We start from the raw sequence: 72,089 nt of genomic DNA on the forward strand, positions 1-72,089 counted from the left end.
CAAGGTATTCAAATCTTCTGGAATATAGAGAAATGGTATAAAACTGATCTTTCAAGTTTGAACTCACCTAAATTCAATTCTGTATACCCAAACAGAAGCACATCTGATATCCTGAGCAAGCCCCCAGGGGAGACAAGACAACTTGTTTCTCCATTTAAAAGATTACAATATGCACAAATCCACAGGGGTTTTAGTACTGTATGGGATACACAACATAACTCAAGCCCAGTAAAATCTCAGGCAACAGAAATCATGAAGTCAGACACCAGTGTTGTATGCATTGTTTATTGAACTTCAAATGCCACGGTAGATCACAGATTAAATAGTAAAAACTGGTTACTATCATACAATGTTCAGAACAGTCTCAAAACAGCTCTTTGGACAAAACTAAGAGCCAGATTCAAGCACAATTCCCCCAGGACAGAATGCTAGGGGTGGAAGAGAGCTTCAAAGTACTGACAGCACACAACATTACACAAAGCACAGCAGGTCATTGCCCTGGGCTGCCACATCAATCAGAGCAGCTCTGTACAACACCTTCTGCCTCCATGGGCAGGCACCTGCTGTGTCAGTGGGACAGAGTCTGCTTCTCCAGGACTTCAGCATTCCACATAACAGCACAGATAGAATTCTGGGTTCTGTGAGATTTTGAATTACAGAGCTGAAACCAGATTTAAGCAAACTGACATGGCCTTGCACTTACACTCTTTAGCCTTGACACACAAGACACCTACAAATCAAATTTTTATTTTGAAGACATGATGTCACCTGAGGTCAAAAAATTGTGAATGTGAACAACAGTGGTGTCCTTCAGTTACTTACTCTGAAGTTTGACTGGTTGGGGTGGGAGACTAGTGCTTGAACTGCACTGCTCAACACTGCATCCTATTTATGCCATCTTGTCTCAACTGAACATACAATTAAGTATAACAAAATGCATCAAAAAGATAAATCAGTCAACTGAAAACTGTTGGCAAGAATCACTCAATTATGTATTTGTCATCTATTTCAAGCATTTGTACAAGACACTGGAACTAGAAGCATTAGCTTTAATTTGTGCAATTTAAGAATTTCCTTCAGGAGGAGTTCAGTCATCTGACTAGAGAGGAAGCTCCCAGCCTTGCCTGGCAGTCATCAGTCGTAGCTCACCTCCCAAGAAGATTTAGAGCAACAACGTCAAGAAAGCACCACAGTGCTAATCCAGGCAAAGTCAGGATTCACAGTCTGAGATTTCTCTGCTGCTTTACTGCTCCATGTGCAACACACCTCGTGCTGAGGAAGCCTCTCCAAGGCACCACTCCCAGCTGCAGCACCCACAGTGGCACTGCTGCAAAGCAGTTGGATGTATTAGAGCTTCCACAGGACTGAGAATGCACAACATGGAAACAAGTAAAACAGCAGGTTTAACCTCAGCAGCCCTTCTGAGTGATGTCCTGGCCAGAAGATTTGGTAATATCCATTGTAGTGAACACCTGTAAGAGAAAAAAACAAGAGCTTATTTACTGTTGCCTGCATTATCCACATGGCTACTGATCTCTTGGTAAAACTGTCTTCAAGAGCAGGTTTTAAATCAGGCTGTGCCTTCCCCCTTTCTCACCTCTGCACAAGTAGGATGGATACCAATTGTTTCATCAAGTAATTCTTTGGTGAGACCACATTTAATTGCAGCAGCGAAACCTTGGGTAACTTCACCAGCATTGGGTCCAAGAACATGCAGTCCTATCACACGATTCTGAAGAGCAGATGAGAGAAAAATATGAGTCAGTACCAGGCAAAGTTCAACAGAAGCTCTAGTGTGTAACTCCCACTACAGTAAAAATGTTACACAAGCAGGTCAATAGCAGAGTCTTTAAGAAAAAATGAACTTCTTCAAATAAAGTAGTTCTGCAGTCCTTTCCACTTCAAGAATACCCTCAGCATATCCATCCTGCTACTTACATTGTCCTGTTTATTGCAGATAACCTTTGCATAACAGGTATTGTTATCTCTGCCTGGCACTGTCCATTCAAGTGGCCAGAACAAAGTGTGATAAACCTGGGAGAAAAACAAGAAAAAGAGCATTAGAATGTCATTGATTCAGTCAGGCACAATTCTAATTTTAAGTATCCTTATAAATTGGTGGTTTGACATTTAACCCACTATATTCTTGTCTATAACAAATGAGATGAGTAATTTTTTTCCACTCAGCCCACAGAGTCCATACTCCAAAACTCAGCAGAGGAAGACTTGATTCAAACCATGTAGCTCTGACTTAAATACTTGATAAAAACAGCTACATTGTACAGTAGTTGCAAGTCAAACTTTCAGAAAGAGAAGTACAAAATATCCAGTTACTGTAAGTTTAAACCTACTATGAAAAACAGTAACAGCAGAAGCTCAATAATGTCAAGTGATTTTGACAGATATAAGAAATTAAACAAAAGGCATGCAAAAGCAGCTTCTTCGTAACTCCTTAGAGATGTGCAGAAACCAGAAATTACCATAAAATGGGGAAGTTATCCCCAATACTCCTATAGGCATATGTTAAGGTCAGCAAAAAATAAATTCACAAGTCAAGTACAGTGAGCCAGCAGAAAATAGTTCATCCCAGGAGTTTGGTACACTTCAGCAATAAAAGCCTTCAATTCCTGACAACAAAAACCACTCCTACAGCTCTGCAACCCAAGTCTGGCCTCCTGAGGTCAAATGCTTCTCTCAGCCACCTGCAAATAGTTATGCACAATTCTAATGGTATTAAGTCCAGTCCAGGTTTCTGTGAGTCCAGTACCTTGCTGGCCAGATGAAAACAAAGCCACAACAGTTCTACCGGTCTAAACTTCTAATCTTGTAAATCTATGCCTTGAGACTAAAGCAGCAAGGCCCAAGAAAAACACCCTCAAGCTACAAGTTAATTGACTCTTGGGTGTTCTTACCTCCAAGTTTTGCTCTCCATATTCATCTATGGCTTTTTGTTCAGGATACCCACAGCTGCCATACTCTAAAGGGGTAAACACTGTTGTTGGTACGTTGATATAGTCACACTAAAAATAAAAATAAAAAAAATCATATTTAGACTATGCAAGTTCTATACACTACACAGCAGAAAAAGTTATAGAAGAACTTTTCTTCTTTTTAACAAAATACTTGCAGAGCCAACAGATAAGTGGATAAATTAACTCATGTTACTGCAGTTTTGAGGGAAAAAGCATCTTATTGAGAAATAAATTGAAGTTGTCTGCTTATAGCTTTACCTTTTTGGAACTGCCTCCATACAGCCTTTGGGCCAGCAGTCTCCCTGCCTGAATGGCAACCGGAGTAAGTTCAAGCTTTCCTTCCAAGATATCCCCAATTGCATAAACATGAGGCACATTGGTTTGTTCTTCATCATTTACAGGGACTTTCCCATTCCTTTAAAACAAACAGAAGACCACAGAATTTAGCATTACAACTTTTCTCAGATCTCTATAAAAAAACAGGGGAGAAACTTACTCTAACTACTGAGCTCATTTCATTAAATATCTTTATGCCTTTTTACTTTAACTGCAAACTCTTCAGAGCATCAATCACCTCCAACTCTGACACACTGCTGAAGTCTGTATTCAGTGGGCCAGTTCAGACATGAACAACAGTGCCTGGCTGATGGCAGTCAAGCTACTCAGACATCTTTGGACTCTCAGTCTTTCACCTGATTATTACAGAGCTCTGTGCTATCAGCACAATGACCAACTAGTACATATTCACTCAGAATAGTTATTTTACAAAGCACATACTGAAGAAATTAAGTTAATGGACAACTGTACTCAAATTAAGAACAAAAAAGTTTGCAAAGGTTTACATAATTGTCATATATAACAGTGGGAATTAAAAGACCATCAGTATCATAAACTACTTTTACAGAGGTAAAAAAAAATCCTTGCATTTAGCGGTTTTAGGGAGTTCAGCAATACTCACTTCTCATTGATTTTGACACCAATTGTCTGCAGCCCAATATTCCTGGTACAGGCATCACGACCAATGGCTAGCAAAACCTAAAAAACCCCAAAATTAAATGCAAACACTTCACACAAGAGAAGTATAACATACGATTTCCTTTAGTTTTTCAGTGAAAAAACTGAAGCATATAAATAAAATGCCTTCCACACTGTTTTTTTCAAAATTTGAAGGAGCCACCCATAACTCTCTTCCAGGTACAACTTGTTTTAGAGATGTAACAAGCAGAAAAGCCACAATAGAACCAGAAGCAACAACACTGTTTATATGAACTAAACTCCAGGCTGACAGGGTTCAACTAAAGACAAATAGTGAATTTCCACTTTTTTTTTCTGCCAGTAAATTACATGAACAACTTTTTAAGGAGGAGTTCCCTTCAAGTTGTTCAAGAAAAAGTATTTGAATACTATTCATGTGCATCAATAGCCATTTATTTCAAATCCAGACATGCTTACTGTGTTATATTCTTCTTCAAGGGTTTCCGATCCTTCAGTAGACTTTGCTGTCACTTTCAGTCTTCCTGGCATTCCTTGCTCCAGCTGCTCAACCTGTGCAAATTTTTGTAAGCTTAGAATGACCTGAAGCAGCAGAGCTCACTTCCATTGTCATTCAAGCCTACTAATCTATCATTAAGCAGTTAAAAAAAGCTCAGTCTCATAAAACATTTATTTGTGCACAGAGCCAAAGCCTTCCCAGACAACACCTGCATTTTACATGTGCTGTTCAAAGCAATGATGTGTTAAGAGAAGAAAGCACTTGCCTGAACAGGTACAAACTTCTTGATGAACTTCACGCCGTGTGTTTCCATGTAGGCTCCGACCTTCTCTGCCATTTCCTGGTCGAAGCCCCGCAGAAGAATGGAACGGACCATCACAGTGACATCCAGCCCCAGGCCAGCCAGAAACCCTGCACACTCCAGAGCCACGTAGGAAGCACCCACAACCAGAGTCTTGCCAGGGCAGTAAGGCAGGGAGAAGAGGTCATCACTGAAAAGAGAAGAAGCCTAAGTTATAAGGTCCTTCCAACACAAGCTTGTCTGACTTGGCAAACACCAGAGCAGACAAGTTCAGTCTTCTGTGCCTTTTCATCTCACCTTGTAATGCAGAATTCTTTATCTCCAGGGATACCCAGGTATCTTGGCCTTTCTCCTGTAGCCAGCACAAAAGTTTCTGCTGTGTGATAGGTTACTTGTCCCTTTCTGTTAGTTGCCTGTTGATGAAGACACAGTTAAGACTGACGTTTTCATATGCTTTAAGATAAAAATTATGTAATCCTTTCCTTAATTATTGTAGATATGTTCAAAAATCAAGAATAAGCAGTTTGAAACAAGAACAAATGCATTTAGAGATACCACACAGGTCACTGAAGAACAACAGGTTTAAACAACTGACTATCAGGCTTTTCTTCCATTAGAGCACTTAAAATCATTTACTCTTTGAATCCTGCCTATTTTAACTGCTAAGTTAGATGGGATTACTCATGAGAACTTGACTTCCGAGTTATAAAAAGCCACAACAAATTAAAGACAACCCCTTTATCCCCACAATAAAAGGCCAATGTAATGAGAGGGACAGCATAACATGAATTAGTCCTTCAGCTAATGTAAATAAAAAGTAATTAAAAAAAAAAAGGTAACTAGTTACATTATTTCAGTTCAGAGGGCCTAAGACCCAACCTTGCATGAATTCCAACTAATTTGAACTCTAATTTGAGACTCTTGGTCTTTGGAAATTCCATCTTGCCAGTGCATCTCTCCCAGAATCTGGCTTTCATTCTTGCTCTTTGTTAGTTTTTCCATCACAGATGAAGGGAAACATTTTCCCCATTGAGTCAACAGGTAATTCAGGTTGGAAGTGATCTCAGGAGGTCATCTAGTCCAGCCTCCTGCTGGGAAGTCTCTCTGTTCTACTTCATTTATTGATTAAGGACACTTAAGTGGCTTGGACACTTGAACAGGTGGTACACAAGGTAAATTGAATTTACTATTATCTTTCAGTGCTGAGTTCTTGGTTTAAAACACAAGTAGTTCAGCCTTGATATTGCAAACAGACAATTACATCCACTGAGTGCAACAGTTGCCTTCAATATGCACTTCTAGGTTAACCTTGCTTCAGTATGCTCACCTATAGCAAGATTGGCAGAACAAGCTTTGTCTTGCCAGACTGACACTTTAATTTGTATGCTGATACAGCACAAGGTTCTAGCAGAGCTCTTATGCAAGCACTTAATCTAAATTTAATTTCAATAGTTTTTATGCTTTAGTATGAGGATTTTCCAAGTTGCAAAATCACACAGCTGGAGTTTCCTTTCTTTTCCCCCCTTCTCACTCAGGCTGCTGAAATCAGTATGAACAAACTGGACCACTTTCCTTTATTCTTATAAGACACGGGTTTACACATACCCACATCACTCTTACAGAACTAGGTCTGCAAACACTGTGGCAGGTACTAAAGCACAATAATTATCTTAATCAGTAACTTCACAAATTAGTTATTAACTTCAGTTGACCTAACTTGGCAACGTTAAGATGAAGCCTTTTTGGTGTTAAATTTTGCAAGGCAGTTTCCCTCCTAACTAAGTATTTTAAATGCAGAGTATACCTTGATTTTGTGTGGTTCCACAAATTCTCCATAAGAATTGAGGTATGTCACAGACTTCTCTCTCAAAGACACTCGATAGCCCCAGTTTAGAGAACCAATGTAGTTCTGAACTGCTTCTACCATGGTCTCCCAGTTGTGTTTAACTGAAACAAGACATTAATTTAGTATTTAAGAAAATAAAAGTGCAATGTGGCCCTTAAGAAAAATTTAACTTATTAATTGTACATCATGCTAAGAAAACATCATTATCAGTAATGATGATACATATTAAGGTCTTGTTCTATTATGTTAATATTTATGTGACTTGTTACTATCTGAACTAAGCCCATTCTAGAAATTCTGTCATTTATTTCAGTTAATACAGGGAACAAAACACAATTATCTTTCAACCCCAAAGATTTCTATGACTGAAGAAGGAGGACACCTGCTTCACCTAAGCAAAGTACTAAACTCTGCCTCTAATTTATTAAGTAAAAGAACAGTCTTGAGCTCAGCATCTCATCTGTACAGTCTTGGGCTTCCCTCTGTGTTCTTACCAACCTTGTTCTTCATACTGCCACCCAAACTTCCTTGAATCTTGGAGTGCCTGACCCAGAAGTGCTGCTTGATGCATCAGCTTCTTGGGAATGCAACCTACATTTACACACGTGCCACCAAGTCCTAAGATGGAAAGAATCACATTATTGCTTCCATGAATGGGATTTATGCTTTCCCTAGCACATACTTTGTATATTCACTATATCACTCACCTCAGGGAGGTTTGTATAGTCACACAAGTAACATGAAACTTCTGTTGCAAGGGACATTTTAGAATACAATAAACACATTAAGTTTGTATTCAGTTTAAGATGTTACTAGGCTCACTGGCCCCAGACAGGTATAGCATATCAAACACAGAGCTTGGTTACTTACTCCACAAGGTTTCAGATTTTAGTCAGGCTGCCAAGTAAGCCAGACAAAAAGTCCAGAGTTTCTACAATTTAGTATGATCTATTATTTGGTATTTAAATATGCCTGTGTTTGAAATACTCTCTACAAGAGTACATTCATTCCTTGACTCAAAAGAAGTTTCACCAAAGTTTCTTACTCATTCTCAGCTGCCAGTATCACTAATGAGGTCAGTCAGCAGCTGTCTTTAATTAGGAAAATGTGAGACATACATAGCCAAGGAGTCACTGTTCTAAAGGGAGCCTATCAGTTGTCTACCATATGGAACTGGATGAACTAAAAGGCAAAATATCCCCACAAACATTAGAATGTGAACATGCACGCACACACTACCCACACATGGTTTGAAAGTGATCAAAGCTAGAAAAACTTTTGACAGGGAACAGAGAATAGCAATGCCCAAAGCAGAAATAACCATCCAGAAAAGCAGCAGGCATGCCAGGCAAATAACTCTTGTTATCTGTGTACCCTCAATTCCTCAATTAGAATTGAGGTAAGAATTACCCTCAATTCCTAAGAACACAAATCCATAATATGTAACATCTCAGCATGTATCACTGGTACTCAAACATCATCAAACACAAGATTAAAAAAAGCTTACCCCATGTGGTTCCAAGAGGTGTTGGAACAACATAATCTAATACCATTACTTTCTTTCCCAAGGCAGCAGCTTCCTATAAAAAATGGAGAAGACCAGTCAGCATTACTGAACAAAGCAAGCCTGTCCACTCATTTATAGTCATAATACATTTAGCACTAATAAAAGGCTTCTTTACTACCTTCACCAGTTAGACATTAACATACATGGCTCTTCTGTCTCCTTCCCTAGACAAAAACTGAAATCCCTCAAGAACTGACTTTAAACTTTGAATGGCTATTTGCATGTTCAATGCTGCATCAAGATCATCCTATGCTGTCAAAAGCCATGATATGAAAAAGGTATGAGATGGGCTCTCTTCTACCTCACCTAAAGAAATATTTATGCTGTTAGCTCTGCTTTCCATTCAGGACAGAACTGACTTGGCATGCTCATGCATGGAACAGAAGGTGACACACTGGAGACATTTCAATGCAGCACCACCATGATGTTCAAGGGGCTGGAGCACACCCACTATAGGAGGCCAAGGGAATTGGACACATTTACCCTGGAGAACAACTGAATTTGGAGGGGACACCAGAGCAACTTTCCAGTGCCTATAAGAAGTACATTAAGATGACTGTGCCAGGCTCTTCACAGTGGCCAAGTAGCAAAGGGACAACAGACAATGGCTTTAAGATGAAACAAGAGACTCAGACTGGATATAAAGAACTTTCACATCATGAGGACAATCAAACAGGTTTCCCAGAAAGGCTTCCCATCTCCACCCCGGCTTATTTCAAATGGATGAGTCCCTGCACAATCCTGTGTGACTTCATATTGGATCTTGCTTGGAGCCAGGAGCTTATATGAGATATTCTTCTCATGTCCACTCCAACCTGAATATGCCTATTCCTCTATCGAAGAAATTAGCAGGTAGACATTGTTTGATTTTTCAAGCACTTAAATCTCTAGGTGGCTCAAATCTATTTAAGAACTGCAATCCTGCCTCAAACAAGGTTTAGCTGGGTGGCTTATATTTTCAATACTACTCTGAACAATTTGGCAATTAGCACAAAGTTTACAACTGATGTCCCAGAAGGTTCTGTGAGGAAAGATCTGAACATTCTGAAAATACACAATTGGCCAACTGAAGAATTCCATTGTCAGCTCCTCCTGCCTGCTTTGTATTTTCTAATGAAGGCTGCATGTTTGGCTGTATAGCTCAGCAATTGTCAAGACATAAACTGACAGTTTAGGACCTGGCTGAGATGGGAGTGTGTGTCCAAATCCCTTGGGTAGCAGAGCAAACTGAATCTGGACCTTAGGTCCTGAGGCACTCTGAACAAAAGCTAATTGTGTAAGAGCTATACAATCTTCTGAGAAAGCACCTGAAAAGGGAACTAAAGAGTGAGGCAGCTCCTTGAAGGGGACTGCTGGAAGCATTTAATTTTAAATGACTGGTGATACTGAATCCTAAACTGTCAAAAGGCTTCAACAGCAGCCCTTAAGTTTTCTAGATTACTGTTTGGAAGCACCTGTGTATTACACATGCAGAAGAGATAGTTAAAAAACATTTGGTTCCACCCTCAGCCAGAAAACTAAAACCTATAATTAGGATCAAGAGCTGAATAGACATTGGCAACAAACTGGTCCCTTTATCCCCTAAGTAAGCACATTACTAGACCACTATTGGTTCATTAATTAACAAGTTGAACAGTAATACTCATCAAAATATACACTGTTTTATACCAACATAATTAATAGTGAGTAACTTTTGAATAAGTTTTACATACCACCTGTTCTCTAATGTCATTTTCACATCCTACCTTAGAACATGCAAGTCCACCTGAGCCACCACCAATAATAATGAGATCATATTCATAGGGTTCTGTAATGGTTTGGTTATCCCCAAGGAGTTTCTGCAGTGATCCATCCTTATAAGCCTGGGAGAGAAAAAGAAATAAATAATCAAATTAGCACACATGTTTCTGAGCAAACAACTGATAACACTGCCTGCTCTGAGTGACGTCACCCAGGCTGCTGTGTCACACAACATTCAGCTACAACCAAACTGCAAATTCCCTCAGTCTTGTCCACTTCCAGCTGGTTTCTAAAGCCAGGTTACCTGGTATGTTGCATCACAGCCACCAATGTGAGTTCCATTCACAAACACATTAGGGACTGTCCTCTGGTTCGTCAGCTCTGCCAATACTTGCTGAATACTGGCTCCATCATCTAAGAATAAAAGAAATATGTACATTATAAACAGATTTCAGGAACAGAGGTTTTAGAACAACCTGAAGTATTAAAGGTTTGGACTGTGAACACTGTAGGCCTGCCAAGAAAAATGTTTATAATTTCATTATAAACATTCCACTTGCAGGTTTCCTGGACATAAGCAAGTCTTCAGAAACTACTTCTCAAAGGAGCAGGCTCAAATACAAAAATTAAATTGGTATTTCAAGCCACAGTTCTACAGCATGGAGTAAAGCTGAAGTAGTAAGAATTTAGCTTTTCTATTTCAAGGATTTTTATCTCTTACAGTGTCACATTTGTTGCTACACACTACAGTGTTCACTACAAAAAAATTCTTTTCCAACTATCACAGAAGATCACACGGACACCTTTTCTATCATGAGAACTTCTTGTTTTGGAGTATGTTCTGTGCACAGGAACATAATTCTGCCCAGCAGCTTTGTATTATGAGACAATGGGTAAGGGAAGTATGAACATGCTTTTCTACTTACCCTAAAGCTACCTTCCTCCTTTTTCTACCCACCACACTGTCAGAAACTTTCTAGTTTTAAAATTATCATTGCCTGACCTCACCTGCCATCTGAATCATCAGCACCTACACACAGGCTCAATTTAGACCTCTCAGCAGTAAATGGGGGAATGGGGATTTACAGTAATCACTCTAAAATCTTTTTATTCCAAGATTGTATCTACTAAGTATCAGTAATCAGAGCAACTGCAAGGGAAATATATTATTAATTAGAAGTAATTCCAGGAAAAAAAAAGCTGTGCATTGTACTTTACATATCTTGGGCTATAATTAATTCACAGTATGACAACTTGAATAAGAAGCAAAAGTAACTAAGAAGAGATGAATAAATAGCTACATTTCTCCCAAATATTGCTTTGGCAAAAGTAAAAACTTCAAAAAGGCACTAGAACTTTAAAAAAAACATTGGAAATTTAAGTTTTGTGCAGAAAAAAAGAATAAACACTCAACAGTTTACCAAATGTGCATTTAAGAGCTCAGTAAAAACCATATAAGAAACTATTTGTTCCTAAAACTACATTAAAAGCTAAGTGCATTATGTCTGTGTACACATAAGGCACTGCCCATGTCCTAAAACTAAAGCAGCTTGGGCTTTAAGGAAAAAAAACAACTTGAAACTAGCAGCAGCCAAGTTACTGGAATTTGCCCTTCCTTCCAGTGACTCAGCACTCTTCCCAAAGAAGGTCACCAACATACCAAGTCAAACATTAACAATTCATCTGAAGCCACAAGAGAACCAGGAGTAGAAAAAAAATTAGACTTATTCCCCAGAAGCCATAGCTCCTTGGAGAAAAATCAGATCTCACATTCTCTATCACCTGATGGTTTTTACAGTCAAAGCCTTCAGTTATATTAAAAACACATCCTGTATAAAAAACACATTGAAGCCTAATTGCCTTTATCTCTGCATTTATTAAAATGTATTTTACTTGTTTCACATGTCCCCCAATTAGCTCAAAACAGCTTAAGGAATCATGCAGCTTAAAGAATCCCTCATTTTTAGTTACATTAAGCAGCAGCATATTGTGATACATTGTTTTTCTCCTACTCACCAGTTATATCCAGCTCCAGAGCATAGTAGTCCACATGCAGGGAATGGAAGAGCTCCTTCACCTGCAAGAGGAACAGACACCATGGCAGCGCAGAGGCTCCTCAGCTCAGGGTACAACATCCCTGCTGGACACACACAGGACACCTGGAAGGCTCAGTTCCTCAGCTCTGGGGCTCCACACAGCTTTGGTACCTTGGTTCTGTGTTCTGTGTGTTCCTCACTTAAAGCCAGAGCATTTTACCTCCCATCACCTTAAGAAAAAGCTTCTAGATACAATTTGCTTAGCTGCTGACTTCTCCACCTGTTACATACCAAAAGCCATGGAAGTGACTGCCATATAAAAAAACAAAGAAGAGAGATAAAGCAGCAGCAAGATTCCTTGGTAATACTAAGGAAAAAAAAAAAAAAGAATAATAAGCAAAACAAAATGCTATCAAGGAAATTAAAAAAAATACTGAGTACTCAGCACTCAGCTGGGTGGTTTTTTTACCTCAGTTCTGGATGGGCAAAATGTATCATTATCTGATTCAAATCAGGCAACCTTTTAGAAACAAGATTTCTACAATAACATTTTTTGTGATGCTGGCATGTGAAAACAGCTCTAGCAAGAATCCCTGAATGTCTATGGGATGGACCCACTTGCCAGCATGGAGTCTGAACATTTTAAAATCAGCTTTCTGAGGAATCTCAAATTTATGGACAGAGCTTCATCAAGAGTATACTGAGGCCCATCTAGTAAGTTTAAAGATGTCTAACACACAGGGAATAAAATGTTTTTAATATTGCTGTGACTCACACTGTTACTATACTGAATACTGAGTATTCCAGTGTTTCCTGATTAAGTTTCAGCTTTATGCAGGCAAACAAGAAGATTTTGTATTCTGTACCAACTACAAATTAAGTTCCTTAGCACATCATATATCAACTGTAACATTCAAAAAAAAAAAAAAAGCTTTGCTTCTGTAGCTGATTATATTGGTTCTACAGTTTTAGAATAGTGGAGGTTCTAAGGGACCTTTTCAGGCCACCTGCATGAACTCCCTGCTCAAAGCAGAGCCAAATGTGAAGGCTGATGACATTGCTCAAGCACTGTCCTCTCGCTTGGAACATCCACAAGGACAAAGACACCAGAACTTCCCTGACCTGCTCAACATTTGACCATCCTCAGAGTAAAGAACTTCCATTTTATCCCACTGGAGTGTCTGCCATAGCAACTTATGTTTGTTGATTCTTCTTTCACTCTGCAACTTGAATAACACTTTGATTGCCTTCCCACCTGTCAGCAAAAGGCAGCAACTAAAACTCCCAGTCAGCCTTACCAAAGTTCAACAAACTGAGCTCCTCCTTCCCACATTCAGTGTGTGTGATACTCCAGCCCTCTAACCATCTAGATGACCCTTGAAATTTCTTGTCCTAAGCTCACCATTACCTTCAGGCTTGCCTCCTGGAATGATTACAGCTACAGGCAGAATGAAAGGGAAACAGCAGTGGAACCACTCCAGACCTCCTGTTCTGCATCTTCTGTTACCAATCCCAAAGTAAATGCCAAGCAAGAACCAAAAAGCAAAGCTAAAGTGATTGCTACTAAGAAGTGTTAAGAATGCAGAGGCAAATTAGAAAATTCGCTGCTTGGTTGCTGGTTTAGTTTGCAGCAAAGCAGTGGAGTAACAGGCAAGCGTTCACTGGTTTTTGTTTTCTTTTTTAAAAAACTCTGCCAAAACATTGCAACAGCAGCTGGCAGGAAGGAGGACAGGACAGAACATTACTAAACCAAGGAAGATTACACTCAAGAAAGGACAGATTTAAGGCATTTAGACCACCTTTATTCTCTACTGAAGGTACTCAGTAGAGAGAAAAAAATCAGACAAATGCTAGCATCCTAATTAGAGGCAACTATTGCACTTTACACTTACAAACAAATCATACTTGTGTTGTGCTAATGAAACTGAAGGAAGGATCATAGCAAGCACATGAGCAGTTATAAAATCTTCAATGCAGGCAAGAGATAATAGATGACTTTGGTTTGGAGAAGGAAATGATTAGGAGGAGTAGAAAGATAACACACTAATCATGACTAATATCAAGATAAGCTGAACAGGAAATGATTTCTCAGAAATACTCACTGGAGTACTCAGCAATAACTGCATTTACCAGAAAACAACTTTGAAATGAAAAGGAAGTAAATCTCCCTGGGGAACACAACAAGAAAACTCACTGCTATCTGGCATTGTAAAAGCCAAAATTAAAATGAGATTAAAGGAGTTATTAGACCAACTAATTAATAAAGAAAATCAACTGAAAACTTTGAACCCAATAAAACTAATACCAACTCAGGTCAAGAAATTCCTGTGTCACACACACCCCACTGGAAACTTCAGCAGTGCACTGGGAGATAGTCTTACTTACAGCCCAAAGACAAAACTGTCATTTCTTCAAATGTCTGGGGTGGGATACAAGGCTGAAGTCACTGATACAGCCATTTACTTCCCTTTTCACCAATGCAATGGCCTCAGTTACCTACTAAACCCTTTCAGTTTTCACAAGAAGTGATGGACTAGAAACACTTCCAAGTATTATTAAACAATAGATAATTCCTCTGAAATCAAGAAATTAGTCTAGCTTTAGGAAATGCTTCCCACAGATGCTTTCTGTCACTAGGGAAGCTAAGCAGGTTTGAGATAAGCTTTCTATCATAAAATAATAATGACATGTCCTAGGTCTGCTTTTTCAAGTATCAGCTAACACTCCATAATAGTTACAACTAAATTGGCCAGAACCCCCTGAGGACTGAGAATGTAATCTGTAATTGCATAAAATATAACTAAAATAACCAGTAACTTTATGCAATCACAACTGTTGCTCCTAAAGTATCAACATATCACAGTGTTCAGCCTTGCCATTTTTTCATGCTAAAAAACTGTGTTTTCTTTATGCATTTCTATCTTACTTATTATCTTTTCTGTATGCTAAGCAATTGAAGAAACAGCCAAGTTAAATTATGACAAGGAAGTAATTCTACCACCACCCCCTCTCCACCACTGCCCTGTTAAAGCAGTTGAACAACAAATTGCATTTGCAGAAGAACAACAGCACAATTGCCAAGTCATGCTATTAGCTAACCTGAATACAATCACCTACCTAATTCACTCAGGGAATTTATTTGCAGTTGTGTTTCCAAAGAAAAGTGCCATTTTAATTTCCTTCTAGCATGGCTACCTCCACTTGAAAGAGAGAATTCTTTCCACCCCCAAATTAGGTACTTTCAGCCCATGAGCACTAAACATCTTTTTCTATTAATCCTACCAAAAGCACACTGCTAACAACCATCCACAGTAAAAGATAATACAATGCACACTATTCATATCTGACTAAGAACCCAGAACTATGTGATTACAGTCTAAGTACTCAAGCTGTAACTACACTTCCAAATTACATTCACTTCATTAATTCTATAGACTTGATCAGCTAACAAGAATCCTGCATTAGCCATTGTTTTCCCATTCCTTTCAGTAATTTCTAAGTCTTTGATAAGAGGGATTGTTAATACCCTTAGTGTTACAGATATTCCTCTGTTTTATCAATCACTTGATGTCTCACGTGTAGCTTCTTTCTTCCATAAACTTTCTTCTTCTAATTCTCTGTCTGCAATCTATACCCCTTCTCCACATTTTCTTTGTTATATTACCTTTCTGTTCTGTTCCAAGCAGGAAAATAAGCCAAGGAAATGTGACTAGCAGGGCAGTCACCTCTTCCCCCCAGCCCTATTTATGACCTGTTTCTTCACAAAAATTCACACAGCATTTCTCAACTACCCCTCCTAGAAAGGGCCGTGACAAAGGGTCCTCCTACTCCCTGTGTTCATTCCTCCCCTTTGCAAAACAATAAGGATAATTCCTAACATTCCTCATATCTGACTGCTTCCCTGAAGCAAGCAATCTGCCTAATGGAGAAGCTATGAACAAATGCAGGAAAGAAAAATCTGGAATTTAATTACTGGACTACAATCAAGTCTTTTCTCCCCTTCTTGTCTGTCTTAGTCTACACCACAAACAGATGAAGGAAAAAGGCACAAGGTTTAAAAAGTTACAGTGCCATCCTGTGATCTCAAACCCACTGAACTGAGTGCCATGAGCATCAGCATTTACAATCACAAGCAATAAAAGCACACAGGGCAGTACCGACAGGCATGACTAGGTATTTCTTAATGGGCAACTCTGAAGTCCTCAAGAAAAGATTTTTCCTCAGCAGAAGATAACACTTTTGTCAACTGGACTAGACAGAAGCAAGACTCCAACTCTTCATTTACTGAAACTTAGAGTAAGTTGCTAAGAAGGATTTGAGCTGATTTACTATCTGCCAAAAAGTTCTTAGACAGAAGGCACTGGTTTGGTTGATCCTCTCAAACACAGAAGTTTCCTTTCCCAAAACCTCAAAAAAGTTGCAAGTGAGGATATATTCAGTTCAGTTTTCTGCAAGGAGGTCATAATATCTCTTCCCTTCCCAGAACTAAACCTAACCCAGAAATGGGAGTGAGGCTTCTGAGTATTTTCCTGGTTATCAGTTGTACTGAGGAACACCAGGACTTGATCCAACAGTTCCACTCATGTTCTTACACAATGGCCATATCGAATATGGTAGTGTGAGGTTCAAATAAAATTTCATAAAATACTCTTTGTAGCTATCCAAGAAACCTAAGGCCTACAAACCCTCAGGTCCTGTGTGGACTATGACCAGTGTATTGGTATCATAAAACTCTAATGAAGACCTTGAGTTTTTTAATGAGTTTGGCTTATTATCTATAGCCTAATAAGTGTACATTGGTGTATAATTAGGGCTAAAAAGGTATTTTTCTCTAAATATCACAATTAACCAAGAGTGCTTTTCTCTCCTTTTAAACACAGGCTGCGATCAGGATTTAGAACTTATTCATTTGCTACAGAGTCAACCTTCCTTAAATTTAGAAAGGGCAGAAAACTTAACTCATCCCTGCCGTGGAGAGCAGCTTTGCCCAAGCGGAACACCAACGTGGTACCCAAATTTCCAGCGAGAAAGGAACACAGCCTGAGCTTCGAGCGGCTCTAGAGCTGAGGAACAAGCACACTGTGCAGAACTCGTCACACATCCACCTCCCACCGTGGCAAAGCGAAAGAACCACCACGAACTCCACTCCGCCTGATTTAGAGTAGCAGGAGGTTTTCCAGCACGTGGTGCTGGAGCGGGACGGACACAGCGCCACTTCCACACGCCCCAGAGCCCGCAGGTGCCGCCGCACGCCCGCACCGCCCTCCCTCAGCCCCGCGCCCTGCCCGGGCCCGGCGGGCGCCCTCGGGCCAAGGTCTGCCCGTGCCCGCCTCGAGGGACGGCCCGCGGGGGACCGCGCCGAGCGGGCTCCAACGGCCGCCGCCGCCTCACCTTGTTGCAGTAGGGGCAGTAGCTCTTGCTGAAGATCATGACGCGGTGCGAGGCGATGAGGTTCCGCACGCGGAGCTTCAGCCCGTCCCAGTCCGGGAGCCGGGTCTGGACCGGCGGCGGCGGCGGCGCCATGGCGGCAAGATCGCCTTCGCCGCGGCGGCCGCGCTGACCCTCGGCCATGCCCGCCCCTTCCGTAGCCGGCAGCAGGATGAGCGGGCCAACCTATTCGGAGGGAGCGAGGGGGGGACAAAACGCCAGGGAGGGCTCTCCACCCTTCATTTCAGCCACAAGCACTATGAATCGTTGTAAAATAATAAAAAAAGTCTTTTATACCAGAGGCGAAAGCGTCAGTGTCTGCCTAAAGGCTACGTAGAGAAGAACAAACTTGCGTTGTTTAAGCCTCTCTCCCCTCTGAGAGGGGGCGTGAAGTGAGCCAAGAGGAGGCCGGCGCGAGCGCGCATGAGCGGCCGGCGGGCGGGCGGTGCCGGGCGGGGCGCGGGGCGGGGCCGGTGACCGGGTGGTGCCGCCGCCTCAGCGCCCGCCCGGCCGAGGCTGGCCGGGCGGATAGTGCTGGGCAGCGCGGGCGGAGCAGGGGGTGGTGTCGGAGGAGCGGTCGGCCTACGGCTCGGGTTGGACCTGCCTCGGTGCCCTTTAAGTTAGCGCGAAGTGTGGGGGAAAAGCTGCTTCCCCCATGGGCCTCCACCTGCCCCTTAGATCTCCTGCACAAGAAGGAGAACGCGTCCAAGTGGAGCATCTCCTATAATAAAATGGATTAATAGCAAAGAGAGCAGAAAAAGTTTCATTTAGACATTGCAGGTCTAAAGTAAGGGCATGCTGAGGCATCTGGTACTGCTTATTGCATACATTGTGATGAGACGGGACTACTCAATGCACACGAAGCCTGGTGATTGCCCGGGCTGGAGGGTGGCACGGCAAGAGCCCCTGTGAGGGCAGGGGCAGGAGGAGCCCTGCCTGGGCTTGGGGCAGTGCCGGTGGCGAGCCAAGGCCCCGAGAGCTCAGTCATGTCCCCGAATGTGTGCCCATTACAGCGGCAGCTTCTGTGACCGATCCTAGGGGGTTGTCCCGGTTTAATGTCTAAGAGCTTCTCTAAATCAAACCCTGAGAGCTTCTGAGTGACAGGAGTTATTTTCTGTAGATGAGGAAAGCAGGGAGTGATTTCATAAGATTCAATAAGGAGTTTTTAACAACCTAGGTAATGAAGTCCGTTGCTCCTCCCACACCTGCCACAGACCAGTCCTACTGCTATTTACTAATGCTAAAAATAGCCACATATAATAGCTGTAATGCCACCAGCGATGAAAATGGGCCTGGTGGGAGACAACTGAATTAACTTGCTTAATTCCTTTTTGGATCACGGGTACCTACGATGTTCACTGCCCAGTGAGCTTGAAAAAAATGTACATTGCATTTATTTGAATGTTGGCAATGAAGGAGATCTAGACTAAGACTTTCTACATTCCCCCCAGAGAAAAACAAAGCTACGTTTTGCAGCCTTTTATTTCAGTATCACCATATAGGAAAGTGGATACAGTACCTGCAGCTACTGAGGTTTGACATAACATGCATGGGCCAGAACTACCCACTGTACTTTGTTCATAGTCCAAACAAAACTGCTTGTTTGGCTAATTGTTCTCTCTCCTTCTCAGACTTGTTTTACCTTGTGAGAAACAGTGCTGCCTTTATTATTGGTACAGGAATTAATATCCTAAGCTCAAAGGTTTGTGCCACTGTCTGAAGGTTGGTAGGTTTTCATATTAAACTTGGTCTGTTTCCTTCAATATAAACATCCATCAGCTCTAGAAGGGTCTGAGAAAGGAATAAATATCCAAAAGATCTTTTTCTGTTGGCGTACTCAACACTGATGGCAGTGTGCCAAGTCCCATGAGGAATAAATGTCCAAGACAAATTAAGTCACTTGAGGGTTTATTTTCTGCTCTGTGCACCCTGCTGTTGGTTATTACCACTGTTGCCTTAGAGCAAGAATGGGGTAATGGTTTTAAACTAAAGGAGGGTAGATTCAGATTAGATACAAGGAAGAATTTATTTACAATGAGGGTGGTGAAGCATTGGGCCAGGTTGCCCAGAAAAGTGGTAGATGCCCCATCTCTGAAAACATTCCAGTCCAGGCTGGATGGATCTCTGATGGATCCCTGCTCATTGCAGGGGGTTGGAGTAGGTGGTCTTTAAAGGTGTCTTCCAGCCTAAACCATTTTGTAATTATATGATTCTGTGGAAAATGGAGGAGGGGGACAATGTTGACTTGCAAAACAAAGGGGTAATCTGGCAGCACTCTGATGGCAGCTTTTTGCTTAGCTTTGTTTTCAGGCCTTGTAGGTGGTTGACAGAAAAGGAAAGGAATGAACTCTGGAGAAAAAGAAATAAATTATTGCTCAGTGAATGTCCATTCAGTGAATGGACTGCCACTTTAGTGTCCTGTCTCTGTACCCCAGTAATGGCTGTGATTATCATTAACAGATGATGCCTTAAATCTGTTTTCTGTTCTGAGGCTTTTTTCTCCCACAGAATACCAGATCATACTCAGCTCTCAGGATCTTACTCTTCAGGTGTGCTGGGGAGAGATGTAAGAAGTCCTACAGCTTTTTGGACAACCGTTCCACTCACTAAGAGATTATGTCAAAATATTTGAAACAGCAGAAGTATAACATTCATAAATGAAGTGGTATGCAAGAAGAGATTTTGAAGAAGGGGCAAGTGACCTGTGGAAAGGATCAGAAACTGTTTTAAGGATAGGAATGCAAAAGACTTGTTTAATAAAGGTTTAAACATGCTTGCTTGAACTGTGGCTCCCTGCAGGCCAGTCAGCAGCTGTACAAAGTGCTTACAGGATGATGATGAGCTTCCCCACCTTCCACATGAAAGGCCCTGGCCTGCTTTCTGTAATATAAACTGTCTCATTATGACAGTTCTCTCCTAGGCATTATTCAGCTTAGTCTGAGGATTAAACCAACCACATAAAATAATTCTTAATAATGCAGCATTGTATGCTATGGGAAGGCATTCAGGTAGAAGTGGTAGGGGAGGTTTATGAATAGAATAGAATAGAATAGAATAGAATAGAATAGAATAGAATAGAATAGAATAGAATAGAATAGAATATGCATGATTTACTCAGCTCTTGCATAGGACTAGAGCGCTCTTGGCATTATAAAACTCTGATCTCATATTTGAAAGAGTAAAGCTACACACCATTCTGAAAACCATGAGTAAGATAATTTTTGCCACAAAGGAAATGTTCCAAAAGACAAGTCCATGCAGACAACAGGTGCTGGAAGCATTTCTAAATTAAGTTGTTTGCAAGAAGATATTTGGAGGAAAGAGCAAATGGCTCGTAGAAAAGAACCAGGGAAGTGTGTTAAACATAACTGCGAAAATCTTTAGCCATTCTTTTATCTAAAACCAAATTAATTTGTCACCTGGGCTTGCTCCTGTTCCTCGTGTGCAGTGAGATATCCATTAGCCTTGATGCTGCTGAAAGCAGTCAATTTAACAGCAAAGAATAATCAGAGAGTTCCCTCCAGCCATATCCCTTTGTTCCCTGACACAGCCTCATGTCACAGGACAGGAAAAGAAAGAGCATGACCTACCTCATTCATCTTTATATTCTATTGAGGACCTGTCTATGAAATGGTATCCTCTGAAGTTGCTCCCTCCCTCTTTTATGTATCCAGAATGCATAACACAGATAAGAAAGTGTAGGGAATGTACCTTGAAGACCAAGAAGGTGACAAAAGGCCTAAACTGTGGCCTCAGTCTTTCCCGCATTATTCCAATGCCTTCACTGGTCTTCTGGGAACTTCACCTATCTGCATCAGGAGACAAATAAGGGTGCTGCATTTTAGAACTGCATTTCCTGTTTTGGGGAAGGAGCTCCAGATCTCCCCAAAGCCATAAGTATTTCACGGGTAGAAGAAAGAAAAGAGATGCTGGTTGTTAATTCAGAAAAAAATAACAAGTGTCTCTCATTGCATTACTGTAGAAATTGGTCTTAAGCCAGGAGACAGCCAAAGTCCTTAGCCACGAGCATGGCTACGCCCTTTGTCAACACCAACAACGGAGAGTCAGTGGAGCCTGAGCCATGCTGGAGGCTCTTGACAACCTGATTTGTTTGCCAGCCTTTTGGGTGACATGTGGATGGCCTGAAGCTCAGACTTTATGGATTAGTGTTCATGGCAAATGATATCAAAAGTCTTCTGGCTCATTCAGAAATTCTGGCACCATTAAGTACATTAAGTCAGCTCATTGAAGTGCTGATGGTGAACATAATCCAGAGTGTGTAATAACCCTGGGCTCCAGGCTGAGATGAGGAGAGTGTGTCAGATCACACAAGGCTTTGGGCAGGGAGCAAAGGGGAAGAGTTTAGGGAGAAATTGAAAGAAAAAGGAAAATAAGCTCTTCAGCTGAGTAGCAGCACTCTCCAGGAAGGGCCAGGCACAGCAATAACTTGTGTTAGCAGTGGTACAACTAAAATACAGCAAGCATACACACAGCAGAGGGCAACCACATCTTCATTGTTATAAAAATTCAACATCCCACCCAGAAAAACTTGTCTGGACAGTGGCAGTGTTGGAATGAGGCCTGAATGTTAGCAGCTAGTGAGAAGTCAATGGGGGGAGCTCAAGACCCACCAGGAATAATTTTTCTTCAAGATCTTGAATAAATAGTGAGAAACTGTTGTGCTCCTTTTTAAAAGGCATCAGAAACAAGGCAGTTAAAAGGAAATAATCAAAGTGGTAGAGTTAGGACCTGCATTTGCTAATGATGTACACATGTAATTTTTCCATGCAAAACTCATGCTTGTGAAGTTGTAAAAGACAGAGTGGGTGCTTCAAGTTCACTTTCCTGGTTTTGCAAGCCATCTGCTAGTTTGTGCCTGCAAGTGAGATAGGACTGTATCTGCTTTCCTGCAAACGTGATGTTGGTAGTCCTCTGTTTCAAAATTTAGCTCTGGTGGTCTGCTGAATGTGTCTCATCTAATCTTACCTGGCATACTTTCAGTCTAAAATGTATGGTTAATGTCCTTTGAACAGTGTTTTAGTTTTTATATAGTATCATTATTATGAAGGTCTGAGGTTAGCATGAGATTTTCTGAACGTGCCTTAATTAGATTGCCAACACTTAGGCTCAGAGAATGTGTCCTCCTGATGATGTCCCATCATCAACAAGATGTTATTTTACAATAAATAATAGAGAGTTACAATAAATAGTAGAGAATTTCAGGCCTTTTTCCTCAGGAGGCTGCAGTGTGAGGGAGAGCAATGAGGAGGCTCCAAGGATTTGTGCAGACCAGGGTCTCCCTTTGCCCAGTTGAAATATTAATGAAGGGAGAGAGACTCAGGCAGGATCTAAACCTGTGGGATAATGGCCTCCACAATTCAGTTGTATTAAGTGCTGCAAGCCAGAAACTTTCTCCAGCTGACAGAAAAAGTGCTGGTGCTCAGCTGCTTTACAGGATAAGCCCTTTATTTATCTGCTTTAATGAACAGCATGGTGTCCATCTGCCGTGCACTAAAGTCACCTTTCCTTTCTGGGATTCTTATGAAGGCTTTTTAAAGGAGAAAGGAAAAGAAAAGAAATGCAGACATAAAGGATAAAAAAAAAGTCCTTAATCTTTCAGAAATATGGGAACTTGGCTGTATTTCTAAGCAAAACCAGTTCCTTTAAGTAGTCATATGCTGCACATTTCCCAGAAGGGTATTTTAATGAAGGTTGTTTTGTGGTTTGGGATTTTTGATTCTAATCCATTTTAGCAAGACAACTTTTGCACTTCCAGTGCAGAGGTCTCAGCTGGGGTCTACTCCCTTTTGCAATCCTCTCTTCCAGTGAAATTCCTAGTGCCTTCCTCTGTCCACAGTGCCATTCTCCACTTGAGAGAGATGGTCAAAACTACCAAAGGCTAATATTTCAGAACAAGGAATATTCAAATGTGTCCTACAGTTTCTTTAGCTAGTGCAATTTATTTTATCCTGCAGCTGCATGGGAATGCTCAGCAGGAAGGTCAGACAATAAATTCAGAAGCACAGATTTCTACATTGCCCTTTGTCATAGATTTATTATCAAGAGTGTCTCCTTAAGTCTATTTACATTGTTTTTCCTTTAGGTAATTAAACACTGTGCTGAACAGAGATTCTCCCAGATTTCACCCTTGGGGTAGCTATGGCAGAGAGATCTTTCTCTGTATGTAGATTTGCCCAGAGTTTTTAGTCTCCTGCTCAGTTTTGTCTTCCATTCTGTGGACAAGCAGGCTGGATGTCTTTGAATCTTTGGAGTTGAGAACTCTGCCCTTTGTGCATTTTGGTTCACACATGCTCTGCTCCCTGCTGATCAGAATAGTGTTGCTGACTCCATGTGTCAAAAGAAGCCATCCTTTTAGGATTTTTGCTGCTTTAGTGGAATTAGTTGATTTTCATAGTAACTGGTGCTGATAAGCCGTTGGCTGAATTTCTGGCTCTGTTCAAGGTTTCACATCTGCTCTGTAAGGTGGTTCCTTTGGTAAAAACAGGCCCGCCCAAGCAGCTCGTGGTATTTTTCTGCTCCTGGGTGGTGATCTCAAGGAACAATCTTACTTGTGGTTATTTGGTGCTTCCAGGCCTGGCTGAGACCCAGGAAGAGGCAGAAAGCACAGGAGAAGGTATTGTGGAAAGGAGAAGACTTAACAAACTGGTATTTTCTAAAGGTTTAGAGATTGATGAAGCTCAAACTTCAGGGAAGGTTCAAATAAACATGTATTTTTTTCTTAAATAGATTTCTTGACCTTGCTGAACAACAGCACATCTCAAGCACAAACCCAGACTGCTGTCAAATCTCATAATTTAAAAAGTTTCTCAATTTTTTGTATTTTGCTAAAGAGAGTGATGGGGAGAGAAACTTTATCATCTTTTTAAGCTCCTCATGCAAACAGTATTTTGGAAACATGGGTCTGACTATGTAACAAACTCAATATTTCTTAATAGTACAATTTTAGAGCCAATTGATTTTTGTAGGCTTTGGTGGCAAGACTCAACCCTCAGGTCTTTAAGATTGTAATCTCATTGACTCTTGGTACAATTTTTAGGTAGACCCTATTCTTCTACCAGGCTAACCCAGAAATCAGAATGAAATGTTCCCAAACACTGGTGCTTGTGTTTGAACACAGTCTTATGGAGTATCTGAAATGTTTTTGTTCTTCATCTGCAGCACTAGCAGGGTGCTGTTTTAAAATCCTAATGCCTGTGCATTCTCTGAATCCCTGTGTTCAGAGGTGCCTTACATTGCCAAGACAATATTCACAGTATGTCTAGCTAATTTAAAATTATTGACTTTATAATTGGTGAATCTGTGAACGAAAGCCTTAGTACTGTTCAGTGAAGGCCTAAACTCCAAACCAAGACAAATGCAGTTATTGATTTTAATTAACTGAGCCTGAAGTGATAGTAGCTCAAAGTAAGAATTGCTGAAGTACCTTGTTGGCCTCGAGTTTCCCAAGGCTGTTTTGTGTTTGTCCTTCTTTTCTGTGGTATTCCACAAAGGTCCCTGTCCCCTGGAATGTCAGCTGCTGGCACTGCTGTCAAAAATGAAGAGTGAGATGACAGAAATGACTTTTCCCAGCCCATCCTTGTCTCCTGAGAGGGTGCCCAGCAGGAGCTGAGCTGGCTCCATGTGGTGCAGGTTACCTGGCGCCAGGACTGGGAGGGCAGAGAGGGCTTTGCTCTGGCTTCTTCACACAGCCCTTGTGAGCTTGGAGGATGTGCTGATGGGGTTGAGGGTGGTGGGAAGAACAAAGTAATGGCAGTATAGGAACTAGTTATTTAGCTTAAATCACTGGGTTTGGAGTTCTGCTTGGAAAGCAGGGCCAGCCAGGCTAAGGCAGGGAGCTGCATTCCCTGCCTGATTTTTCAATTGCTTTCATTGTCCCTTGTATAGAATCCATTTTGTTATTTTGACTTTTCTCTGGCTAAAGTGTTTTATATAGTACTTTGGATGTTACTGAGTCATTGATAAGTACTAACAAACCATCTGCTTATCTCAATTTGAGCCAGAGGATAGGCTGAAAAGCATGGCTGGGTTGTTTTGGGTTTTTTGTTTTGTTTGGGAGTTTTTGTTGGTTTTTTTTTTTTTTTTTTTTTTTTTTTCCCTGTTTCATTCTTTTTTTTCTTCTTCTTTTAATATGTTGGAGAAAACTGCAGCAGAGGGCACTGTGTTGTTATGTTTCAGGGGAACACTTATTGAATTGCACTGGGTGGCTGAGAGCAACCTCCTCCTGAATGCCTGTACAACTAAATAACAGAATATTACAAGCAATTCCTCTGAACATGAGGGTTTTAGGGTTTAGAAAGCAGGCTTTTTTTTTTTTATATTGTAAGGACTTGGCTGTTTTAATTTTTAGAGTACCTGGGAACTGCTGGCATCAGGATCTTTTTCTGTTCTGTTCAGGATTTGAAAGACAGCCTCATTAAAGGAGCAGCATAGAACACAGATGACATTGAGTAGGCAGGCTACCTATAATAATGTCATGTTTTGTCATTTATAATAGATAGTTCTTCCAAACCTTTGGGATTCCCACAGCACTTGGCAAATTAAATATTTGAACGTTGTTAAAGGGAAGCCTGTTCAAAGAGACCAGGCAGCTGTGAACTGGGACACCAGTGCCTCTGCAGGAAGAGGTGGAGTGCTGAAACTCCAATTCAGGGAAGTCCCCATTCACACAAAGCATGCCATGGGACATTTTTAAGTGTCTCTTCAATAAATATGTCCTCGTTTGAGTCATGATTGGAGAGAGCTGGGTACAGTAAATAACATGCACTGTTTTCAGAGCCCTGCCTCAGGGCTCATCACACAGCAAGCTGTGTGCAACCCCCTTACCTTCAGCTGGCAGTAGGGAGGTGGATCTAGCACGTCTGGAAATGAAATCCATGCCTTAAAGAGTCTGTGTTTGTTCAGACTGGAGCCTGGCAGTGCAAAGCCACCCCCCCATGCCAGCCTTTGCTGTCAAGATGATGTTGAAGACAGTGTTAAGTTAATTATTTCTGGATCAGTCAGTGGTGAAAGTTGCTCTGGCAGACTGGGACCCTGCTGGGATAAATACTGTACATCCCTGAGCTCCCTCTGGAGCAGGGTCTTGGTGCCACAGACTGTACCAATTCACACTGAAGCATAAATTCACAAAAGAAGCTCATGATTTTTCTGGTGCTTGAAGTTAAGCATGTGTTTAGAGACGTAATAATGGGTTATATTTATTTAATTTGTAAAGCTGGATTTCTGGAAGAGGGAAACATATCAAGGAGAAGGATGGACCACTCTGACACCATCCAGTGTGGCAGGATATGCTAAGGGTGAGGAGCAGATGGAACCCTAGAGAATTCAGCTTGATCCCATGAGAGCAGGAAGTGAAGTCTGTCTTGTTTTGGGTCAAAATCAGAATGTCTTACTTCAGAATAAGTTTATGACTTTCTTAGGGGTCATTAAAGAAAGTGGAAAGTGAAGAGGCAGCTATAAAAATGAACAGCATTAAAGTCTCCAAAAATTAGAAGAGGAATAAAAGGAACGAGCAGAAAGCCTTCCACTCTCTCCATCACATAAATGATGTTCTTATTCTAGTAATGGTGACAGGAGGTGGTCAGGTGGCATTATTTAGCTGAATGGCCTGCGTCTCCATGTGTGCTCAGATAAAGTTCAAAATGACCTTTAAAAAAATCCATTTTTAAAGATTCCTTTTACTTCAGAAAGGTCCAACTTTAGTAGCTTAAATTTAATTTTGTTCTTGAGGGAATCAGCTGTGGGGAGGGAAGGCAGCGCCAGAGATACTCACGGTAAACTAATAGCAGGTAAAATGTCATTTTAAAAGAGTGAGTGGAAAGCATTTGCCTTTGAGAAGAGGTAATTAATGAATGCTTTTCCCCTAATTTCCTTTCCTCGGGTTTGATTTCTGATGTCTTTCCTGACTGCCTCTGTTCCTGTTAACACGAACTGATTAGCTGGCTCATTGGTCAGGCTGAACCCAGGGTCACAGCACAGGGACTCTGCAGTGGCCAGCTGCACACACAGGCACAGGCATGGGGACACCAGTGTCTGCAGCTCTGGGAACACACAGCTCACAGGACAACCCCCACTGCTCCTTGGTAAGCACAGACCGTGCTTTTCCCCCTGAAACAGAAGGATAAATTGAGTGCAAGCACTTTCACAGCTGTACCCTGTAAGGAACAGCAGTGACATGTTGTACATGGCCAGGGACTTCATCACTTCTGAGGAAGCAGTTGCACTCCTTAGTTCCTACACTACAGAAATCTGTTTTCAGGTTAGTAGTGATGCCAGGCCAAGGAGAAATTGCTGGGAAACTGCTGTCAGGACTGACTGGATGAGGCATTCTGGCACTGGCCTGTTACACAGGAGTGGAGCCACCTGTCTGATCCTGAGGTGGCCTTTGCTTCAATGGAAATTTGATTTTGAGCTCCTTTTAGTGTTTACTGTCCTTATGTAGAAAATAAAAGTTGTGCCAAGTTTCCTCAGTAAGCATTTCAAAATGCACCATTGCAGCAGCTGGTAAGCAAGGAAAGGAGTGGCCAAATGTGTTTTACAATCAGCAGGAAAAAAAGTGCCACCTCAGTCATTGGAGTGAACAGTAAAATCCTCCACACTTATCACTGTTGTCCACAGAAAAACATCCTTTCTTCATCTCATACTTCCTCTTGCTGCTTGGAAAATCCTGTCTGGATGCTGGGGACAGCTCAACACTTTCATGCTGTGAGTTTGAGGTGCACAACACATGAATTCCTGGCTGAGAATTCCTAATGTCAAGCACTTAAGAGCAGTTGCAGAGCTGCCCAGGACACTTACCTTCTTGCACCTACAGTGTCCAGCTGCCTCTTGAAGTGTAGCTGGATTTAGCTGTGCTGATAGCATTGCTTTGGTTAAGCCTCTGACAAGCTAATTCCCACCACTTCATCTTCCCTGGAGATCCCAGCCCTCCCTTGGGCTTGTTTGGAAGCACAGAAGAGGTTGGGCTGGGGATGGCCAGTCCAGAGTGCCCATGTGTAAAACCAGCATGTTCTGGCCACTATGGGGGGGTTGTGCAAGGCTGGCTGGGTCTGTTGCTGCCCTGGGATGGAGGGATAAGCAGCTCATTGTGGGCTGGGCACTCTGTGGTGCACTGGCTGAAATTTTGCCCATAATCCCAGTGCCTGGCTCTCACTGCAGGGTGCTGCCAGGGCTTGGCTGTGCTGGCAAGGCAGCAGCCTGGCCCCCTGCTCCCACCCTGGTGTGTCCCACTGATAATGTCCAACAGGAGATCCAATTAGAAGCTTGACTGGCTAACCAGAAACAGCAGCTGGAAGCTGAAGTTGGTGTGCCTGCTGTGGATAAAATAGAAAACTCTACCTTCAAATCCATCTCTTGGAAATTGCTGTGTCTCAGTTCTTTATTGCTAAGGAATAGCCTATCTGCTTTCAGGCCTCTGATGCAATGACTCATTCACAGGAGTCCAGTAATTCTTTGTTTTCTCTTCCTGCCACCAAACACAGATCTCCCTCCAACAGCAGGTTGTGTTGGATCTAAATCTCTGCTGAGCCATTGTTATAGAAAACAAAAAATTCAAGTCTGATCCCATTGGTCTCTCCCTGCAGGAAGAGCTTGGACCTCGATGTACTGCCTTCCTGGGAACATCTGCAGGCTCCACTTTTTTTGGTATTAGGTAGCTGAGAGCTGTCTGGATGACCCCAGGCAGATAGTCAAAGATGACTTTAAAGGCTGGATAATGTATTTCACAACAGCATAATCCTGCAGTAGCCTGAGGGTTTAGAGTTGTTTTGTACTGCTTTTGATGTAGGGCTTATTTTAAGTTTTATGAAGAGATGTTGCTTTCTTAACTAACACTGCAGTAGCTTAGGAGCTCTCCTGCTTAGGACCCACTTGCTTTAGCTCTCTGCACAAACCCCAGTAGTTTTGGGGGGGCTTTGTTCAGACATGTGCATGACAGCCACTGCCACTGCCACATGGAAAATCTTATCTTCCATGTCAGATTTATGTACATGTGCAAACACATGCTGGTGCATGCAGAGAGGGAGCTGTATGTCCTCACAGGCATGTGTCTATACAGGGATGTGCAGAAACAAACCCATACATGCAGTTCATTTGAGGCCTCTTTATAATATTTGTTCATGTAGTAGTTGTGCATGTATTATTGTCTGCATCCTGACTCCCCTCAGATCCCTCTCAACTGTTGGTTTCACCTTTGCCACAGAATAACTGGACTAGTGATGAAATCTAGGGAAAAAATATGGGGTCATAATATAATAGAACAGTGTAGGAGTCAATATTGAGGTGTTTTCCTCACCCTTTCCCCCCAACCCCTTCTAGACCAGTCATAAAAGGCACTCCTGCTGTTTTCCTCTTCCAACATCTTTCCTTACAAACTAATAAGTAATCAGGTGTGATCAATTCCAGCTACTACCCTCCTGCTCATCTACTACATCTAGTGCAGAGCCATTGTGTAAAAAAGACCTCCTGGGGCTCCTGCATTGATTTATTCTCAGCTGATCTGAAACTTCAGCCATTTTCCTTCCAACATTGTCCCTGGCAGAGCCTGTTCTGGGAAAAGGAGGATGCTCTGCAGGCAGCCTCTGGTGTGTGACCTGGATCTGAAGCCTCAGTGAGTCTCTCTGGTGCCAAGGGTGCAGCAGGACCGACGTGGGGCAGCTTCAGGCAGGGAAATGCATGGAGGCTCAAAGGGGGCATCTCAACAGTCTCCTTTTTTGCATCTATTTGTAAGCCATGAGAGAAAAGGAACCATATGTTTTCCTGACATGAAGGCTCACAAGGGAAGTGGTATGAAATAAGGAGGGAGTTAGGAAAGTGAAGCTCTCTTCACTCATCTTCTGCAGTATGAGAGACAAAGCACAAGAAGTATCAAATAACCATCTAATCCAGATCCCTGGTATTGATCAGTAATGGGGGATGGTGGTAGAGCCTAGAAAAGGAAAATAAGAAAGAGGCCAAATGGATAGAATAGTCTCTTCTGCAGCTCCCCCAGCAGCTGGCAAGCTGCAGTTCTAGGGATAGTCTTGGAACCCAGATTATGTTCTACTGAAGGAATTTTGCAAACAAGCTGGGTTTGCTGTTCCAGGATGAAGATGGAGCTCAACAAAGAGGTCTCAGAGCAGAAAACACATAGCCCTAGAGGGACTAGAGCAGCAGTTCAGACTTTGGTCCTCCTGGACCTGCAAGCACAGATGCAAATGCTCTGCAGTTCAGTCTGCCAGCCACTCAGAATTAGCCCAGCTGCACCATCCTTGATCTTTCTGCATCTAGAGAAATGAAACTCAGGGGCTGTGCATCTATGCTCATGGTGCCAGTGTTGACCTTCTCTCCTTTCTAGCTGAGAAAGATGAAAGAAGGCAGGGTTTGGATGCAATCAAAAACCACCAGAACTCTGGCAACGCTGACAACAGTGACAACACTCCCCCTGCTAAATCAAGGGGGTTTGGGTTAAAGCCTTGACATCAGGGCTCTGTAAAACACACAGGACCACAAGATATGTAAGGTTAACAGAAAGTTAAAGCCCCAAGTACCAGAATGCCTGTGTTTTCAGCACATCTGTGTTTTCAGTTTGGATTAAGTGCTATGGCACCCTTTGATGCAGGAGTCACGTTACAGCCTGCCTGTAGCTGTAACCAACAGAGGCTGCTGCTTTTGCTCCTTGTTCTCTTTTTGTGCACAGCCCATTGCATCACTGGAGCAGGATGAGGATAGGGAAACTTTGACCCCAGTGTGCACCCTTGGTGCATCTGGGAGAATAAAATCTGCTTCTCCCCTCAAGCAATTATAAGTGATAACTATTTTGCTATTCAAGGACTGTGATTTCAACACTCAGGGGGTTAATGCACAGGGGAGGCAGCCGAGGCTGTCGTGCTGGTGCTGTATCAAACAGCACAGTTTCCAGGAAGATGAATATCCGTAACCAAGTAGCACAGCAGAGCCCAAAGCCTGTTCAAAAGAATTCTTTTTGATGATCTGGTTTTATTACTTTCAATGAACTGGAGTCTCCAAGGTACCAGTGAATGAGGGATGCTGTAAAGCTGCATCTTGTATACATGTTTCAAGCTATGTCTGCTGGTGCTGAAAAGGATGAAAGAGAAACTGCTTAGCAATGACCCAAGGGCCCAAACCCAGCTCAAGCTTCCATGGGGCATTTGCTGAGATAAAAAGAAGATCTTAACCATTTGCACTGGGACATGACAACTGGGACACAGCCTACATCATTTGCTGGCCCCACTGGGAAAACGAATCCATTTCCAGGACAGAGCATGTGGCATGTGTTATGTGTTTCATAAAAGCTCTTTGCCAGCTGGAAATGAAAAATATGAAATGTCAGATCAGGAGCAGGTAGATGTGAATTACAAGGCTCTGTGCTATCTGGAAAATCTATGGGATTTATTGTGAGACACTGCAGTGGTCAGAAGCCCTCTAGGGAAATGCAGCGCTTAACTTCACTGATCTTGTTTTCTCTGTGCAGAATATGTGGATTTGGGTCTGAAACCCAGCTTGGACCAGGAGTACACGCACCCATTTGGGAATGTGGTTCAACATAAGCCCTGCCAGACATGTGAAGGGAGGCACAAATGAGTGAAACTTGATCAGAATCAGCAGAAGGAGCACCCAGCCATGTTTTCTTCTTAAGCACCATCTTGCCATTTCTGTAACAACACCAAGGAGAAGTTTTATAGCTATCAGCTGGAGCTCAGCTTCTAAATGGACAGACTCTGAATGGTGCAGAAACGTGGAGTGTTTGGAAGTACTCTTATCAGTAAAGGAGGTCAGCTAGTGCCCATTCTTCCTAAGCTCTGCATACACCATTATAACAATATTAGCCCATGCACTGCCTCTTAGTGCTTTTGCTTTGGAATTCAAATCATGTGTGTGTTTTATAAAAGGCTCTCTAGTGTGAGCCTCAGAAATACATATTCACACTCCAGCGGTGTGGGTTTTCTCTTCCCTGCCTAGTGCACAAATTACTCATTGTAACATGATAAATGAATGGGGCTGTGTAACCCTTTTTGTAGTTTACAGTTTTTATAGTGCTTTGCCACCATATGTTTTAAATTCATGAAGCAGTTGTAGTGTGTAACAGGTTTTTCTGTTTGTTTATTTAGTTGTTTGCTAATTCTTACCACTGTATATAGATGTATGGGTGTGTGTAATGTATATAGATATTTGCCTGGTGAACTCAAGCTTAGGAGAAAAGATCAGCTGTATCTGGAGAGCACTTGGGGAGCAGAAAACAAGAAGGATAAAAGTATTTCCTTGATATCTGGTGAGAAGTGAGGAGATTGAATAGACAGTCACTTCACAGGGGAATTCACATTTCATGGTCTGCAACATTTTGGGGCAATTTTTGCTAAAGTCAGCTATATTGTACAGTCAAGGAAATACAGAATATAAAATTGTGTTGTGAAAAGCCTGGGGAATCTTGTGATCTGCAGCTTGCAGACAGAGAACAGAAGTGGTGAGCCAAGGAATGAGGAAAAGCAGAGCTTTGAATAAACTTCTGGGATTTCTGATAGGCATTGTTATAGGATCCTATAGGAATGGAAGCTGGGGGAAGGACCTGAAAGAAGTGTCTGATGAGGAGAGTCTGGATTCCCATGTATGAATGTGAAATCTTTTGCTTCAAGCTGCAATGCAATAATCTTCCCTAAAACCCCCATTTAACTCAGTGAACTTCTGTGTGGTGCAATCACAGGAGGAACAAACCCAGCTGGTCCTTCAGGGGGGTTGTGCTGGGAAGGGACTATTTGTGGACTGGGCTTTCTTCTTGCCAATTATTCTGTTCCTCTTGCAGCTCTCGTGTGACTTCCCAGCAGGCACTGTTTGCTTGGGCCTATCTGTTGGATTCATCAGTTGTGAACAGGGAATTATATTCAATGAGTACCCAGACAGATTGATTAAATTTTCCCATGTTTCCTGGTGGGAAATCAAGCTGGTATTTTAGTGGCAATCCCCAGATACTAAGACAACTTGCAGTCAAGGCCAGGCAGAAGGAGTACAAATAACTGCCTATAAATCTATATACATCTATATCTGTGTAAGGTGCATTGTTTGCACATGCACAAACACATGCATAGGTGTGTATAAGTGTGATCATGTGTATTTACTCTGTGCCTGGCCAGTTTCAGTATCTTTCTGAGCAATTCCACTAACATTCCCATGTGTCTCACTCTTTAATGGAGTTGGACAGGATGTGTTTGCACTTTATTTACAAAACACTGTAAAAACAAAGGGATCTTAATCATCACTAAGCATGGTAGCTGCAAATTAAATATCTGAGGTCATGGAAGCTCATTCATCACAAATATCCTAAATGTCTCTAGGAGGGGACTTGAATCATTGTTAGGTCACCTGAGGGAGACTATTAGGAGGACATGTATGGTGTAAATAAAACAAAATAATATCTATAATGATGGATCTGGTGCTTCTAATAAAAGTACTTCCTAATTTTTTAATGTTTTATTTTAATTATATATCTTTCCCATTTATAAAACAGCTTTAAGATGGTACCCATGCCATGACTTCCAAGCTTAGGAATGCAGAAGGGAATCAGGGAAGCTACACAGGAAGGGGTCAAACAGCATGGGGGAGAGAGGTTGTCATAAAATAACAAGAATAATTTTCAATATCCTTTCTCTGGCCTCACCAGATGAACCATGGGGCCCTTTTGTCTGGTAGAAATTACAATTTAGCTGATGATTCAGAAAAAAACCACTAGCTTAATTAGTAGTTCCATTAAGCCAATTTTCTAATAGCAAGAAGAAAAATTCTTTGTTCTCCTGGAAGGGTAAAATGATGAGTATTTTCCCATCAGGATGGTTTATTTACCTACTGATGTTACATTTGTGCGTGTATTCTGGAATAAAGCTAAACCTGAGCTCTGGATCCAATACTACTGAATTTTGGCAGATGGAAGATTTATACACTGTCTTGGAGTACAAACTTGGCTTCCCCATTGTGCTGACAGGCTGAAGAGACCTCTCTGTAGGTCTAATACAAACCATGCCTCAGCAGAATTGTGCGATTCCCAGCCCCTGATATTACATCAGACTTGCCAGGTACTCAGCCCCTCCTGGAAGTCTCAATGTGAGGCTCCTGAGCAAGGCTTTGAGGGCTTGCTTCACCTTCTGCTTTTGAAATGGAGAAATGCAGAATTTCTTATTTGCCTGCATGAGGATTGAACTGAGGAGAATGTTCCCCATAAGCTGCAGACATCCCAGCTGTGGATATTAACTTCATCAGGACGATGCAAGGGTGTATAAACTGCACCCAACACAGAGCAAAACTTTTCTCTTCATAGAGAGGGGCTGAGGTTTACATGCTGCTCTGCAGCATGGTGTTAGGAAATGGACAGCAACAGTTGGGGATTTTTAAAAAGAAGCACGCAGGGCTGCTTTAGCCATCTGGAGAAGCAACCTTGATAATGCGCAAATGCTTTGCAAGGTTTTTGTTGGCAGTTGGGGAAGATATGGAGGAACTCGAGTTCCTGAAGTTAACATAGCAGCTCATTGGCTTGCACTTGACCCAAAATGAAAGCAAAGCACTTGTTTGCTCTAGAAAGGGTCACCATCTCACAGATATTTCTGTTCAGGGATGTTTCCACCAGCAGTGATACAGCACCCAGTCTGTACCAGGGGAAGCTGGTGTTGGCGTCCAGGGTGAGAGTGTGCATGTGAGTGCAGCTGAGTGCTGGAAGTGGGGAGAGAGGAGGGAACTCACTCTTAAAGAAGCTCAGAGAAAAAGGAGATTAAAAAAAAAAATTACTCTCCTCATCCTCTGTGAATCGATTGAGAGAGATTAAACAATTCATTGAATCACTGCCAATCCAATGAAGCATTTACCAGCACAGCCCCAAAGAGATCCTCAGAATAACAGTGGAGATTCCTCAGCTCAGATAGGACTTGAAAGGTTCAGGGCTATGCTGCAAAGTGGTCTTGAAGGCAAGATCTGAGCTGTGCTTTTGCCTGAGTGCTGATGTGCACACCTTGTCCTTCATCACTCGTTAAATGAGCGTTTGCAGAGCTGCAGGATTTCACAACTGCCTTCTGCTTGGGATGTAATCTGATGGGGAGACCTGGGGGGCCACAGTTGTTCTGTGGTTGGTGAGGTAATGCCTGTGATGTTGGTCTGTATTGTGTTGAACAGCAGAGACAGATCTGGAACCAGCCCCACTGGTAGTTGTTTTGGGTCTCTGGGCTGTGCTAAGGAATTTAGCAAGACTGAATCTGTTTATGCAGGTATCTCTGGGCTTGTTTACACCCAGGCTTTCTGGGGCCATCTCACCAGCCTGCTTGGCTCTGTCTCCTTTTATTCACTAAAGGCAAGCAGAACTTTGCCCTCACCCATCTGCTCCAAAGGTATTCACGCTGCCTGTCTCTAGACAGACTTTCTTCTAAAGACATCACGTGACACTGCTCGTTCTCATTGTCTTGCTCCCCATTTTGCTTCAGTCAGATCTGGATTTCAAGACAAAATTTTGGGAGCAAGAACAAAATTGAAATGGACATTACTTGTGAGCAGATTTTAGCTCTACAGGCACCAATTGTAATTAATCTAGCCTAAGGTCCTCTTTGAGCCATAGAATTTCATTCAGTAATTCCTGAAGAATTCCTTTGATTGCTTTGATGTTATTTGACTTCCCCTTCGGCAAGCCATGGTCCCCTGTAAGGTTCAATACCTCAATTACCTGCACTCCCACTGTTAAGTATGGAATAGTCCTGACCCCCGTGGAGTCTGTTGAAATCAGCTCTGGGCAAGATCAAGCCACAAGTCTGTTCTGCCTCCTCCCCTCCTCTTCCCCTGCACTTCCAGTTTTGTTGCTTGTTATCTTGTCAAGTCCTGCCTGTGAGAGGCCCTGGGTCCTGCATTTTTGCTGCTGTCTCCCTGCTTCCAGCCCCTCTGAGGTGAGCCCGTGCTGAAGTGGCAGATCCTGTACCACAAGATGCCTCATGCTGAGGACACCAAATGCCATTGTCAGAGGAGGTGAAGCTGACACTGGTAGTACATGCAAATTCAGCCAGAGACCCACATCCCAAGCTGCCATGTAAATCCACATGTTGACATCTGCAGGCACATGCCCTTGGTTCAGGATTTCAACAGTGTCAGAGGAGGTGGCTGCCAGGCATTGACTTCTGAATCTGATTTACAAGGAAAATTTGCACCGCCGTGGCATAACCTTTTCACTGCCTTTGCTCTGAGCAGAAAAATGAATTGTTTCAGACAACTCAGGACACGTTTCCAGGACCACAAGTGATAAACTGAGACACGAGTGGCCATCAGCAGAACCAGCTTCTGCCCATGCAGCTGCTCTTAAACCCTCCCCAGCGGCAAGAGAAAATGGTGTTGCTTCAGCTCTCGGGTTTGTGTAGTCAACAGAAAGAATCAGGTTGGGCCAGAAGAGTGATGTGGGACTTAGGAAATCTTTGTTTCCCATCAGGCTGCTGATTCCATGTGTGGCTATGGGCATTTGCTCCTTGATAGCCAAACTGCTGCAGAACACGTGGGCTTTGGGTCTGGTAGGGCACAGCCATGGGGGAGTTTATTGTGCTCTTCCCATCCTCTGCAGACAGACATACAGACATGGTCAGGTCTGGCCACATCTACCCCTGGATTCATGAGCCATGGAAGCTTTCTCAAGCCTCCTGCTTCCTTCTCTGTGCCAGAGCAGAGTAGCTGCTATCCTAATAAAGATTAGGAAGGCAAGCAGCCTCATGCTGTACCAGGCAGCATCAGTGGGCTCAGACCTTCCTCTTGCCCCTGGAGAGATCTGTGCTATTTATCTTGTTTTGAATCTCTGTCTTAATATCTACAGCTTCTTGTTTCAAATGATTAGTGATCTGATGACTGGCATTAACAGTGATTAACAGAAACTCTGCAGAGAAAGAAGCACTGCCTGTGTATACACCATCTGAACTGGGGCTGTCAGTAAGTAGACTCAAGAGAGATTTATTCTGCATCACTCCCAGCCCTAAAAGAATGATGCTAAACTCTATCCCTGCTTTATGAAGCCTCTTATGGCACCCCACTGCTAGATTCAACAAACCATTTTGCATATATTTACAGTCTTCCTAGCCCATAAAAGCTGGCTTTCCTTTATTAACTACGGTTTACTGCCACTCTCAGCAGAAGCAAATAATGCAAATAAAACTGTACTCATTCTGAAGACCCCAGTACACTTCCAGATGTTGTTCACATTGACAATGTCTTGTCAAACTGTAATTGCATGTATTGTGATTATAAAATGGTTAATAAACACGAGTCTGACAGATATTATCACTTCCTCCACCCTTTATTACCACTGCAATGCATGAATGCTTTGGAGGCTCCTATTGTATCTGTATCCCTGACTCATCCAAAGCCTCAGTGGCAGTGAGTGCTGAGCACCCACAGTGGTCCTCTCCTCCCTGTAGGAACTTAGAATGCCTGGAGGAAAAACTGGGAACACTTCTTAGGAGTATGGTTAGAGTAGAGGAGAAGGAGTGAGCATCAGAGCAGGCTTGTCATGCCAATGCCATGAGCATCACTGTGGCTGTTTACATTACTCTCTTCACCTTGGGCTGTTGCAGGCAGGGCTGTAATGAACTTCCCTTGAGTTAAAGTGGTCACACTAAAGGTATTTTCAGGCTTTACCTCTCCACAGATCCAAACATTAATTCAGATCATAATAATGTGCTCAACATCATGGGTAACTGACTGTGGAAAGAATGTCAGGAAGATTATTTGCTTAATCCTTTGGTGGTTACTTGACCTCATACATCCTGATGTTATTGTTTGGGGTGGTAGATCAGGGCTGCAAATATTTGTGACTGCACCTTTCCACAGCAGCCAAAATTACTTTGGATGGCTGAGACTCAGGATGCAGTTCTGGAGGCTTGCAAGTGGCACCTCTCACCCAGCCTGCTGGAGGAGACCTCATGAAAAATCATGTCTGGAAGGTAGAACAGAGCCAGCCTACCCAGTCTCATACAAACTAAAATGTCCTCACTGAGCTCTTCCATCACAGAGCAGAGTGAGGATTCAGTTCAGTCTCCTGTGCTGAATAAAACAACAATATTCACCTCCACCCAATATTGTTGTGATGGGTCATGGGAGGTGGCTTTCAGTGTGCTCATGGCCCCAAAGAACAACTAAGGAGTTTTCTGTTTCATAAAACAGCCTTCTAAACTTGGTAAAGTTTGCTGGTTGCTCTTTTTCCAAACAGCCCTTGAGGGCACAAATGTGGGTCATGTCTGTCCCTTTGGTTGGAAGTGTGTTTTGCTCTGCCTGAAAGCATAGCACACAGCTATTGGCAGCACTCTGAGTAAATCCAGCTGCACTGTTTAGCAGTTTAATTATAATCTCTGTGCCTATGGCACCTTCCATCCAAGAATCACAGAGCTCTTTACAAGCATTAATTCATTTTCAAAGGTAATCTGGTGAAGTAGCTAAGAATCCTGTCCATTTTCTAAATATGTGTAGGGAGAGGGAGATGGAAAAGGATGTGAAGGCTCAGGAGGATTAAAGGTACAAAATTCATCATTCACATGATCATTTATGACTCCAAATGTAGAGATGTAATTTTTTAGCTAGGTTGCACACCCCAGTGCAGGTGTAGGCTTGATAGGGATCCCCCATCTCATTATGCTCCACCAGTGCAATTTTTGGCTGAGCTGAGGATCCATTTGTGTGGGCATTTTCACACATGAAACTGCGCTGTTGGAAAAATCGTGACCCAGCCAGCCTGACAGTGATCAAAAGCTGTTAGCAGGGCTGGGACCAGAATCTGTGCATCACACCTCCTACCAGCCTGCCTTTGCACCTCTCCTTGCTGTTCTGAGTGAGGGCTCCTGAGGGGAGTCCTGCCCTGGTGTTGCGTGACTTTTCTGTGTGCCAGTGGCTCCAATGCATCTTTGAAAATAGTTTGGCACCTCAGAGGAGAAAATCAAAGCAGATCTTTGCCTTGCATCTTCTGTACCATGTGTGTGGTCACTCTGATGATGAGTTCTGACAGCATAATCTTACTAAAGTTCATTCCTGACAAACGATATAGATATGGGTATAGGGGGAAAATCACACAGTGTTAGCAGTGACAAGGTAACCTTTATCAGGGTACAGTCCCTATTAATTGCTGGAAAATTCCTGCTTTAGAGAGGTTCATTGGACTCACAGTTGGCTCTGCCTCCACTTGCTTTTGTTCCAGTTTGACTTCAACATTATAATTAATTTGCTCTCCTTGCCTTCCCTTGAGGCCATTGCCTCTGTCAGTCCACAAAGCATTTCTCAGCAATATTGCAGGAGAAGCTCATAGGCTTGATAAACCTATCTAGCCCTAGATCCCAAAATCTGGGCCTGTTTCCTCTCCTTCTGTGCTCTTGGCCTCAAGAAACAAAATGGGTTTTATGATTTAGTGTCTGATTTCTGTGCTGAGGCAAGAATGATGCAATCACCACCATTTGTTTGTGGTAGCATCGTTTGTACAAACGCATCCCTGATGATTCATAGGCAATTGTGGTTGGTAGGTACCAGGATGTATGCACTGAATGGGTTTTTAGTAATGTATTCACTAGAAATTAAGCTGAAACTTAGCAGCTCATTTTCCAGATGCCACTGATGCAACTGTCAGACAGGAACAACTCCCAGTGCCTGCTTGCCTGAGCCAGAATTGAACAGGAGATTTGCAAGTAAAAAGCTTTGGCTTACAATTTCAATCACCAGCTGAAATTTTTTTGGCATTCAACTTTACCAAAAGTGCTGAAAATCTACTGTCCCTAAATCAGGTCACCTTAACTTTCCTCACATTGGACACCCATAAGCAGAGCCGCTGGAAACCACCAACAGGTTGGGGAAATACTTGTTTTTGTTTCCAGCTTTGAAACACTTGAGGATGCCATGTCTCCTGCTTTTATGAAACACAAAGCCCAGAGCACACTTACACAGTCCCAGGGTTAGAGGGGAAAGCACAGAGAGACAAAAGGTAAAGGCTTCTAAACCAGCCATCTGCATTTAGGAGCCAGTGCCCAAACTGAGGAGTGTGTCCCACTGAAAATCAGAGACATTTGAGCTATCCTGATGGTTTGATGGATTTGCTCAAGGTTGCCCAGGGCATATGGAGCAGAGGTAGGAGCCATGTCCAGAACTCAGAACTTCTTGGCTAAAATCTAAACCATTCTCTTCCTGCTCCACAACTTGTCTATCCTCACAAGCTCAAATGGAGAGACTTGGTAAATGTGCTCAGGCAACACAGCTTCTTTTTTCCTTTCTTTTTTTTTTTTTTTTTTCCTGTCTGCAGAGAAGATAACATTAATTACTCTGTATTCTGGAAAATGATAAATAAATAAATAGATGGAAATCCAGAGGAAAAAAAAAATCTGTGTATAGGAAACTGATGATTTATGAGGCACCACCTGAGGAAAATTCTCCATCTCTTTTATGCTTGGCTATTTCAGTGCTGCATTCTCAGGCTGGGAGAATGAATCCTAATATGCAGATGAGGCTGTGATAATGATATTGTGCTGCCTGGATTACAGAATCATATTTTTGATGCAGATGTATTTAAGACATCTAAGCAGGGCTCTGAGTTCCCTGCATAATTTGATGAACAATAAGTAAGACACAGGTAGGCCACGCAAGCAGCAAAATGTTAAAAGGTTATAGAAGTGTATTACATCCAGTCATGTGAGAGAGCAAATTAACAACACTGTTCTTCCAAGGAGACATGGGCTGTAGGGGGAAGATCATCAAGTCGATCGCACTGAGAGAGTTTAAAAAAAAATAAAAGAAAAAGAATAAAAAACCCACTTGGTTATTTTATGGACTTGGCAGCTCTGGCTGGTGGGCTGCACCAACTCAGCTGTATTTCCAGCTGAATTTGAGTTTACTTTCAATTTTTTAAAAAATATATATATTTATTTAAATAACTTGAGAAAAATGTGTTTATTCATGCCGTGGCATTTCCTGTGCTACTTTGAGATATCAGTAAAAGAGTCTTGGCACAAAAATCAGTCACTTTGGAATATTCTCCCATTAGTTTGCTCTGTCAGTAAAATGGGAAGCATGACTCTCCAGCATACAATTCCTACTGACATTCAATCAAAACATCTGACCTAACATTTTAGTACTGACACCCAAATTACAGGGCATTTTCTGAATAGCTAACAATTCCTTATTTTTTTTTTTCTTTTCTTTTTCTCCCTTTCTCTACCTCTTTCCCTCTCCCCTCCCTGTCCCTTTTTCCCTGTAATGTGATGTGTGGCTGTTCCCTGTCAGGCTGGAGCACGTTCCCATCCTGCTGAGTGTCAGCGTGCTGCTATCGGCTCGCAGCAAATTGTGCTTTCCCTGGGCTCTGCCTGATGGGATGAATGGCAGCCCACAGATAGTCCTGTCCTTCACAAAGCAGAAAGGCCCAGAGTTCCCACAATTGCTTTTCCCTGCAAGCCCATTATGGTAGCAGGTCAAGGGAGTCAGAGAGTTGCAGGAGAGAGAGAATTAAAAATAGTGGTCTGGAAATCGTGGCGATATCCTGGCTGTAATCAGATGGAGGCAGAAGAGTAAGGGCATAACAAAAAATCACCCAGGAAAAAACTGTTCCTCTCTCTCCAAAGCATTTGTGTCACCTGAACCTAATGTGGTTCTGCAAGTTCAAGGCTTTAAGCTGAGGATGAAACCACAGCTTCAACTTCCCCAGCCATCACAGATAGAAAGGTGATGTTCAGTGGCAGCTCTTGCATCCACATGTGCTTGTCACTGAAGAGAAACCCAAACTGTGCTAAAAATGGGACCTAGACCTGGATTTCACACAGCCTGCTGAATTAAAGCATATTAAGGGTGGGTGGTAATTGCATTACATGCTGCATTACACAGAGCTGTTGGTGAAATCTGAACACAGACCCAAGTTTTCCTTCCAGATGTCTGTCTTGGCTGATGCACTGAGAGAGGGAGGCAAGTGGCATTTTGGATGGGTGTCCTATCACCTGCCCCACTGAATATGAAAAAGCCAGGAGTGTCTGCCTCAGGAACTGCCTGAAGACCTGTTCTACCCTCAGAGTTCCCTGGGCAGGATGGGGCAGAGCTGCACATCATTGCCCTGTTACTTACAGGGAATATGTCGGGACTCTCTATGTCCAGGGGTTACTCCTTTGCTGCTCCTCATCCCAGCCCTGGGCTCTGCCCTGCCCCAGCCTTGTGTGGAGGAAACAGGGACACTGCTAGAGCAGGAAAGAGCCCTACCTGAGAGCATCACTGGCCATTGCTCCAGAGAGCGCCTGGCCTCTGTTAAACCCTGCCAAGGAGGCTACAAGGCTTTCCTGAAGAGCTCTGAAGCAATAAGCACTGCTTTGCCCTCCTGCCACCTCAAACAGCAACAGCAGCTGTTGCCAAGCCAACAGGAAAGCAAAGGAAGCTCTAGTGCAGGGGCTGGGAGGTGCTGCTGATGATATTCACTTGCTGCAGTTCAAAAGTGCTGCCAGGGAGCTCGTGGAGCAGGCAGGTGTCCAGGCTTGGAAACGCTGGATGTTTATGCAGGGGTGAGTGGCCCCTGTCTATTCACAAATTCCTTGCCTGCACATGCTGGAGGTTTTATGAGGAGAGCCTAAAGGTAATAACAAAGTGAGGAAGAAGAGGAACTTTCCAGGGCCCCATCCAGCTCCATCTCCATTGCCATGCGTGGGAGGTCACGGGGCTTTGAGCAAGCAGACGGTTTCTCCTCACCGCCTGGGCTGGCAGCATATGGCTTTCCAAATGTGTTTGGTTTCAAGGTTTGAGCTGGTATCCAGCTTTACCTTCCAGCAGGTCCCCATCACAGTGCTTCATCTGCCTGCCTGAGTGATGGGCCAAATGCAGCTCCTGTGTGCTCTGAGTACGTGTTCTTGTAGCATGAGCAATATTGTGATGCTGGACTCAGAGTTACCCACATCTCCCAGAACTTTCATGCTGTCACAGAAATATGGTGGGATTTCAACCCTGCTGGGTTCCAGATTTGCATCAGTGAATCAGTCCTTGTTCTGCTGCTCCTTCTGGGAATCAAGTGTTGCCAAGGCACAGGCTGTAACTGTCCAGAAAAGATTATTGTATACCTCTGTTAAGGAGTTGGTTTTTTTACTGATTTTTGGTAACACCTCCAGCCTTCTCAATGCAAATGACTGGCAATAAAACAGAGCTAAGAAGATGCTTTTCCAATGGCAGTCACATTCCTTACTTTTCCCTCATTTTACTCTTTTTGCCTTTTAGGCTATGGTGTCTTTGGAGCACAGACATCTCTGCATCCACCCTATAGACCAGCATTAATTCTTTCAATTCCTTTCTTATCCTGAGCAGTGATCTTCCACTCTCAAGCATTAAGGTAGCCCTTGCAATGCCACCTTAGCAAATGTTTCTGCAGCAAATTTCTCTCTGCTAAAGGGCTCTTCTGTCCAGGGCAGCAAAGTATAACTGAGAACTAATGGCCAGGAGTTGAAGCCAGATAAATTCAAAGGAGACATAAGGAAATAAGGTTCGCATTTTAAGCAGTGAAGTTGATTAGGCACTAGTCCAAAGAAAGTGGTAGATTCCTTATATCCACCTGGCCTTAAAGCAAGCCTGGAAGCACTTTCTGGAAGATCTGTTTCAGCAGACACAGGTTGTTACACTCACAAAGGGACATTGGGTAAAATATAATGGCCTGAAATAAACAGGAGGTCGTCCAAGCTGTGCTAATGGCCTTTTCTGGCCCTGAGCTCTATGTCTCAGTGAATAGCACGCATATAAAAATATACTCTCTAAAGCAAGCTACTTAAATACGTGCCTGACTCTCAGTGTGGAAGTATTCCAGCTCTCTTCTGGGGGACTTGCCTACTAAATCAAGACTGCTGTCCTGCAGGCTTGATCTGATACACCTTGAAGTCAGCAGGGGTCTTATCTCTGACCACTTCAGGCTGCAGATCAGGCTGTCACAAAGACACAAATAGGTTAGTACAACTCCTGGAAGTGTGTTTCATGCTGAAAGCACTTTGCACTCGTACGCGCTCTGTCTGATGAAGGATCTCAAAGCATTTTGCAAACATTAATTCGCTACTTAATTAAACTTAAAACACAAAGCAGATGAGCTTTGTGTCTTCCTACAAGCACCATTTATCAAAGGAACAGGTTGCTCTTGTCATGCTGATAACAGTGAGCAACTTTCCCGCTTGCATTGTGTTTCCAAATCCAGTTTAAGTTGTTTTCCTTCAACATGAATAATATTTGAACCATTTTTGAAAGAAAAATGCAATCCAAGCACACTTATTTTGTTGGTGATGCTGGAAATTAGAGTACAAATGCTTTATCTGCATTACAAATACTATTACAAAGTGCTGTGGCGCTTTAATCTATCTTCTAGATTTTTTTTTTTTATTATTATTCATGCTTGAAGTGCTTCATCTTAATGCTCACAGTAGTTACCATAGGTACACACAGCAGCACCAGCCCCACTAGAGGGTTTTCTGTGTTTTGTTTTCTTTTTCCTGATGCTCTTATTATTTGGATGACATTAAAGTATAAACAAGCCAACAGATGTGCCCACAACCTGGTAGCTCTCTTGGTGGAAGGAAATACTTGATTGCAGGAAGAGGGGTTTTGTGTGTGTGTTAATACTGGGATAATGTCCTGAGTGCTGCTTGACGATGGTGTTATCAGAAAGTAGATTGGAAAATGTTGCCTAAAAATCACATGGGAGACAGTACATAGCTGCAGAGAAAGACCTGATGGTGCTGGATTTATATTTGGGGTTGGCTTGACTAATGTTCCAGCCCCTGTTCTGAAGCACAGTTATGCCTGTCTCCCTCTGGCTGTTAAAAGCTAAAGGATGATGGATCTGAGGCTGCAGCATGAGGGAAATTATTGGAGCTTCAGTTCCTTCAAAATGCACCATCTGTTTGGCAGCCAGGGTGACTCCAAGACAGGAGACCTCTCATATCCAAGGCTGCACCCTCATATTTGGTCCTTCCTACAAATAGAGGGAAACCTGACAGATGTGGTATGTTTTTTTATCTAAGGACAGTGATTCTCTGTGAAGAATAACATCCTGTGTGGATGTCCCATCTCCTCTGCTCCTTACTCAGTGTAGGCTCAGCCTGACACCTGGTGCTCTCAGGGACAGAGCTGCTGGAGGGGTGATCACACCACCTGAGACAAAGCAGAGTGCTTTTCCTGTATTTCTGCATTTTGGGGAAGAAAAGGTCACCTGCTGTAAAGCAGTGGTTTCATTCAAGCAGCAGCAATTACTGCACTTTGCTGCAGGTGAGGGTCCACAGCAACGAATTTTATTCCTTGATTACTCAGAAGGGGCCCAATTTTTTCCTGGATCACTTGATAGTTGGGTGAATAATGATTTACAAATATTCCTATCAAAATCCCCCAAGCCAGCTTCTTTTATCTGATATCCCTCTCCTCCTCTTTTTAAAGCAAAATCTCATCAATCAAGCTATTATGAGGAAATGTTAGTATTTTAAGTGCATTTGCTATGTATGGACAGAGTCGGCGCACATATCCAAGCGCATAAAAATTTGATAATCCACATTTCAAAAAGAGATATCAAAAAGCATAATTTAATACGTTCTCACTGAAAAAAAAAATAAAGAACTGCACATTCCTTAGTAGTGTATATTCAACAATCCTGATTACTGAAGCTATTTACATTGGGAAGATGATTTGCACAACCTGAAGGGTTAGAAGATGGTGGTGTGGGTGGGCTGGTTTTTTGGTTGCATTTTGATTTCCAGCGAAGGCCAAGTCTTCTGATTCCTGGGAATGCACCAACCTGCAGGATCAGCACTGAACTGCAGATTGAGCCATGGAAATGGTTCATCATAATCTCTCTCAAGATGGAGAATGATCAAATTGGGCTGTTGTATTGCAAAATCCCTGGCAGAACCAAAGTCTCTGGGATTTTTAGGCTGGTGTTGTTTATATGTGGTTGCTGAAGCCTACAAGCCTGGCAGCTTTTTTCCCATGTTTTCACCTATGGAAGGAGGAGTAGTGTTGTGGTAATTTGGTGAACACCCCATAAATTTCGGATGGGTTTGTGGACAGACATCATGTAGAAGCAGAATTGTGAGTGCTCTTGTGGGACAACCTGCAGCAAGGCTTTGCCTTTGATATGTGTTTTGGGGCAGATAGGAGCAAAGAGATATAAAATTATTTCATAATCTGTGTTCTAGGCTGATCTGCTCCATCACTGAGATACTGAGCTGTGAAAATGGAGTTTTAACCATTTGTGACTCTCCCATCTTTCCTCTGTTCATGGATGAACACAGGAAGGTAGCAGCACTTTCATGTTAGGTTGGTGGACAATCAATTCCTAGAAGGAGGGCACGTGCCTATGATGAAATGTGCTGAAATTTATGCAAATGTATGCAAATGTACACAAATTTGCAATCGACTTTCCCCCCACCTTCTTTTGCAGAGGATATTAGCAGGTAGACAAAGATCTAAAATTATCCAATTGAGAGGAATGCTGTGAAAGAGTCAGGAGGGGCGGGTCCCCCAAAGTTTGGAGAGTCAGTAAATGTGGATGTTTACTGAACTCTCTCCTCCCATCCACCCCTAATAAAGAGATTAATCATTTCTCCCTCCTACTGCAGGAAAACCTAAAATCATAAGCACCTAATTGTGCTGGGGGCAGTGAATTCACATGAAAACTGTTGGTCTGTTGCTGAATTGAAAGGAGTTGCCAAACCTAAAGACAGAGTTCCTTTCACTCCATTTTTTTCCCCTGTAATTTGGAAATTCAGTGACAGAAGGATGATTTTCAAGCTAACTGCTATCTGGATTGCTGAAACACAGACATCCAGAATCTGACATTTTGAACAAAACAGTACTTGATCCAGGGAAGTAATACACATCTATGTGATTGCAGTGTTGGGTTTTTCTTCTTCCTGTAAGAGATACTTTTCCCCTTTTCTCTCAGCAGCAAACCAGAATGTTCTGCATCCTCACAATTACCCCGTGGTGGACTGGGTGATTCTGTATTTGTGTTGGGAGTAAGATGTCTTCATTTCTTCATGCCATGTAAAACATTTAAAATTCTAGCAATCCAAAAATGCAGTTACCCATGAAAAGAGGTAGGGCTTGGGTCTGAGCTGCCCTTGCAGAGGTAGGGCTTGGGTCTGAGCTGAGCAAACCTCTGCTTAAACCTTGAATGCACGCAGGTCTGGCTGTTGATGAGCCTGGGAGCCCTTTGTATTTATGGTCCTGCATCTCCATCATGCTGCTTTCACTGTGTGTGCCTGAACAGCTCTGGGATTAAAGATGAGTGATTCTCTACTGCACTTCACATTTGCTTAGGTGATTCTCCAGCTTTTGCCCAAACTATTCAACTCTCCATAGTTTTCTGAGGACAATTGGCAATCTCATAGGCAAAGATATTAAAATCACAGGATCATTTAGGTTGCAAAAGAACCTCTAAGATCATCCTGACCTGGCACTGCCGAGTCCATCATCCAGAGCCATGGGTGACCCCTGCTCACATCCCTGCTGGGCTCTGCAGTGCCCGGCAAACACAGGGCAGGACAGCTGCACCCCTGTCCTTTACAGGGCACAGAACACCTCTGATTGCCCTCCACGCCTCCGATTTGGCTGAAGCTCCGGGAGGCTCAGAGAGCCATTCTCCTTTTGGGTCAAACCGTGGCTGCTCTTCCTCCTCTCGGCTGGAAGAATCACCACTTTACAAATCCCGAGGGCACAGGAATGCCGTGGCAGGGGGCTGGAGCCATCCGGCTCCCCGTCCCTGCTCCGTGCCAGCCCTGGGGACAGCGACCACAGGGTGTCACTCGCGCCCCACGAGCGGAGCATCCCCGGCGCTGCCCCCGGGACGCGGCGGGCAGGGCGTGCGGAGGGCTCCGAGCCGCGCTCCGGAACCGCAAAATGCAAACCCCGGTGCTGCTCGCCGGAATCGCCGTGCATTTGCACGGCTCTTCTGATAGCCGGGATGCGGCAGAAGTTTCCAATCTGCTCGTGCCTTCTCTTTGCAGAGAGAATCTCGGGAATGAATTATCATGGTCCAGTGCAGACACAAGCAGGTCTAGAGAGGGATGTGTAGGAGGATGAAGGAGAGGGGGATAAAATAAATAGAGATTTGCAATAACCTGCACTATTAGTGTTTGCCTATTTCAAACTGTCTTTAGGGGGTTTTCCAAATTTCTTTTAATGGGATTTATTTTTCTTAGACTCACAGGATTTTTCTCTTTTGGACGAGGCTCTTGGAACATTTGGTTTTAAGAACAATTCTTATTAAGCTCTATCTAGCAGTCTATCTGTCACAGACATTTTCTGCATATACAATCACGCTGACAAGTGTCTAAGATTTTCCAGGCTAGGAAGCCTCCCATTTGGAGCTGGCAGCTTGGGGCATGGGAGCCAGGTGGCCTCAGGAAAGCTGATTCAGCACGTGGCTCCTGCCATGCCTGCAGGACTTGGCCAGCAGCAGCATTTGTGTCCTGCTGGGGCAACAACCGTCTCCAACGAGCTTTGCTTCTTGACCTGGGAAAAGGGATTGGGCAAGGGATGGATGCACCGAGCTTTCCCCCTCTTGGTGCTTTTGCTGCATGAATCGCATCTTGTCTGCCTCAGGCATAATCCCTCCTGGTTTTACAAATTACAAATGGTCTGTAATTTGCCCATTTGTGTCAATTTACAGGTTAAAAAGAAGGGTCCCAGTCCTGCTGCTGGTGGGTCTCCAGACAGCTTGGGTGGAACTTTCTGCTCGGATGTTCACAGTGTTTGGGGATATGGGTAAAGGACATTTTCTTCTTGGTATGCAGATCACCAGGGTCCATTGTGAGAGTGCTTGGCCTAGTTACCTCTTGTTCCCCCTTTTCTCCTGTGAGTTCTCTAAGTGTAAAGAGCCTTCTTTTCCTCTGGAAAGACTCAGCATGATACAGTGAAAAGAAAAAGAAGGAAGTGGACAGAGCTCCTCTCTCTCCCCCTCTAATATCTTAGCTGGCTCATCAGCAAATTTGCAATGAATTTCTTTTCCTGGTCTTATGCAAATCCCTGTTGGGGGAAAAAACCCGCAGATTTGAAGAAAAGGAAAGTATCTGCTCTTTAAAAGTAATAGTTTTCCAGCAATTCAAAGATATTTTCCAGATATTCAAAGATTGTTTTCCAGATATTCAAAGATACAACCTTTGAATTAATCTTTCTGTAGGTTCCTCTTCACAACCCTTCATGAATGCACAGACAAGAAGCTAATTTGTGCAAAACACCGAAGTGGTGACACAAATAATTCCTTTGTACACTGCACACCCACAGCTGTAACACTGTGATCTGTTTGCTACTTTGGCATCTCAGGAATGGGGCAGAGGATGCCCCAGCTCCTCTGGATGATTTGTCATTAGGGATAGAGGTGCTTTTCAGGTTTTTCTCTTGGACAGAGTCCCGTGTGTGCATCCAGCACTGAGATATCTTCAACCTTGGGAGCAGAGTCCTGTCCTTGGTGACCCTGTGCCCCTTTCCCTTGTGTGTCTGGGCACTCCTGACCCATCAGAGTGGGAGATCAGATCTGTTTGGAGCATGTGGAGTCATTCCACATCACTAAGTTAGCCTGGAAATGAGAGTTGGCAGTGGCTGTTATCTATTACCACTCAACAGAGGGTTGGCTTCCTGTCAGATTTGTCTCTGGAGCCTTCTTCCACAGGCATGTGTGTCCCTGTTGCAAACTTCTCCATCCCAAATGACATCAACTGTGCCTTCCCTGCAGGAGCTGAATTAGCCCTGGAGACTCACTCATCCGTCAAAAGCTGGAGCCAAGTCATGCTAGGAAAACAGCAGGACGAGGAAATTGTGCTTTCTGAGTCCCACTTGTTTTATGGATAGGTCAAGACCTGCAATCACCAGGGTCATCAATCCAATTAGAGAGCCTACTTAACGAAACCCTGTGAATGCTCATTATCAGCCAGTGCTGCAGTGTGTGCCACAGGAGAAGGGCAACAACACAGACACAGAGGCTGCCCAGAGATGCTGACCTGTTCAAAGGACTTTTCCATGGGCATGATTTCTGTGGCTGCCCCTGCAGCTTCCCAGCCATTGCCAGTAAATCAGAGGAAGGTGAAATTTGTGAGTTTAATTGTGCCTGCAGTTAATGCAGAGAAAATGGGAGCTGTGGGCTGCTGCAAGGCTATTTCTTTTTTGTGAGATTCATTTCAGTGAACTTCATCTGGTCACTGAAACTCCAGACATTCTTCTAAAATGTCTGAGCCTCTCTCTCCTCTCCTGAGATCGATTTTCAGCTCTCCTTGAAGCTGGTTTCTCCTTCAGCACAGGTGACTTTGTGGGCATCCTGCTGATCTCCATTCTAGACTGAGGGGCTCCAACTTTGGCAGACACCATCAATCTAGAAGTGTCCACTGAGTCACTCAGACTTCCAGCCCAACCATCCTGATTGTCCTGAAGCATGGTTTGGGTTTGCCTCAGCTGCACTGCACCTTCCCAAGTGGGCACCTGCTTTTGAAAGACTTCATCTATCCTTGATATTTCTAAATATGATGCTTTGCCCACTAAGCAAACAGCTAGAAACCAAAATGGAAACAAGGGAAAATATGACACCCTCTGTTAATAAATGCAAAGTGAAGGAAAACAATTTTGCCAACTAGGCAACTCAAATTAGACTTCTCTCTCAGAGGAATATGGTCGATTTGTAGCTCTTATTACAGTGTAATGCTATTTCCCTAAAAGTTTGTGTGTGCATTTTAATGAATTCATAAAACCCGGACTGTAAAAGCCCCATGGGGGAAACCTGGCAGCTCTTTAATTCAGCATTAAAGCTCAACTGATGTCAATTGAATTGATTTCTGTGCATAGAAATTGCATTCGTTGAATGAAAACTTTAGCCCTTGCCATTCCCCCTTTCAGAGCTCACTGTAACACAATTGGCTCCTTGAGTCAGCTTCAATTACATGTTGAAAGTTTATAATCTGGTGGGCTGAATGGAGGCTGTGAAATCAAGAGAGAAAACCCAGCTAACCTGATTAAACCATGCACCACGGCCATCCTGGGGCACTGAATCCCTGCTGCAGCACAGGGCCCCAGCTCTTCTCAGAGTGAGCAATGACGGCAGATCAGGACTTTGGTAACAACCACAGTAACCTCAGTGCCTCTAATGGCAGCTCAGAGCTCTGATTTAATTTTGAATTTCTCCTCTTTTAGCCTCATGAGAGACTTGAATCAAAAAAACCAGGAATTGTGAAGGGAATGGAAAGATTCAGTGGTTTTGCTGGGTTTGGATTCTCTTCTAGTGTCAGACACATCTGTGTTGGAGTATGACCCTATTTGCAGTTGTGTTTCCTATGAGTTTTACATCCCTTGATTTTTGCTATTAGCCTGGGGGAACTCCAGTAATTCCCCAAATTTTGACCTAAACAGAGTCAAGGCCAGGAAAGTTTTACTTGCTGGAAAGTTTGAGTTGTTTCCACCAACTCCAGTCTGCAGGAGGAGTTGCTGACTCCTGCAGGTATTTCAGCAAATGCAATCTGCAACAGATCCCATATTTTGGATTTTATTTCTAGAATTGCTCCCAGTTCTCCTATGAACATAGTACAAACCTGATGAAAGCAGCCTTCCTTTGCACTGTTCTACTGAGGGTCAGATTAATGTTAGTTGTTCTTTTTGCTTTTCCACTGTTTTGAGTACTTCTAATGCTTTTTCACTGCTCCCAGAGCCAAAAGCATATGAGGAAAAAAATTGTGGCTCTTCTCACTATTAAAAACCAATCAAATGGGCTTTTTCTGTGTTTCAGCCTTCAGAGGAGGATAGACTTGTTCAAACCATTTGCTTATCCAGAGCCAGCATCACTGTAATTCCTATGGCAAAGAGCCACCTTCTAAAATCCCTCTCAGTTTGTTTGGATCATATGCAAGGAATTATTCCCTAGTAACAACAGTGAGTGTTGGTATGGCGTGTTCCAGCCAAGAGCCACAAGGTTTACTGCAGCCACAGATCCTCACACACCCATCTGAGACAAGTGTTAGAGTCCTGTTTTATGGATGGAGAGAGTGAGCAATAGGGATGTTCGGTGGCCTGGGACAGCCTGGCTGACTCTCTGACTGCCAGCCCTGAGCTGTGCTCTCCCCCTCAGCTCCTCCATGGGTTTGTGGGACATGCCTGAGACCCAGAGCCCCAAAGTTTTGGATGGAACCCCTTTCCTTATCCTGACAGAAACAAAACTGCAGGTCTCTGCTTTTATTTGGCCTGCAGATCTAAAGGAAAAACCTCATCCCTGTCATGGCTCCTGAAGGTAGGTTGTGACAGTGTTCAATGGGGTTTTTGGATGAGGGAAGAGATGAGGATCTGCCTCCATGCTTCAGAAGGCTTGATTTATTATTTTAAGATATATATTATATTAAAACTATACTACAAGAATAGAAGAAAGGATTTCTTCAGAAGGGTGGCTAAGAATAGAATAGGAAAGAATGAAAAGGCTCTGTCTCAGACTCTCTGTCTGAGCGAGCTCACTGTGACTGGCCATTAGTTAGAAACATCCAACATGGGCCAATCACAGATGCACCTGTTGCATTCCACAGCAGCAGATAATCAATGTTTACATTTTGTTCTTGAGGCCTCTCAGCTTCTCAGGAGGGAAAATCCTAAGGAAAGGATTTTTTATAAAAGATGTCTACGACAGTAGGTCAAGGACAAGACGCTTCACCACATCTGGCTTACAAAGTAAGACCTTTTAAGTGGCATTTGCACTTTGTGGTGCACAAGGAAGGCTTTGGGGTATTAGGCTATGTGCCAAATGGCCAGGTAGTCCCAGGACAAGCTCAAAACACCCAGCAGAGCGGGAGCCTCCATTGGTCCTGGGCCTGGATGGGATCTTTTTTCCATCATTCACAAGCTGGTCTCCTATTTGCAGTCCACAAGCTCTTTTCAAATCCTTCTTTGGAAAAAAAATACCCCAAGCCTGTCTTGTTTAGTGATGCCATAAGAACTGAGCTAATTGCAGAGGAACAGGCAATTTTATTAGAGCATTTCAATGTACACTGTGTCTTTCACAGTGGGACAGGGGCTGTCAAACACATGGAAGGTGCCCAAGAAATGGTCACAGATGATAATTAGCATAAATGATACAGAACCAAAAAAACCCTCAGACTCTCAGAGCTTTGAAAAGCAACCAATAATTTTGGGCACAGCTTCACACATGGGCATAGCATCCCAGAGTCCTGAGCAGCCTCTCTGGAAACAGAATAATACAGCAGAAAACTTTCCTTGAAGTTCCATTTCTGCTTTCTTTTTCTTATTTTCAGCTTCCTCAGTCTAGTGCCATGTCCTACAGACTCACCAAGCAGCACTTAGCAGGATTGCCCCTGCTTATTATTGACTTTTTCTCTGCATGCTTTGTTACACCATGAAAACTGTAGAGCCTGGTGGATCTCTGCAGGCTTGGATAAGTGAGCAGAGTATTGGGGGTGATGGTAATCCAGGCACACAGAGGGTTCATATCTCTGTTGCCATAAGTTTAAGTGGGAGCACACATTGAAAATCAATGTTCCTGCATCCCTCTGACCTTGTTTTCCCAAAAGACACAGCTGCCCTTATAAGTTTTGGGGAAAAAAAAAAAAAAAAAAGGAGCAGCAAAGCAAAAAAAAATAATAATAAAAGAGTCAAATGTTCAACTTGAAAATGAATCCCCATTTTCCTAACCAAATGCTGGGGAGAAATCATCCTCAGCCTAGCCCATGTGCTTATCATTTTACAGCCACAACATACTTTGCTTTGTTGGCTTTGCCAAGCAGCATGGCTGAGATGCAAATTGTGGGAAAGAAAGGAACAGCAGAAGGACTTCACTCCCTTTTCCCTTCATTCAAATTTTTTTTGCTGTATCATCAACTTCAGGCATCCAGCAAAAATAGCCGTGAAATATGGAAATGTCTTGTTCATAGCACAGCGATTTTTAAAGGCTTCTGCTGTGCAAATGCAGCTGAGATAGGCTTCTATAGTCTCTTGTCATCTCCCTCTGTAACTGCTCTTCCTCACTGTTTCACTGAATAAGCAGATACAACGGGAAACTATTCACCAAACTAAAACAACATCAAAAGCCCATTAAAGTTCTGATTTAAACTCTCCAAGAAGCGTGGAAATTCTTAGCAAAATAACAGGCATCCGGAATCTGTTTGCAGCTAGCCATCACCCTTAACATTATCCAACTGTGCCTGCATATTGGATGGCTGGCACTTGGCTGCGAGTGTTTTCAGAGGGTTTAAACCACAGTCCTCACAGCCTTTTCTGTGCTGCTCCTTCTCTAACACTGCCCTGTGCCCCCTCTCTTTTGCTGTCTGCTTGGCAGCGCAGGGACAGAGCAGGAGGCTCAGACCAGTCTCTCTCAAGAGCACAGATCTCCTCAGGGTGCAGCTCCAGAAGGGGCTTTGTGCAGGCAGCCTCAGCTCCCCTCTCTGCATTGCTCTGCCCCGTGCAGACCCAGGATGAGACCCTTCTTTGTGACTTATTTACTGCTTGCTCTGTCCACTTACTGCTAGCTCTAGTGGCTGCTGTGACCAGGCCCTCACCGTATAACCTCTCATCCCAGCCCCAGCTGTCCTGAGACTCTTATTTATCACTCCAAAGTACCTTTTGCCCCTTCAAGCTGAAGGAGAGACTACAGAGTACACATGCATCTGCAGGCAAATTAATACCAGGGAAGTAAGGCGTGGCTATAAATTAATTAAACCTCATTAAGCCCCAAGTAGATGTGGCCATTCACAATTCAAGTGGCAATATCGGGTGATGGTAAAACAGCTGAAGACACTTTTAATGTTTAATGAGAAAAGCCAAATAGATAGTGCAGGATAGTTAGTGCAGGGTAGTTAGTGTAGGTCCTGAAGGAACTTTCTCTGCTGGTAGAGTACTGCAGCTGGTTCTCTACATCATCCCAGCTTTGATGATGCTCTGTCCCTGGAACCGGCATGCCTGATGCTCTCAGCCAGTTTGGTGACCTGAACTGGCACAAAAACATTTATTTTGACTTTTGTTTCTGCTGACTTGCTTTTCTCAACCAGTTAACTGAGTGTGCACCAGGACAGGCTCCTGAACTCGGAAAGGGCAGGGCTGGGACAGGGTAAAAGCAGCTCCTGTTGTCCCCAGGTGGTCAGCAGGGCAGGGAGCGGGGCAGTTTTACATCAGCCTCTACCTGCAGAGCTGTTCCCAGGGTCCTGGCATATCCTAATGGGCCTCTGGGTACTTTGCAGATTCCATCAAGGCACTTAACCAACTTGAACTAAAAATCAAGAAACTGTATTACCAAAGCTAACGTGCTATTGATCATTGTAGGCTACCAAATGCAGCTGTCAAATCAAAGTCAAATCAGAAAGTGAATCTCAGTATGAGACTGGAGCTATATTAGGCAAATTATCAACTATGCAGCAAAAATAACCTGTCCTTATAAACCCCTGAAAGAATCTGAGAAACTGCTTCTATGTGGAGTTTAGAAATGGGAAACTGGACTTCATGCCTGGCTGTGTCCATTGATATTCCCCTGTTCCTCGCTAGGGCTGAAAATATGTGGGCTTTAAATCCAGGCAATTTTGAATCTGAACCAAGGACAGATAACGAAGACCAAATAAGCTTTATTTCCCTCTGCTATCCCAAAGCAGAAAGAAAGCTGTGTTTTTGATTGAGCAGGAATGCAAGAAAAGCTTGCATGATTTCAGGCTCTCCCACTTGGAACAAGAAATAAGAAGCCTGGGAGGTAGTTAGCTGTGTCTCCATTCCTCTTGTGCATCCTCTGTACTACAGTTTGACATCTCCAAATATCCTCGCTGTCTGCAGAGACAGCAGGCTATTTTGTGCTTCATTCACTGTAGGCTGTCAAAAAGGAGAAATCCCTGCCCTGCAGGCTCTGTCCTGGAGGATTTTATTTTGCAAATCCAGTGTCTGTCTCCTCTCTGCAGATCTCCTGCAGGGTTCAGTGCCTTTCTCCTCTTCCTGTGCCTATCGCTGTTCACCTGCTGGCAGGGGATTTCTGGCTGCTGTATCCCCACCTCACAAGGACAGAGGAGCCCCATGTACTCAGCTCTTTTAATGGGCCTGCATCCATCACCACTCATCCCTGCAGAAAATGCTTGGGAAGGGCATTGGTGTTTTCACAGCCTTTGTTGCACTGACCTGCCTCTACAAAGCCTAGGAAAGGTGGGACAGGAAAGAGAAGGAAAAATTGCTCTGAGGACATCCTATCCCTCTGCCAGTGTTTGTTCTATGAGAAACCCTGTGCTGCATGAGGAGTGCACTGGTATTGTAAATCCTTACAAATGCTTGATAAAAGAATCAACCTGTCACAGAAATGAAAGTCTCCATATGCTAGATAGGGAAATGCAATCTGAAATCCTTTTAAAGAGAAGCTGATAAACAGTGGGAATTCAGAGTGTCAGCAGAGATAGGACTCAGATCACCTTGTTCCCTTTAATCTGATCACCAGGAGAGTCACAGGAAGGAAGGTCACAGGGATGGGGACACGTTGTCCCTGGGGTGAGAGGTGACACAGGCATTCTGTGCTGCTGACAACAGTGCTGGCTCTGTGGGGCACTGGGGAGAGCGCAGTGCAAACACAGGACACATTTCACCTGCCTGAAATCAGCCTGCACACCAGTGACCTTTATACTACAAGGAGACCCTTGTTACACCTGTAAAACCTGTGGCCACAGCATTTACATACCACAAGGAGACCCTTGTTACACACCTGTGGCCACAGCATTTACATGCAATGTTTGATGCAACATTACTGAGGTGCTTGAGCCCACAGAGGAAGGCTGGGACAGGAGAGCTGCATCTTTTCCACCTCATGCCACATCTCTCAGGAAACGTTTTGGGCCCCTTGCTATCGAGGATAAAGTGGAATGCTTGCTATTAAGACATGTAGCAGCTGGAATCATAAAAGATGAGGCCAAATCTGCAGCTTGGCCCTTGCCCACATGCCCTGGGCTCTGATCAGGGGTGAAGGTCCCCGAGTCCTGCCTGGGGGAGCTCCCATCCCAGGGCCCCAGCACAGCCTGTGAATGCTCAGGGCAGCTCTGCTGCTGCAACAGCAGGGGAAGCAAATGAACACAGAATGGGGGCCCAAATTAAAGCTATGCTTGGGATATGAATGAGTAAGAATTAGGGTGTTTTAGCTTGGGTAGAAAGCGAAGGACTTGGGAACAAACTTTCATTGTGAGAAGCATAACTCTTAGTGGTATGTTTCTTTTAGAGTTTATTACATGTGCAATGTGCAAGGGCCATTATGGACAAATGTTTCAGCAGAATTTAGTTTTGCTTTTAGAATCTGTTGTGTTTTGACCCCTCAGGAGTCATGTCCTTTGTTCCTTGGCTGATGTGCCTTGTGAGTTCAGCCAGCTCCCCTTCTGCTTTCTTTCATTTTCTTACGTGTCATTTTGAAACTCAGTTTCCCCCCTCTCTTCCTGCCTTTCTCCTTTCCATGGTCCCTCTGCCTTCCCAGGGACCTTCTGGTGACCCAAGCAAGTGAAGGCATCAGCCTGCAGGGCTAAAGGAGAACTCATGTTGTTCATCTCTGCTGACCCTGTTAATGCAGGGTCAGCTTTACTTATGTTTTTCCTACAAACATCTGACAGAATTTTAAATTTTCCCACAACAGACACTCGGCAGGAATTGAAGGTCACCTGCTCCAATGCTTAAACACCTGCAGGTTTATGGAAATGCTGTCCACTGGGCACAACTACAAATGACTGGACATCTTTGGACCATGTCTTTTACCTTCTTGCCCAGGCCTTGCATCTCTCTGATTTGATATTTTCACTTTAGCAGAAGAGTTCCTGAGGACAGCAGCCCCATGTGACATTGGGAGCAGTGTCACAGACTTCATACCTCGTGCGCCCTGAGGAGGACAAAAATCCCATTTCCTGCTGGATTTTGAAATTGTGCCAGACAGAGCAAATCCAGGTGATGTCAGAGTTCTCTGCAGTGGAAATTTAAAAAGTAATACCCTTTCAGGTAGTTCAAAGCAGTTCCCTTTTAACAAACAGAGATGTCATGCCTCAATTTTCCTTGATTTTGTGTCATATTTATAGCACATAATATAATGAAAAAAATAAATGAAAAGTAATTTCAAAATGAAAACCAAAAATGTTTCACTTTCAAAATGCTGAAACAGGGCATTTCATCCATTTCAAATCTATGCTTTAAATCTTTTTTTTTTCCCCAAGCTAAGAAATGCATGGAAAACAATCCTCATCTGCAGAACTTTTCAGTTTCAACAAATTGACAATTTTCACTGGAATTTTCTTTAAAAAGATCCAAGGATCTTAAACATTAATTTGTTGTTGGGCCTCAGAGCACTTCTGAGAGGTAGTTAAGTGTTATGATCCTCATTTTGCAGAAAGAGAATCTGACTCATAAAGAAACATAAAATGCAATTGAGTTCCCACTTACTTCAGTGGAAGAATTGATGTGCCCAAGGTCAGAGAGAAAGTCAATAGTAGAGCTGGAGGAAAAAAACCTGGAGTTTTGAAACCAGGGCCTTTTCTGCACCCACCAGACAGCCCTCCCTTGCAGAGTGATCAAAGCCCAAAGCCAGTAATGCCTGCCCTGCTAAAACCTATCCTTGAGCTGGAAGGTGAAGTGGAAACCACCCAAACTGGGCAAGAGCCTTCCTTCTCAGAGGTGTTTGGAGCCATGATCCAGCTGCTGTGGGCTGGATCCCATTTGGTGCCCACGTTCCACAGGAGGTGGACTGAGCCCTTGGAGCTCTGGTGGTTTAACTTGTGGTTGTTGGTTTATGCACCAGACCAGCTTCTCTTCCCTGCTCATGCCTCAGGAAGAAAGAAAAGAACAAAGCTGTCACATTTTATTGCAAATTGAATAACTCCTTCCTGAATTAACTTTAAAATTTATAGAGCTAAAGTATAAGAATGTACCTGGAATTGAAAACCAATATATTAGTGTGCACAGCTGCTGCACACAAGCTTTTGAGGTATCATCAGTCCCTACATGCTACTGTGCCTTACAGACACAGCTGTTCAATCTCTTCCCTCCCTGGATGGATGCACCTCGTGTGTGGTGACACAAACCCACCCACCCTTCCCGTGCCTCCACAGGGACCCCACCCCACAAACCCCTTGGTGCTGGTTTTCCTGCCAAGGAGGGAGATGGGCTTGCACACACCAGGCAGTGAGAGACACAGGGAGGAAGGGATTTTGTTTGCCCTGCACCATCTCCTCTGCAGGCAGTGCTGTGCAGACAGGATGGCAGCTCAGCCCTGCTGCACGTACCTGCTCCTGCTCTGGAGCTGGTCACGGGCTGCTGCAACCAAGGCACATTCTGTGCTCTCCCCCCTCCCACATCATTTGGATTCACATAATCAAGCGTCTTGCAGCTGAAATTGCTCATGGAAAAATAATTTTAAATTGGTTCATTAATGCTCATTTGTGCAGAATTCTTAAATATGTTCAGAACATGAGAGCGAAAGAGAAAGGATCTGAGTGAGAGTAGGAGGATGTTGAAAGCAACTTTCCTGTAATTGTAAAATCTTATGTCTAAATATGTTTAGACAATGTGAAAAGTCAATTTAAGAAGTTAGGGTACATAGAACCACAGCAAGGGAGGAGATAGCTGAGAGTGCAGACATCCCATACTTAAGCTTTTGAGTTTCCCTGGATGGTACAAGATTCTGATTTGGTGCAAAACACAAATATCACCACAACAGTCAGGAGTTGCAGTTTGCAATCGGAGAAAAGGGATGAGAATTGTGCTTTTCATAAATAAGCTCGTCTTTCACAGCCATCCCCATCTCTCTTTGGCACAAGAGAGGGCAAAATACCAGCTAGTCACTGCTCAAATTGTGCTGAATTGCACAAGCTGAGGATCTTTGTATCACCTAAGGTCAGTGGATCTGTGCTGTTGCATATCAGCAGAGGATCTGGCCCTGGAAATGCATCAGCAGAGAGGTGTTAACCACTGTGGCAGCTGAGAGATGAGCTGCTGTGGCTAGAGTCCATCCCATCCAGTTCTCTTATTCAACATCAAAATTTACCAGCAATTCAGTGAGTGCAGAATACTGTCCCTGATGGAGGCTATATACTCCTTGGAAAGAATAAAACTGCTGAAACACATCTAATTGTGCAGTATCCTAACAAAGAGGTGCTCTGGCAATTACTTCCTGAGTTAGCCACTGATCAACTTACACCGTGAAGCATGAGGATTGATAGCTCCTGTAATTTTATTTAATAAAGATCAATTTAAATAGTCTGCCTTAAAAACAAAAGGAAGGTTAATGAAGGCAGAGTCTTAAATTATATAGATCACAGCTCTGATTTTCATGCTAACAGAAAACAGATCAATGGAAACTGTGCAGTATAATTGGAAATGTAAGAAAACTGAAAACAGCCATACTGTGGAAAAGGTAATAAATACTGCTGGCAGAATGGAGCAGGGGCTATCAGAGGAGGCTAATACTGAACACAAAAAGATGAACAAAAGCCTTGCTGGGAAAGAGGCACGAGAGGTCAGACTGCAATTCAATCCATGGGCAGCATGGGCTATTCTGAATTACTTGGCCAAGTCCTGTCAGGAGCTGCAGCGCACCCGAGTCTGGATCAGAGCTGATTTGCCATTCGAGCAGTGAACCTCTGAAAACAAGCACACACACATCTTCCCAGAGCATCAGAGCAGGCTGAGGAGCCCTCTCTCTCCTCACACAACCGTGTTCCCAGGACAAAAAGCCCTGGCACTGAGCAGGGTCTGGGGAGGAGAGGCAGAGCAGCCCTGAGGGGTGAGGAGCTGCACTGGCTGTGCTCCCACCTCTGGTATTTGCCAGGAGTGTCCTGATGAAGGCAGGAATGATGAATCTGACTCCATGTTCTCAGAAGGCTAATTTATTACTTTATAGTACTGTATAATATTAAAGAAAAAGAATACAGAAAGGAAACCTACTGAATGCTATAAAGATAAAAATGAAAACTCGTGACTTTCCAGAGTCTCAACATAGTTGGCCCTGATTGGCCATGGAGTCAAAACATCTCACACCAGAATCCAATGAAACAATCACCTGTGGGTAAACAATCTCCAACCACATTCCAAAGGAGCAAAACACGGGAGAAGCAAATGAGATAATTATTGTTCTCCTTTTTCTCTGAGGCTTCTCAGCTTCCCAGGAGAAAAATCCTGGGCAAAGGGATTTTTTTCAGAGATTGTGAATGCTGCACCCACCTGCAGAGAAGTGTGTGAGGCTGGCAGTGCAGGAGGCAGCACTGGAGGCTGATGTCCCTCCCTGGTGGGTGCTCAGACATGGAAACTTCTCTGGCACTAAGGGGACGCATAGATGTCAGGATGGAGCAGAGCTCAGCTGCAGCTTTGGCACATCATGAGCACCATGAGGGCTCCTCCTGAGGGGAAATATTCCTGCCTGCAGCTGATGGGGTGCCTTGCTAGCAGTGTGCAGAGCCATTGATCTGATCTGCACACTCAGGAACAGGAACCACACTTATTTTTCATCCTGTGCTCTGTTTTTCCCTCTTCAAGGACGTGCCCATAATAGTTTAAGCCATCCTACCCTGAAAAGTACAGGAACAGTGCTGGCTAATTACTAATCAAATGAGCTTTCTGTCTGTCTGATGAACTGGGCAAAGTATATATTTGCTGGCTTGTGGAGAAATCTCATAGTGAATTGGACTGTAATATTCATTACAATTGGTCTTTGGAGAGCTTGGAGAAGTCCTTTAAAGTCTCATCAAAGCAATCCACAATATAGAGATGATTGTCCCATTTTGTATTAGCAGACACCTAAATAAATGCCTTCCTAAAATGAGAAATTATCTTTATCAAGGGGATCACTGGAGTGCCAGGTACTAGGGTGTTTCTAGCTTTTTTTTTTTTTTTGTGATGGAGAGATAAATCAGCATGGGCAAACTTCAAAAAGGTTAATGGCTTAGAAGAGCATAGCATGTGGTATGGCTATCTCCCTGGCCTCAAGGCAAGAAATAGCATGGGATCAAACCTTCTTATTAGTATTTAATCATAGACAGCCCACACCTGGCTGTTTGAAAATCAAGCAGACTCTTAATGCTCAATCCTGTATTTTCTGATCACAGCAATCAGTCATAGATCAAGTTTAGACACAGTATTTGGGTTTGTTCTAATTTTATCTGCAGTAGATGCTCAAGAGTTCCTGTGTTCCACACTTACACCAACAGCCTCGTTCTTTACTGAATGCCACTGAACCTCAGGGCTGGGTTCCCACTGCAGATGGGGACCTACATGAGGGACTTTATTTTTCTCAGTCTCTTTACTGTCTCTGGCATGTGTAATATGAAAAACTCAGTAGTCACCACTCCACAGACCCTGAGTATCTTTTGTGTGTTAGCCATCCACAATATCCCCCCTGCCCTTGCAGGAGAGATAGTCAAAACTCAAAATAAAACTCAGCATGTGCTAGTTACACCACTCTACAGCAGCTGCAGAAATTCTGCTTCATCTTTTTACTGGTTATGGGTGTTGATAAAGAATGCAGATGTTTCCAAAGTACTGAGACAAGCTCAAAACACAGCTGCCTTTGGAGCTTGACTCTGCCATCACTTGCTGTTCAAGGACTGTCCAGACTTCAGTTCTGGGATGTAAACTTCCTCAGAACATCCTGCTCTTTTATTTCAAGGAAAAAGAAATTCACATCTGAGGTAAGAAAGATTGTGTCTTTCTCCTCCCTGCTTGTTCTGATTAAATCTCATTAAGTGCTTTTCTGCCTCTTGTTTTAATTTTAAAAGTCATAATCCCCCAAACTGTATGCAAGCAGCCTAAAATGCCTCCTCAGCCTTGCTGCCTTTGCTGTCAGGGGAGAGAGATGAGCATCTGCAGAGCAGAGTCAACACCTAGAATTGCAGAAAACTATGGAAAAGCCAGAATGTGGGGAATTCTCTTCTGCTTGCTTTAGTCAGTAACAAAGGGCTCTGCATTGTATCACCTTCACTTACTGCATTGTATCACCTTCACTTAGAATAGTCCTGTTCTTATCTGTTGGCTGTTTTCCCACTGCAAGGCAGCTGGGTTTTTCAGGAAACAAAAAAAAAAGCATGCAGCCACAGGAGAACTTTGCCTTGTTCTATGGGATTCAGCTAAAAGTTATCTGTCTGTAGCTCATCTTGACACAACTGCACTCCTTCAGTCTGTAGAAACACCTCAAAGTGCTAATCCTCTCTGAGAGAGTACCTGAGAAGGACAATATGGATATTCTTAAACAAAAAAAATTAAATGCACATTGACAGGTACACACATACACATCTTGATATTGATATAGATACAGATACAGATATAGATATAGATATTCCTTTAGATCTGTAGATATGAGACGTTCTACCACTTTTTCTGGCAGAACCATACATATTTACTTCAGCTTGGTTGGCTCAGCACCTCTCAAGCCTGAATAAATCAATGGCAATAAGTACATTAAAGTGAAAAGAGTTATTCCAGTGCTAAGCAGTGCAAAAGCAGTGCAAGCCAACTCATTCTAATACATCTCTGTCTGCTGTCCAGGCCTTATATCTTCTTATATGAGTGAATCCCAATGGTTTTAATCCTTTCTGACTTCCAGACTTCAGCAGTGGGGGAATGGGCTAGGGGGAATTCAGGATTTGGGCTGCCAGCCTGCAGCATGTCCCACTCTCAGCCAGTGTGCACCTCTGTTTTCCCTGGCAGGATGCTGCCGCTTGTGCCCTCTCAGAGCATCTGAAAAGGTTCCTATTATTATCTACTCAGTGTTTATTCTTTCCCAATACCAGCAGATGGTCAAGTGTCACTCTCTAGCCCTCTCTTTTCTACTTCTGTGTGTTTCTGATTCTTGGCACAACTTATGTTCTGGAAACTTTCAGCATTTAACTTTCTCAGCCTGTCACCTGGTTTTGTCCCTTCAGAGCCATTAAAGGAGATGATTGCTTGAGGGGCAGAGCTACATATATCATCCAGAGTGTATCATGGTTAGGTGGATGTAGTGAAAAAAAAATTGTATCTGTGTGGAGGAGGGCTGTCTTTCAACACATCCATTTGCCAGGAAAAAAAAAAATATGGCAGTTTGGCTTCTGAAAAAAAAAGGAGGAGGAAAAGAAGCTAATTAGCTGTGTAAGTCAGCTCTGCAAAAAGTAAATAAAGAAATAAAGCAGTTAATGCTTGGATGCACTTTAAATCCCAAGGCTGCTCCCTTGCTCTTACATGTATGTGTTTAATAATGCACAAGCTCCTCACTTGCTGTGTTCTTGTGCTTCACTCCAAACTCTGGGGGAGTCAGAGGACACAGCATCTCACCTGAGACTGTGCAGTGGCCCTGGAAAACTCCACAGGAACAGCCCTGAACGTTGTTAGAAAAGCCCAGCAGAACAGAGAAACACCAGGCTTCCAAATGAGGGCATCTATGTCCTGCTCTAATCCACATGCCCCTCTCTGCACTGACAAATATTTGATTACCTAACTAATTTGCAGGGGATAGTCCATGCTGAAATATGCTTTTCCATCACATTTCCCTCTATTAATAATCAGCTGGCCTGGGAGATCACTGGCTGTTTGCAATGCAGTGATAAGTGCATATTCTGGACAAACAGCTTGTTAAGAAAGACTTTTAGGTCTGGCCTTGTTGCTAGGAAACTGGAAAAGCTCCTGGAAAGCTGCTTGAATGTGATGGAGTGTATTGCTGGCAATCAGTGTCACTTGCCCTGGGTGATAGCCTGCAGCCTTTAAAAATGCTGAAACATTGTCCAATGCCATCACATTCATGCAGGATGTTGGGGGGACATGCAGTTAATTAAGTGGCCCATGTTTGCATGTTTGGAGCTCAGGAGCCCAGTAAATACCATCATTTAAAAGGCACTGGAGGAATGTTTGAGACAAAGTGGGTTATATTTGTTACTGGCCAGGCTCATTAAAAGCCAAGGCTGATCAAGGGGTGAGTTTGCAGCAGGGTGGTGGAAATCTCTCATGCACTTTTGCAATGCTGGCAACAGCCCCTCAGTGTCACACCCTGTTTGGATTTGGTTCCTAGCTGGGAAGTTATTTTGGCAGCTCTCCTCACCTGGGGTCACAGCATTCCCCATGTATACATCTCCAGGTCCTTCTCTATAAGATTCATATATACCTTAATCTTCTTACTGTATGTCTTCTTAAGCCAAATAAATCCCCAGAGTAATTCCAATTATCAAGAGACACATTCTGGTGCGGCACTGGGAGAATGAGAGAACATGGGGATGAAAACTTCAATGTGCATTGGGAGGGCACTGGGGGAAACTGGGAGCACATCAAGCAGCATCCCCAGCACCCCCTTAGTGCTCAGCACAGCCTCGAGGATGTGCTCACCATGAATCCCACATACCTGAGCCCAGCACTGCCCTTGGGGCAGCAGCAGAGGAGGCAAAGCCCTCAGCACTGTCTGAACCATCAGGTGTCAACTGGGGTTTTGTGCAAGAGCCCTTTTTGTCCTCTATGCCAGGCTGCTTCCCTGCAAAGTGAGCAAAGGAACTTTTCAGTGCAATTTTTCCATGTCTCTGGAAACCTTCCTTGCCCAGAATTTTGGTTATGGCTATTTTTTCTTGCCTTTCTTTGGTACCTCATACTCTCCAGGACTTTCTCTTCACAGGAGCTGCCAGGTGGCTCTGAATTGCTGCTCCTTTCTTTCCTAACCAAGAGAGAAGTACAACTGAAAATAAAAGCCCACAGTTTCCACATGGAGGATCAGCATTTTTTCAGTTACAGTGCTTCAGACTGTTAACCAATAACAATATTTTAGAGATTCAAATGCTTTATGATAGGGATTGGCATGACCAAAGGGTTTCCTTCCGGTGCCAAGACCATAATTTGTGATTTAATTAGACAGTGATTTTTCAACCATTCTACTTTGGGGATCCTGACTGCTTCTCAAGCAGAGTTCTTTGGACACTTCCTCCCCACCTCAGATAAAAAACCTGCAGCTCAACACCTCAGAACTAAAGGATCACTCCATAACAGCCACCCAAATGTGACGACAACCTTCTGAGGGTGGAAAACACACTGTATACACCAGCAGATAAAACTTCATATGGATTCTTCCCCCACCTGCATGGGGTGAAGGCACTGCACCCACCCAGGCTGCCCCTGCTCCCTCTGTACCTTCTGCCAGAAAACTTGGAGCTCAGTGTTATGAGCTCCCCTACCCTGAATGAAGTTAAGGCTTTATTGCTTATTCTGAGGAAATGAAAACAAAACACAGGTGCCATGCAGTAAAAGGAGATATGAGGAGGGAAAATGTGGGATTCAAGGGTGCAATGAAAGTGTTTATAGTTGTGCTGTCTGCTCTTAGGACTGAACATCAACAAAGAGTGCAAGGGGAGGCAGGAGAGACACCAAGATGATAACAAACACTTGAGGTGATCCAGCATCACCACTGAAAGGCAATCAGTGTGCAAGTAGAACAAGGCATGTAAATCCATGTGGTTTTTTAACTCAGAATCAAGCTCATGCAAATGTAATAGACCTCTCTGTCACCTTCCAAGATTTGCCTAGAAAAACTTTCTCTCCCAAGGTCAAATTCATCCTTACAGAAGTTGTGAATGAAGGGGAACTGCAGATGCCCTGGAGGACTTCAGTCATTTGTTTTGGTGGTGCTCTGGAAAATTCCTGCAGAAAGATATCACCACTTCAGGGCATGAAGGAAGTGCACAGCTCCTGCTCCCAATGGTTTCTCATCTAAGAGGCCACTGCCTCCCCAACCCTGTGCTGATACTGTGGAAGGACAATACCAAATGTGTCATTTCATCAGGGCTCTCACCTCACCCATGTAAACAACCAACTTCAAACATATTCCTGGCTGTGTTGCCCATGTGCCTCCAGCCATCCTTGTGTTTAACACAGTGTGTTTGAACTGAAATAAAACTGTCAGGATTCACTCTGCTGCCTCATCTCTGCCTTGTAGTGGCCAAGCTTTCCTTTCCCATGTGATCTGGGAACTCAGGGGTCATTTACAGACCCTGTCACTACACTGGCCGTGCAGGGAGGTGAGGCAATAGCAAACCATTGCATGGATTGGGCACATAGGCACAGATTTACCCCCTTCCCAGGCTCAGGCAGAAAGCTGAGCTGACTTCTATCTGGTATTCAAAATACTCGAGTATAATCTTCTTTTTAAAAGGTTGTATCCTACAGAGACCTTGCACAGCCAGGAGGGGAAGGGTGGGAGCAGAGACCGTGGAAGAGACAAAAAGATGATTCTCACCATGCACTTTTCTGCTGGAAGCAGTGGCTTTAAAATCTGTCATGTTTCCACCTCCAGGACTCCAAACTATGGAAAATCAAGGATTCTCTAGGTGACAGGGACACTGTGGGGGCTCCCCTGCCCTTGTAATTGTCCAGTTCCTGCTCCCAGTTCCATCAGGAGGCAGCTGGTGGTCCCACAGCAGAGCTGGCACCACCAGGGCTCACGTTTCCCCACACTCCCTGTCCTGCTCAGCAGTTTTTCCATGAACTTATCTGAGCAGCTCTTCATGCTTTGTGCTGTGAAGATCAAAGATGAGGTGTCCAGAATAGAAAGCTCACAGTTAACCATGAGGCCTCTCTCAACTTGCTGGGAATAGAAATGTGGCAATCAGACTTGGGGATGAAATCATATTGGACATGCTGGCTTAATCTCTGAAATATGAAATTGTATGGAAAGAATTACAGCTAAAAAGCATTTTACATTTTAGAAAGCTGCTCTGACCCATGCTGGATCAGGAAAGAGGAGGAGAAGAGGGGGGAAAAAAAGCCTGTGGGGTGCAAAAGATTATAGCCAGTTGGGTTGGAAAAACACATCTATCATCAAATTAATAGTCTCCTGCTCCTGTACTATGGAACATGATTCTGTTTGAAAAAGAAAGGTCTGAGATGGCTTATTTGAATTCTCAGGATCAGATTATTTGCTATTTGCAAATATCTGGATGTTACTTGCAAATCCTCCCCAAAGCTTCATGTATTTTAGCCCAATGCATATATTCATTTCACAATCAGGTTTAGGTGGGATACAGAGCAGCACTGGGTTGGCTGCTCTCCCAATACACCTTTATTTAGCCAGGCCACCAGGGAGCAGAAACAACAGGCCATGGATAGCCAGCTGCAAGAGATAATTTACAAGTAGAATAAATGAAGAAATATGCAATTTGTGGGTCCTTTGTTGAAAAACATCTGCAATTCAATTAATATTTTCCAATGCACATCCAAGAACAGATTCTTACCCTCCTGTACTCTGGGTTGCAAAGCAACACAAAAAGTTTGAGAAATTTTGTGTTGTTTCCATATGATCATGAAGAGAAGACTGGTGTGGTAAGGACAGTGATATTGAATGATGCCACACTTGGTGGCGTACCCTGAATTTCTTCATTAATACAAAATTAGGGCAGATTGCTGTAACAATGTTTTAACTGCATCTTCACTACATGGAAAAATTTACAAACCCAGAGATTAGAGAGCCCTTATAGTCAGCAGCAGAACTTTGTCACTTCATAGCTCAGTGTTGTGTGAAGCAGTAAAAATAAACAAATATTAGTTAAAAATAAACAAATATTAGTGCTTCTTCTTGGCTTTCGGGGTCAGAGCTCGTTTTGGATGTCACATCCAGAAAGATTTTTCTTGCAATACTTGTAAACTGTGTAAACTCCACCACATGGCAGGGTTAGAATAAGGTCCCTTTGGTGCATGCCCACCCCTGGCCCAGGAGGGCTGGATGGAGCCTTTGGGCAGGAGGAACAGCACAGGAGGGAGGGCTGGGCTTTGACCCTTTGCTGTCTCACTTTATTCCCAATGCTGATTCTGATCACAGACTGATTTTCCTATCCCATCCCACCCCATCCCTATCCCCATCCCCATCCCATCCCATCCCATCCCATCCCATCCCATCCCATCCCATCCCATCCCATCCCATCCCATCCCATCCCATCCCACCCCACCCCATCCCACCCCATCCCCATCCCCATCCCATCCCATCCCATCCCATCCCATCCCATCCCATCCCATCCCATCCCATCCCCATCCCACCCCATCCCCATCCCATCCCATCCCATCCCATCCCATCCCATCCCATCCCCATCCCCATCCCCATCCCATCCCATCCCATCCCATCCCATCCCCATCCCCATCCCCATCCCCATCCCATCTCATTCCCATCCCCATCCCATCCCATCCCATCCCATCCCATCCCATCCCATCCCATCCCACCCCATCCCCATCCCCATCCCATCCCATCCCACCCCACCCCACCCCACCCCATCCCATCCCATCCCATCCCATCCCATCCCACCCCACCCCACCCCACCCCACCCCATCCCATCCCATCCCATCCCATCCCCATCCCCATCCCATCCCATCCCATCCCATCCCATCCCATCCCATCCCATCCCACCCCACCCCATCCCATCCCATCCCATCCCACCCCATCCCATCCCATCCCATCCCACCCCATCCCCATCCCATCCCATCCCATCCCATCCCATCCCATCCCATCCCATCCCACCCCATCCCCATCCCCATCCCATCCCATCCCACCCCACCCCACCCCACCCCATCCCATCCCATCCCATCCCATCCCACCCCATCCCATCCCATCCCATCCCACCCCACCCCACCCCACCCCACCCCATCCCATCCCATCCCATCCCATCCCCATCCCCATCCCATCCCATCCCATCCCATCCCATCCCATCCCATCCCATCCCACCCCACCCCATCCCATCCCATCCCATCCCATCCCATCCCATCCCATCCCATCCCATCCCACCCCACCCCATCCCATCCCATCCCCATTCCCATCCCCATCCCCATCCCCATCCCATCCCCATCCCATCCCATCCCCATCCCCATCCCCATCCCCATCCCCATCCCATCCCATCCCATCCCATCCCATCCCACCCCACCCCATCCCATCCCATCCCATCCCATCCCATCCCATCCCATCCCATCCCCATCCCCATCCCCATCCCCATCCCATCCCATCCCATCCCATCCCATCCCATCCCCATCCCATCCCATCCCATCCCATCCCCATCCCCATCTCCCACCGTGCTGAAGCAAACACCCACCAGCCTGTGGGACCCCTTCCCATCCCTGTCACTGCATTAGCACAGCTTCTGTCCCCTTCCCAATTAAAATCCTGCTTGGCCAGCTGGGAGCCCACCTGCCTTGGAGCCCACAGCCTCAGCCTGGCTGATTAGGGAGGAAAGCAGCCCCATTAAACTCCTGGCTGAGGGGAGGCTGGCTCACAGACACTCTCCAGGCTCAGCAGGAAGCCAACTTTATTAACAAGGAGCAGGAAGCAATGAGTGTCAGAATATCTCTGCACTTGCAGTACCTGGAGGGAACATTATCACTTATCAGCCTGATATTTCACTGCACTCTTCCTTTCACAGGCTCTTGATCCCTTCTCCTCACAAAACAGCCTAAACACACTAACTAGGCAATTGGAAAAATATGCCAAAAAAGGTTTGTAATTTGGAGGAATTTTCAGAGTTTTTCTGACAAGCCTTGTGAGAAGAGAAGAAAGAAAACAAAGGTAAGCAGTAAGCGAAACACATTTGGGCTAAAACCTCTGTATTAGGTCAAAAAAGAACAAATCTCTGCAGGATCCCAGGGGGAGATTATATTTTATTGGTGTTTTTATGTACAAAGGGAAAGGTTAATCGAAGGTCTGAGCAGAAAGGTTCATAGAAAATTGTCATCTGTTTGTGTTTTCTTTTTGAAGTAATAGTTTACAGGAGCCAAGGGAGGAGGTAAAGCAGTAAAGGCCAGAGGTAAATTGAAGATGGAAGAGTTTGGAAGAACTATGACAAAACCATGTAAAACTGAAAATGCAGATTTGTCAAGACTGAAATGCATTCCTGAATTATGAAAATTTTCGCTCAATTTTAGTTGTGGAACAAAGAATACAGGAAGGGATGAGTGCTAACATTGGGAATAGCAGATTTTTATTTTTCGTCTCCAAATGAATTTTTAAGTAGCTCCATTTTTAAAATTGAGATTCCCTAATAGGTTGTCCATAAAATACCAATTAATTTCAGAACAAACAGTGCTGGTCTAGAACGTTTAATTTAATCCTGAAGGAATCCTGTGGAATGTTTTCTTTTGCAAAGAATGATGTAGTTTTCCATGCTTGGTTTTAAGCTAAACTGGAAACACAGCTAAAAAAACCTATGATGCTGGGCAAAAACTCAATTTCCATCATTTGTCCAGTGAGGTCTCTGTGTGCAGCAAGACAGGAGGAGCTGCTGGGTCTGAGCTCCCCCCAGTCCAGTCTCAAGAGCAAATAACTCTCATGTCAAAGGGCTTGTTTTAATTTTGATTCATGTTTTGTTTAACATAAAGTTTGTTGTACTGATCAGACCAGAGGTCCTTGTAACATAACATTCAGTCCCAGCAGAATGGATTTTTTCAGGGTTGGGAGATAAAAAACAATTTCTGGATAGAATGATTTTTCCTATCATGCCAGCTCAGCCTGGCAATCAGCCCTTTAGGAATCCCAAGGCCAGGTTGGACAGGGCTCCAAGAAATCTGGTCATGATCCTTGCCCATGGCAGGGGGATTGGAGTGAGATGATTTTTAAGGTATCTTCCAGACCAAACCAATTTATGGTTCTCTGATTCTTGCTGCTGCCTTGTCCAAGCCCAGATCATGCTCCCCTCCCAGGCCCCAAGTGCAATGAACATCATGAACACAAAAACTATTTCTGAAGCACCAGAATTCCTCAGTGATCCTTAGTGCTGAACTACATCTCTCTCTCAGAGTTTATGAAGT

General features: G+C 43.6%; 1 protein-coding gene across 2 annotated transcripts; it reads right to left on the bottom strand.

Annotated features, from left to right (window-relative positions):
• Positions 1–269: 269 nt before the first annotated feature.
• Positions 270–17,739, bottom strand: TXNRD3 (thioredoxin reductase 3). Of its 2 annotated transcripts, none has more exons than XM_059479810.1 (16): positions 17,346–17,739; positions 11,935–11,995; positions 10,223–10,332; positions 9,924–10,040; positions 8,119–8,191; positions 7,110–7,229; positions 6,570–6,712; positions 5,063–5,178; positions 4,730–4,955; positions 4,425–4,517; positions 3,931–4,007; positions 3,231–3,387; positions 2,913–3,020; positions 1,939–2,034; positions 1,598–1,732; positions 270–1,472 (listed from the first exon to the last, which is right to left on the bottom strand). In XM_059479810.1, exons 1-16 carry the CDS (start codon positions 17,523–17,525, stop codon positions 1,410–1,412), a joined length of 1,875 nt encoding a protein of 624 aa, XP_059335793.1. In that variant the 5' UTR covers positions 17,526–17,739; the 3' UTR covers positions 270–1,409. The 2 variants fall into 2 exon arrangements, with proteins under 2 accessions (XP_059335793.1, XP_059335794.1); XM_059479811.1 differs by lacking the exon at positions 17,346–17,739 and adding an exon at positions 13,363–14,082.
• Between the last annotated feature and the right edge of the window lie 54,350 nt (positions 17,740–72,089).

This window comes from Ammospiza nelsoni, chromosome 11 (assembly GCF_027579445.1).
Source record: "Ammospiza nelsoni isolate bAmmNel1 chromosome 11, bAmmNel1.pri, whole genome shotgun sequence".
Taxonomy (NCBI): Eukaryota; Metazoa; Chordata; class Aves; order Passeriformes; family Passerellidae; genus Ammospiza; species Ammospiza nelsoni.

Excerpts from the sequence above, each read along its gene's own strand:
- TXNRD3 (XM_059479810.1), bottom strand. The coding sequence starts at position 17,525 with ATGGCCGAGGGTCAGCGCGGCCGCCGCGGCGAAGGCGATCTTGCCGCC. Across the intron at positions 8,192-9,923 it reads GTGGACTTGCATGTTCTAAG|GAAGCTGCTGCCTTGGGAAA; the intron begins GTAGGATGTGAA and ends CATTTTTTATAG. Across the intron at positions 4,518-4,729 it reads AGAAGTTTGTACCTGTTCAG|GTTGAGCAGCTGGAGCAAGG; the intron begins GCAAGTGCTTTC and ends AAATTTGCACAG.